This window comes from Mytilus galloprovincialis, chromosome 7 (genome assembly GCF_965363235.1).
Source record: "Mytilus galloprovincialis chromosome 7, xbMytGall1.hap1.1, whole genome shotgun sequence".
Taxonomy (NCBI): Eukaryota; Metazoa; Mollusca; class Bivalvia; order Mytilida; family Mytilidae; genus Mytilus; species Mytilus galloprovincialis.
Genome location: NC_134844.1, coordinates 63,149,516 through 63,221,604, shown reverse-complemented (window position 1 = coordinate 63,221,604; position 72,089 = coordinate 63,149,516). Strand labels below are relative to the sequence as shown.

At 31.2% G+C, this 72,089-nt stretch overlaps 1 protein-coding gene across 1 annotated transcript; it reads left to right on the top strand.

Annotated features, from left to right (window-relative positions):
• The first annotated feature begins 22,449 nt into the window (after positions 1 to 22,449).
• On the top strand, positions 22,450 to 63,555 carry LOC143083453 (uncharacterized). Its single transcript, XM_076259708.1, has 20 exons — positions 22,450 to 22,561; positions 23,528 to 23,711; positions 24,347 to 24,457; positions 25,725 to 25,862; positions 26,215 to 26,276; positions 29,940 to 30,099; positions 30,597 to 30,658; positions 34,323 to 34,482; positions 34,980 to 35,041; positions 38,703 to 38,862; positions 39,360 to 39,421; positions 40,225 to 40,384; positions 40,881 to 40,942; positions 41,746 to 41,905; positions 42,403 to 42,464; positions 46,441 to 46,600; positions 51,057 to 51,126; positions 57,314 to 57,541; positions 59,349 to 59,600; positions 63,290 to 63,555. The coding sequence occupies exons 2-20, from the start codon at positions 23,529 to 23,531 to the stop codon at positions 63,538 to 63,540; spliced, it is 2,565 nt and encodes an 854-aa protein (XP_076115823.1). The 5' UTR covers positions 22,450 to 22,561; position 23,528; the 3' UTR covers positions 63,541 to 63,555.
• Positions 63,556 to 72,089: the final 8,534 nt, after the last annotated feature.

Below are 72,089 nucleotides of genomic sequence, written 5' to 3'. Positions count from 1 at the left end.
GTATATGATCAAGAGCTGTAAAAACATAATTTAAAACATATACTGAATTTGTTGCAATATTGTTTCGTGTTTTCTAACATTTTTATTTTTATTTTGTTTTGCGGATGAAATTTCGAAGTTTCTGTTTTAAATCTAGTCGTTGTAGGAACATCGTGCCCTACGTTTGAAAGTAGAATTAGAGCAATCAATACTTCAATTCAACCTTCTTAGGGACTACATCAAAAGTTCAATGTAGGATAAAAAACTTAATTCACATAGTTTTTGTGCTGACCCCCCTACCCCCCTTCTTAACTTAATTTGGTAAAAATTGATTTACCTATATGGATATATGTAAAATCGATTTTAGAGTAACAAAACTTGCAGCAATGTTGACCCCCACCCCCAAACTATTCGATTTAAGTTTTTTATCCTACATCGATCTTTTGATGTCGTCCCTTACCAAAAGCCTTGAAGTTTGCACTTATTTGTAGGGAGATGGACAGCTTGTCTTGCATTACTAGGAATGAATATTAGACCTAACATACAAGGCCGGTATCATTACATGGGATCTACAAAATATATAACTTTCTCACTGAATCTATTCAAAGAAGGTAACCAAGGATTTTGCGACGATGCAAATATTAAACTTTACAATATAAATAAATATCTTCAACCAATGAATTCAAATAGCAAAGTCTATGCAATTAACAAATATATACTTATTAAGCTTCATGTAAATTATTTAACAATGAAATACATTAAATATGAAATTTGGAGTTTTACCAAGGGAGCTAATAATTAATTAATAACACTGTCTGCCACACAGCATTTCGGGGTCTCTCCCTCTGGTATCTTTCCTCCCTCTTTTATAGCTGACTATGTGGGGCTTTTCTAATTATTGGGGGCATTATGATGACCTATAAAAGTTGTTAATTTCTGTGTCATTTAGTCTCTTGCCAATCATAATACATATTCTTTTATATATAGCGATGTCGTTATTACGACATAGCTATGTCGTTTTAACGACATAGTGATGTCGTTATTACGACATGATATGTCGAAATTACGACATAGCGATGTCGTTATAACGACATGTTATGTCGAAATTACGACATAGCGATGTCGTAATAACGACATGTTATGTCGAAATTACGACATGCTATGTCGTAATTACGACATAAATTTTTTTTTTTGAATGGCCCTTATCGGCTTCCGTACTAAATGATCTTTGAAGAGTACCCTGTCATCATTTCAAATCTTTTATATGCGTTGCAGCACATACTACAGGAAATAGAACAAACTTAGAAGTGCAAGGAATTAAATCAAAATTTTATAATTATAAGGAGTCAAAACAGAGAAAAGAAAATGTAGCTGATGACTGCAAAATTTAATTATTTTTTTGCCTTCTGAAAGTTTATTTTCTTTCATGCAGAAAAAGCAAGAGCCATTACAGCATATTGAAGATATGTCAGTCATTCAAACACTGCTACACGATTTCATATTTCATTCAATTATTTATAATCTAAGATCTAGAGTCGAGCCATTTTCAATTAATATTTTATAGTGCGTCTTTTCTGTTTGTGATGTTATACTGCTGTATCAGGTTTGGGGTGAAGGTTGGTGCCTGTTAAATCGTTCAAACCTACTGCATATATTAAATGCACCTGCCCTAAGTCAGGAAAAGTGCTTGACGTTTGATGGTATGTTTTATAAATGTTTCTCTTTTTGTAAAATAGATTAGAACGTTGGTTTTCCTGTTTGAACTGTGATAAAATGGTCATATTGGGGCCCTTTATAACTTGCTCTTATGCTCATTTTATTCTGATGAGGTTTTGCTGCTGCTATTGCTGCTGCTTAGGGAAAGTTATGATTTTGCTGCTGCTGCTGCAACATTGAAGTACTCTTTTTTTTTTAAATCGATCGTCTCACAGATAAGATGAAGTTTTTTTTCTTACAGATTCAATTTAGTTTCGTAAAATTTTGCAAAATTCTGAAGCGCAAATTCAATGTATGATTTCTCGAGAGATCTCCTTTTGAAATTATGGATGCGGTTAGTATTCCTATCATGGTAGACCAGTTGCCGCATCATAATGTTAGGGGTATATACATATCACTTAATGTCATACATCCAAGGTTTTACGGAGCTACCATTTGATTTTTAGGGGGGACACGATAAAAAAAAATGTGTCCTGCATTTTTTTTAGTTGTAATCTCTGTCCTGCATTTTTATTTTTCACTATATTTGGTCCTGTCTATGTAGCCCATGTGCTCATCCTGCCATTTATTCAATCGAAACGTATGTCCTTCCTTTTGAAATCAAATTTCTGTCCTGCCATTTTGAAACTACCCCCTTCCCCCCACACACACATAAATTAAATGGTAGATCCCTTATTAAATCAAGAATAGCACCTGAATATGACTTGAACACTTCTACACTACTGATATTCATTCGTGTTTCAATGGAACTTGTACAACCTTATCAAAAAAAATAAAAAATCTAATGATGAAACAAATGTTTTAAGCTCATTGATGAAATCCGTTTACAGTGTCTCATCGATATTCTTTTTAGTTTTGATGCTAATTTATTTTTGTGTTTGCTCAAAGTGAAGACATATTATATACAAGTTTTTCGATAATTTTGAGATGCCCCGCTTCCTCTAAGGTGTTGTTCTTGACACATTTATTAACAATTAAACAGTAGAACGATGTATATATCTTTTCAAATAATAATAGGAATTTTAAAGTCTAAGGACAAAACTTATTGAACAAGTTTATAATCTAAACCAACACATTTGTTAACTTTGAGAAAACAATTCAAACAGATACAACTTCTAATTACATTAACTAAGATTTATTTAAGTATCTAAACATATTCAAAAGCAAGTATATCTATTAACTGTAAACGTCCTTAATCAAATCAGCTCTTCTCTTAGCCAGGGCAGCACACAGCTCAACAATAGATGACATTTCCCATCTCGGGTGTCTGTAGAGCGCACCAATTACCCTAAATGTCTTTAGTTCCTTTATAACGTGTTCGACGTACACCCTTCTTTTTCTGTGTAATAAATTAAACTTCCGTTTTCTCTTCTGTTCAAGTCTTAGTCTTTGCACGATATCCGTACATTTAAAAGGAGTTACAAGAGGTGGTGCATTTGGGTAGATACTGTCAGCCAGTATAAAACAGTGTGCTGGGAAATCATTTTCCAGTCCTGGACCAATCTGCCGGATTTGCTGATAGCAGAAGGCATCGTTATTGTGGCCAAGAAATCCAGAATGGAAATAGCATATATTCTTTTGGTTATCAATAACTATCTGAAAAAGTAGAAAACAAAACAGTTATATATATATATATATATAATATATATATATATATGTTTAAAAGATAGAGAGGCAAAGAACTAAGATTTCTATTTTCAATTTCATCAAATTGTATATTTGCAAATTTACTAGTATTCTAATTTCATACTTTCTTTAAATGATTTTATAATCATGTTGACGTATTCAAAAATGTTAGTGTGTATCAATCAACAATACGACAGCAAGACAACAGCGATAAAAATCAACCAAAGATGTTTATATAGGTCTTCGACTGGTGAAAAGTCTACAAATGCTCAATATGCATTTTGCCGTGTAATTTGAAACATAGTTGCACATGTAACGGTCTATGTATGGGTGTCCTCTTCGCGGTCCGCGTTTGTGATGTTTAATTTGATATTGATAGATAATCTATAATAATCATCTTTGGATGCAAATTGAATTATCTGACGAATAACAAAAATGTCATTAATAGATCGAAAGACGAGAACAAAACTTCCTCAACTTCATCACTTGAACATTTAAAAAAAGACAAAAATCACAGGAGCATATGGAGTACCGCCCTCCACCTTTTTATTTTGTGTGGGTTATTTTTCAACAATAGGAATATCGGAGCAACCTAAATAAAAACAATCATAAATAAAAGTTGTAGCACTTAAACTAATCGAAAATAAATCAAAAATAAGTAAATAATGAAAATATATTTCAAATTAAAAATAAACACAGAAAATGAATATGGGAAGTGTCCTCTCAACAAGCGCCTGTGTAGAAAATATCAAATATTTATCTGTCGCTCGAAAACCATATTTAAGGTAAACATATTTTTGTGTGTTTATACATCCCAATCAATCGAAAGCATGTTAAAATTTACAAAAGCGTACCTGAGTATGGATGCAATGGAATTTTCTATGGCCAGTATAGAACTCTTCTTGTGGTTCTGTAGATGGAATCCAAATCTCGTGGGATGTTACCATCAATGGCTCCAATAACATTCGCCATTTCTGGCCAATTACCCCTCATTTGGTTCCATTGAATAACACTTGACCATGTAATTTGTGGCTCCAACATTTCCCAAAGAATCATCCACATTTTGTTTACAGTTTTACCAACAGCGGAAACGCTCACACCAAAAGTCAATGATAAAACGGTATATGTGGGGTGTTGCCGTAACCACATCTATGTCATTAAAAGTCTATTTCTCAAACTGATAAAACAGTTCCCATAACGAAAATGTCTTACTCATGGAGAAATAATAGTTAATAAATTTTCAAACTTTTCCACAGTTTCCCCAGAAACAATCCAAAATTCAAAAGGTCTGTCTGATAAAATTATGTACGGATCGTTCGTAGATAGCGGTAGTGAAACCTCGTGTTCTAAAATCCTATTTCTGATTGAAAAATTATAAAACGGTAACGGCATCTTTAGACTTCTGAGATATGTTATAAGAATGTTCAAAATCATAAAAAAAAGATGAATCATTTTCCGACTGAAAAGGTGGTACTGGCGGGGGTGGCAATAACTTCATTCTGTACTGCAGGTACAGCAAGCAAATAAAAACGATCTGATCCCTCTCGTTCATTTTTAAGGATTGGAATTTTAAAATACATATAGATGAACATGTGTATATAAGTGAAGGCCAAAGAAATTCTACATGCAAACCTATGCTATACATCTATATATTTGTCTGCATAAAAAAAAAAAAATCGAAAAAAATTAACAAAATATCTTCCAATATTTTTTTAATAATCTAGTATATTTGCGCATTGAAACCGTATAAATGGGGAATAATTCAATTACCATTTACTTAAACCTAGTCTGTTTTACCTTTGACCCGAACCATGCACGGACGATTTTTTTTCTTTTTTTTTCTGTACTGACCAATGATTGACCTTTGCGACAATATTACCTATTTTCCACGTGTCCGTTTGACCATTTCGTTTCGAACCCACTAAGAGCATGGCTACTCCGACCAGAAAATCCCACACTGAAGTAAGCTTCATGGAACAACTGATAATATTTCGAGCCAACACCAAAACCATATGTAATTGGAGTTTGGTGTTAGACGAGGTGAAGAGGCAGCGTGAAAAAACTGCCGCAAGCTGCTATGGAGTTGTACGGGTGCACAGAAGGCCAAAAACTGAAAAGAAGAATGGCGGACCAAGTAAGGAAGCTTACAAAAGATGGGATGACAACTTGTAATCCGGAGTTAAAGAGGCTGGTCGAGGAGGTTAGGGCTATGGACAGCCGATATTCACAAAAGTCCGATCCAGCGTCAAAAAGGGCAAACTTGAAAAGGGTATGTAAACTTAAGTGTATTTTTTATTTGAATTTATCCATACATATTTCAAATTTCAAATCAAATTGCGTGAAAATATTATAACTGCATTTGGTGTATTTCTCGTAAAATTAAGCCACACTTCAACATTTTGTTACTACTTGCACCATAATGTCGTAAAATGTAATTGGATACCCTGCATTTGTCATAATTTCCCATAAACTATGGTAAAATTGCTGAAAGGCCCCCCTCCTAAATTTTAGAAATCTATCATTTTATATAAAAATTATATCTTGGGATACCCATACTCGGGAATATTTTAACAAATGTATATAATTTTAAATGACTGATTATAATTGCTTCATCAGTAGCATAACAACCCCGATAATAAGCAACATTACAATATGAAAGACTTGAAATTTGGAGAAAAAAAATCTAGCCGAGTGTTTTCACTTGAAATACCGTAAATTCATAGAAAAGAAAATGTTATGCTTTATGAAATTTATAGTATAAAGATATTTTTTTTAGCACATCCAGCATTTTAACTTAGTATGTCCATTTGCAAATATCCCGTGCATATTCAGGACAAAAAAAATAACATTATTAAGATATAAGTTATAACTTTAAATTAATATATTAGATTTTGCCTTGAAGATTTTTCCAGGAATAAAAGTATAGGGATTATAGAAGCTTACTGGAAAATTAGAGTATGGAGAATACAAAAAAAATAATGTTACATTGTAGCATTTTAATCTATTGCAATAAAAAATCATAATATCTAATAAAATTTGTAGATTTAGCTAACAAAGTCCTTATATTTGTATAAAGTAACTTTCGTTTCTAGTGGACAATTGTTTTGAAGTTGAATAAGCTACAATTAATAATTGCTCGCCGGCCCCTCTCTGTGATTACCATTAGATAACGCTGGTTCATTTCCCAATCAAAGATAAGTAATACAATTTTCGTCCATAGTCTTTTTCAAAAATGATGAACGGTTCTTTATATTGGTATGTAATCATTTTAAACGTTTCAAATTTATGAAATTATATTCGTACATCAATGTTTTTGATACACCAATAACAAAAACTGAAATATATTGAATTGATACATTTTGTAATTATTCAAAATTATATCAGAAACGTAAACTTAATTATAAAATAATGAACCTGTTAAGGGGAGAGAATACTCGCATAACTTTTTCGAATTGGCACATAATACAACGGAATGTCACTCTTGCATACAAATGGCACATCAATATAATTAATCAACTGTGCCAGGGGCGGATCCAGGATTTTGGAAGGGGGGGGGGGGGGGTGCGAAGTTTAAAAAAATCGCCGAGCGTATCGAGGCGAAAAAATTTTGGGACCTGTTTTTAGCCTAAAAAAACATAAAATAAGTGCAAAATACACTTTTTAAACGGTTTCTGACGTGGGGCATGTATATTTTATACTTGCTGTAAAGTGTAAGGGTAGGACATTTTTGATGCTTTATTCTCTCTGAGACTATAGTAGTCTCAGATTTTCCCTATTAACTGTCTATCATACAATTATAGTATGGATTCAAAGCTATGTACTGATATATTTGATGTGAGCCTTGTCAGTAATAAATAGACCTGGACAATACACGTTTGTTGTATGTTAAGTTAGTACAACCTCGTTAGATTTCTTGTTGTAAAAGATATACGCCGGGCTATTCGATGGAATACAATACGACCGACATGAGTTAAAACAGACGAACACGCAATTTTATTCAAATGTTTGGTTGATATGTTTCACCAAACAAAATAAAGGGAAGTGAGGGGTTCCAAATCAACAAAAGGCTACGAATGAGTCTGAAATGACAACGAATTAATGAACGACGGTCGACAAAAGGAGACATAAAGGCCACACCCAGCAGGCAGGTTGCAATCTGGCCTTGAGAAAAAAAGTCAATATATCAGTTCGGCGAAACAGGCATTCAGGTCAGACATGCAAACCTCCGCCCCCTCCCTCCCAAAAAAAAAAATACGCCCGCTTTTTATTCATCATGTTCATTTAATGCTAAATGATTCTGTTGGGAATTTTCGTTTGAACTGTTCGTACGACAGCGGCAGAGAGGATATATTGAAAATAGACAATGAAAATGTTCCATAGAACAAAAAACACATACCAAGCAATGCAAGTCGTCCATGAATTCATATAAAGGTAGCAGGTTTTGTATATTCTCAAGTTTGAAAACATGAATTTCGAATTTAATATTTTGTGCTGCACCGCCTTAACAGAAAAAAATCCGACAAAGGGATCGTAAACCAAAATAATGAACTGAGACATTTAGTTATATAATAAAAATTACAATTATCTAAACGTGCTGGATACTTTGGAGGAAAATTAGTTTTATGCACGTATATCACTTGTTATTCAAAGTGATTATTATTCCGAAGATTTGTGACTTTAATTTGTAAAAGTAAATGCTTTTTGAGAAAGCTACTTCATTTCAAGTTGATACTGATGACTACATATGCACCCACAGTGTACACTATATTTTGAATTCTAATTGGGGAAATACCTTTGCAAATATTTGATATCATGAATAGACTCTTGTCAGATTGGTTTGTATCGCTTCAGAGCACAATGTTTGGTGATAATACCTTGAATAATATATATTTCCACTTCACAGATTCGATCACATAATTTCTATTTTGATCCTTTCATAGGTTGAAAACCTATTATATGGTGTCGTTACAAATAAGTTTATAAAATGTATGCAGACGATGTGTTATAGTTATTTACAGTTCTGACGTATTCCCCGGCTGTGACTCAATCATGTTGAGTAATATAAATGAAACCAGATGCAGAACCAAATGAATTTGTTTGATCAGGTTGTTTTCAATATGGATTTTTATTATTGTGGTTCGACCCGTTATTGGAACGCATTTTTGATCTTACAAACATTCTATTTCACACTTTAACTTATGTCAAGGGGAATAGATATATGGCCAATACAGGTCTGCTCCCCACAACTAGTCAAATTGGGAAGCAATTAGTCAAACACTTGCTAAAATGGGGCGTCCATTTGATAGTTCGGAATGTCCAACTTGGCAGGTACGTCTGGGCAGAATTATAAAATGGTATCGTGCTGCGCCAACTGATAATATTTTTACAGAGTGCATTTCATATTTTACTATTTAGGCATGCTATGAATATGACTACAGAGATATACATCTAAAGATGTATAACCTCTTTCTGTAGTCAAGTGATATCAACAACCTAAATGAACATTTAATGCAATTTCATACCACACCTATTTATCGTAAGTTTATGATTAGTATTATTAGAAAGTGATGATTTTTTTTTATTAATGTTATGAATAAAAATAATCTTGCATAATTCCTTCCTGATTAGAGAATATGTTTTTACACGGTAAGCGCGTCCTACTTTGCAAGCATCAACTGTCATGTAAATTTTTAAAGTTAACACTTCGTGAATATGTGTGTTGCAGATGACAATAACAATTGTCTACTTATAAAAACCATAATCTCGTTTTTTTTATGAACAATTTACATGACCGAATACTACTTATTTGCCAGAAGCGGTTTGCCACTTCGTGTAGCAGAAATGGCCGTTTGCATTTACCAGTGCCTTTTGGAAGGGTTTGTGTTGCTCAATTTAGATCGGTGATGTTTTTCGTCTTCTCTTGATTTTTTGTGTTTTGTTTAACGAATGTGTTTGTAGTGTCGTCTTGTTTATTTTGATTTCATCTTGTTACAAAAAGATATACCTTTGTACCACAGTTATGGTAACGCTAACAAACGGACGTGTCAAAAATATGTTATCTGTTTGCATTATTTTCATTCATCATTTACACAGAACAAGTTCCTTCTGAGGTCAAACTATCCCTTTGATTTTATCAAATATCCTATTGTATGTCTCACTCTATTAAAAGTTGAAAACGATACATTTGGTACTTTAAGGGGCATAATACGGTGACCAGACACAATATTTTAAAAATTTAATCGTCAATCGTACTATTTGGTTATATTATATATCGTTGGATTCGGAAAAATTAGTACTTCTGAAATATCGATGTCGTCAAACTATATGTGGTAACAGTTTTGCATAAAATAAGGTCAAATTTCAAATTCTGATATTATTTTGTTTTCTACCATACTTTCAAAATTTGAAGATGTATACAAAAATATAATGTAGGTGAAATTTCACATACACACTTTTTTCAAATCATTTAGCAATGAATTATCTCGAAAATGTAAAACAAAAGGAATTAGGAAGTCGATTTTCATACACTTGTTCTACTATACAGATCAACACATATTCTGTTTACGTTAAAGTATTTACCTTGTCGGCTGACATTCAACCTCAGCAATAAATGATAAATATTATATTTACCTGTAGCCTACTATCATGATGGCGTATTTGCAAAACTTATTCATTAAATCTAAAAACCACTTAATTCCTCGAAAAAAGTTACAATACAAAATCAATCAAAGAGGTCCACACGACATGGAACATGATTTTTACATAATTATGACTCTTTACAGGAGCAAAGTTCTGAACAGGTAAGGTTTTGGTGCGAACAAACATATGACTTTCTACAGGAATAATTCCCATGAAAACACAACATCCTGCATGAATTCTGCTGACATATTCCCTTTAAAATACACGGGATGTAATGAATCATTAAACCTAAAAATCCTAAGGGATACATTGCTCCCTTATAAGATTAACATCGATGACCTCCTAACAATATACAAAGCATACAAACAAAAATTAAGATGATTATCATAAAACAAAAAGTAGATAATACAGATTATATATGACTGATAACGTGTTAAAAGCATCTGCGAAGCTCGTACAGACCAGCTTCATTAAGATGAAACCTCCGTCCTTAAAGGCAAAAAGAGACATAATAGGACGCCCTCTTACAAGAAACCGTTTATATGATTTTATAAAAACAATGTTATATTTAGAACATACAGAAAGTAATTGCCTATTACTATTAGCACATTTAAAACCAGTTATAAATCAAAATCTACAGGTCTTGGTAAAATAGAAGATATATAAAGCTTGATATGCGGAGACAAAGATTTAAATTTTACAAATAACTCTCTAAAATCAGCAATGATACGATCTACAGAAAAGTCCCTTACATCGTTAGTTCCAACATGAATAAGACAGTAAGAATAGTTACTCAAGTTTATTTCACCTTGATCCAGTTTCTTCTTAATAGTGGAAATACGAGCACCACTGTAAGCTTGAAGGTCCATGTTAGAAATGACAGATAAATGTTTACAGATTGAATCGGATAACACCAGTACATGTTTGTTGGTTATGTCTGAAAAAATATTATAAAAGTTAGGCCATTGACTCTGCAACAGATATTTTCTCCTGCATAGTAAAATTCAAATATAGCTTATACGCATCACTTGCCCAGTCACCGTGCAGCTGTATCAGTTCACTAGGGACTTTAGCCTGAAAGGCAAATGACGCACCTCCCTGTCTTAAAGAATGTGTAGAGTAAAGGCGAGGATCTCGCCCAGTCAATGAAATGATACGCTTAAGTTTAGATTGAAACTGCTTGTAAGTTTCTGTTTTAAGACTAGCATTTCTCTTGATAACAAAAGCAGGAGATTCTTCAGGAGCAGGAATCATTGCGGCACATTCTATTGTATGCAGTAACGGGACATAAAATATAATCATCTATTTTGACCAAAGGTATTTTTAAAATTCGTTCCCCACACTGTATAGTTTTAGTCCATTCAAACACAACAATAGCTACTCTTTAATGCATAAAAACTTTGCCTCTAGTAAGTTGCCTTTTACAATCAAAAGAATCTACAGAATCTGGCACTAAATTAGACTTACGAGACATAAGAAAAAAGGCAAATAAAAATAAACACCAATACACAATATCTGTACAAATATCAAGGTCTAAAAATTTAAGCATCTCTTTTAGCAAATCGGGAGTAATAGGCCTAGCTTGTCTAGGACAGTGTTGTTTGACTCTGGAAATTCCCGCCATTAACAACTTAAATTCAAAATTATATAAAGGGGGAAATGGAAGATCTAAATAAAAATGCATAATTTTAACACCATTGATATAATTCCTGATAGAATCAGTCGATTTGAATGTTCGACTTAAAAATTGCACATAACCGTTAATCGTTTTAAAAGTGACAGGAATAGGAGCAACATCAAAATAAAAACAAAAGAGCAAAAAGGCTCTCCATTGTGAAACTAAATTTTTCTTAGTTCCTACTGCAAACGCAGACTTAGTAGACTTTCTAACATATTTCTCTAACTGTTTAAACTGAACATCTGAAAAAAGGAAATATATATATGTATATATATAAATCACCAACTGTGACTAAAAGAAAATAGACTGTCCTCAACTTCAAATTCCTCTAAATTCGAGGAAACAGAGTTAAAAAATTGAGTTCGATGCAAATCCTTTTTTAAATTATAAAAACAAACCTATTTGTCTTTGTTCGATTATTAATATTACTTTTATTATTGGATTGTTTTATGAGATATCAATTTAACGTGGCTTGGTGGTACTTAAACATCCCGTCAATGTGTTTGTATTATCTTTTATTTTTTGCTGGTGTGTTTTGTATATGCGACTTTTTGTGTTTCTTTGGTTCTTATAACGTGAATCTGTACTTTTAAAGATCCCGTCAGTATGTTATTATTCTATAATATGTCATAATGATATATTTCTATTATTAGAAAATACGTTGAACCACAAAAGTAAAAATTATTCAATCGCGTAGTGGAATAAACTTTTTGTTGATTCTTATAAATTCTATAGAACTTTTGGACTATTTTAAATCTCGGTCCATTTCTAAAATTAATTATAACATACTTTTGATTTTTTAACCCTGTCTCCTAACGAAGTTTTAAAATTGTTTGTATAAACATTGAACGACAAAAATATGTGACGTATACAATTTTCTAGGGTCAGACACTCGAATCAATGAATGTGTTTGTAGAAAGATGTTTTTGTGTTGTGTTAATTGTTCAATTAAAAATTATAACACGATGATGACTGCTGTACCCATATTTTGACTATTTTATTTATTATGTCTGTTTAGATCACACATCATTGTAAATATAACGGAATTTGATGAGACTGTCAAGAAAGTGAGAGATTAAGCGCTTTTAAACCAGGTTTAATCCATCAGTTTCTACATTTGAAAATGCCTGTACCAAGTCAGGACTATGACATTTCTTGTCCATTTGTTTTTTTATTTATTTTGTAATTTGATATTGCCATATGATTATGGACTTTCCGATTAGATTTCCCTCTGAGTTCAGTATTTTTGTGGTTTTACTTTTTTGTACTTTGTTCTGAAGACCATTTTTATAGAGGATCCAATAATTTTTAATTTAAAAGTCATTTTGAGGATTTGTTTAATTACAGTGTTACAGCCATTTTGTTTTCGGCATAAAATATCAGTTGGCGACCTACTCATTTATTTGTTGAGTACAGTGTATGGCATTGGTGCAGGGTTTTAGCCAACATTCTATTTTATATAAATATTATTTCAGCATACAAATGTCAATAGTATTACTTTTTACTACACATACAGGAATCTGATGTACAGTAGTTGTCGTTTGTTTATGTGATTTATACGTGTTTCTCGTTTTTTTATATATAGATTAAACCGTTGGTTTTCCCGTTTGAATGGTTTTACACTAGAAATCTTGGGGCCTTTATAGCTAGTTGTTCTGTGTCAGCCAATGCTCCGCGTTGAAGGCCGTACATTTGACCTATAATGGTTTACTTTTTTAAATTGTTATTTGGATTGAGAGTTGTCTCATTGGCACTCACACCACATCTTCCTATATCTATTTGTTTTTTTAAATAATGTAATTGTCGCGATAAGGTACGAATAAATTTTGTTTAAAGAACACGTGTAGTTGTTAACATTACGTGTGAATTATGATTCTAAATAAAACGAAATTATGTATAATTTTTGTTTTGTTTTAAAAGGCTTCAAAAATAAAGTACATACGTTAATAAGGATACGAATTATGTCAATAAATAGATAACGTGTATTTCTGGCTTTATTTGGAATTTTAATTTATTTGCGGTTTTTTTTTTCTTTCATTTTCATGATTCATGAACACGTGGAACGGTAAGCATAACAGCTAACAAATTATATATCTATTATGCATTCGAAGTGGTGCATACATTTTAAGTATGAAAACTGAATCAAGCAGGAAGATTTAAATCTAATTCTTTTGTAACTTGTTTCATAAAATTGAAAAAAAACCAACTAAATATAGAACCTACGTTACATATTCTTTGATATAAAATTATACGTCACTAAATTATACCATATGGAATATATATATTTATAAAGGTTTACCTTATTTAGCAATCATACAACCGTGTTCATATACATTGAAGGAACTATCTTCCAACGTTTATAGGTCCGTAAGTGATTTATTTTCTTTCAAGTTATTTGTTTTCGAGCATTTGCAGGCTTTAACTTATAAAGTAAAACATATGTTCTCTACTATACAGATATACCTTTTTTTTATTTTGATTTCTGTCTAACATGTTTATGAATAGTTGAGCATTTAATTTTTTTTTATTAAATATCACGTATCTATTGTTTTATATTTCAACTAAGGGTGGAATTTGTCTTTCTTCATTTTACTTCGAAAGTTTTGCATTGTTTAAATTTGTAATTGTTATCATACTACTTTCAATATTTTCATATTACTACGCACATAACAGATTTGCAAGATATATATTTGTGTCAATGGTTTGTTTTAGACTGTAAAACTTCTGACAATTCTAAAAACCTAATATAATATTCTGTATGCTCGCTATATTCAAACTAGACTAATGGAGTTAGAAGTGACCGTGCGTAGTAAGCGAGTACCGTTAATTTAAATATTGTTTACACTTGGATTTCTTTAGAAATCATGATGCTAAAAAAAAAGAAAATCACGAGAAAAATCCAATCGAAAAAAGTCCCTGAATAAATGGCAAAATGAACAGCTCACACACACCACTCAAAGGATAACAACTGTCATATTCCTGGCTTGGAACAGGCATATGCAAACAATGGCGGATTAAATCTGCTATTTTAAAGTTAGCTGAAACATTCCATTATATTGACAACAATGTGTGAAAAAATTTAACAAACATACTAGGTACAAATGTCTGAAATAGGGATACAGCAGTCAACATTTTGTTATTTTCTATAAAAACAAAAAATATATAACATAGAAGCACAAAAAAAACATCTAGAAAAAGCATATTAGCAAAAATGAAAGACAAGAATACAAATAATTATCATAACACAACAATACAATAACGGGATGTACAAGTACAGAGCAACGTCAAATGGATATCACCAAAAACAGACTGAACAATAAAAGAAGTATTCACAAAAATAAAAAAAAGAATACTATAACACGTTATTAAGATGATAAACAACGTCAGTACCAATATTCTTTAATTCAAGAACATCGTGTATTATTTGTGGAGTATTTATCAACAAGGTCTTGGTACGAAAAAGGACGAGACGTCCGTTGATATACCCCTAATTAATCAACTTTATTCTCAAACACTGGTGACTGGTGACGTTTTACAAAGTCTGAGTAGGAGCTACAAGCTCTTGAATACAGAATAAGTTTGGAAATGTAAATCGTACATGCAGGTGATGTTATATTGATGAGGCATATTTATACTAACATGATTAAGGTTGGGGATTTGATAATTTCAAAATTGATTCGTCTCGTTTATTATGGATCCTGGTACTGAGATGACCATGTATGTAATATTGGAGGTATAAGTCTGAAAATGAGGCGGAGGAATCCGTGTCTGTTGTTTTATTTATTTCTAGTTATTGGGGGTATATTGATGGAACCGAATCAGAAAAGTTTGGTTTGTCAATTTATCTGAATGCGAAATCAAATTATCTATCTTCTTTAATCTTCTTGTTTTGTCACGTGTATTAAGAAACGCCGTCTTATATGAAAATAAGAAGAAGTCGAAAAGGATAGGCGCACAATGTAATCTAACGGGAATGCCGAAAATTTTGTTGAAAAACTCTCTAAATTCAACAAATATGTCGTCAAGAAGAAACTCGTGCATAATGATCACTTGTTCCTTTGTATAATACTAATGTGGTTAATTTCATTATATCTCAAACACTTGATTACTAAAAAAATATAACACGTTCTTTAACAGAAATAAGAGCACAGAACACATCATTATTCATAGAATACTTTCTAGAAGCCTAAATGATATATAAAATGTAAACTTCTTTTGTGCGTAGTTTGTGAAGCCATTAGATAGTCAGGACTTTCAAATTGTCAGAAGGCTCGAATCTTAGCTGTAGATCTGACATTGTTATTTAATATTTGACTCTCAGAGAAATTCAAGGCGTTTAATGTTGTTGAATGTTTAATTTCATTCCTACGAAATTTCTTGTATTATTTACATTACACCACAAACAGCTTGTTAAAAGCTTTATTTGCCAGTACGAACAAAACAAATGGCTTTGTGAGTACTAATATTTTCTTTGAATCATAAAAATGTGAGGGTTGCCAACTCTATTATAAATTTCTAATTTTTTTTTCTAAATGGGACTATAGTATATCTACAATATGGAGATATTCATTCAGAAAGTAATCATGTGACGTTTTAGTTAGATTTTCATTGTTTACAGTAGAAGGGAAAAGTTTTTAATTGACGTGACGACACCTGTTCCAATTAATTTTAGATAGCGTTCATTGCAGTTAATGCCACTGTCATTTTCAATCTAATAGCTTGACTTTAAAATTTACACGAGGTACCGGATTATCGAGTAAGCTCAATGCTTGATTTACAATTAACCAGGGTTTATCATTTGTTTTTTGTAGATACAAATATGGGAAACTGCATATGTCACAAAATGGTTTTGGAACGTCGGCAAGAAAGAAGAACGTATATAGATGGCAAAATCGCATCTGAAGAAATATTGAATAATGTATTTAAGGGTAGTGCACAAGACATTAGAATGAAATCAAGTGGAAGTATTGTTGGTCTTGGATCAGTTGCATTTGGAGATGCGAAGCAACAAGCAATCTGTTAGGACTGTAAAATAATGAAAATTGGATTAAGTATAGTATTGTTGTTTTTAATAGACTAATATCTCTATGTAATGTTATGTAAATGTACTAAACAATAAACTTTAAATTTCATCAAGGAAAGGAGCTCAGGAAAGCGAATTAATTAAATGGCAATTTGTTTTACAACTATTTAGAATATAAAGTAATTCAGCGCTTGACCCATTGTGAGCATCTATTTCCCTCTTGTAAAAGGATGCCGTTTAAAATGTATATCTCATATGTTATCGTGCATGAGGATCCAGGTTTTCTTAACAAAACCTCTCCCTTTGGTGTATTTTAGAACTTCGTACTTCTTGTTTTAAGTCATATAATCATTTTAGATTTATTTCATTCTTTCAAAACACATGGATAGCGGACACATTGAACCTCTAGGGAAACTTAGGGTAGTACACATCACTACATGGAGATAACTCTGTAAAAATCGGCTGAACGTTTTAATCACCTTCTCTTTTTAAGGCAATATTTAGCTTCTCTGTGTTCAAAATAAGTGTTAGTCAAACTCCTATATATCCAATGAAATTTTTCCGATAAAGTGTAATCAGTTAGGAATATTAAAGTTGTTTCCCATCAGTTTAATGTTTTTGAGATTTCAAATTGCCGTTTGTTAAGGCATTTTCCGTTTCGAATTTCTCTTGGAGTTCCGTATTCTTCTTTTTTTACTTTCCACTTAATAATGATGTTTTGTTAAAAAAAATTGAAATGTATATCCAATAATGAAAAGTTCATATACAATACTATATTACTAAGTTTTTCAAAGGTCAAAACAAAAGTACTGTGCGGCATATTTTAAACATTCATGTGTATGCATCAAACTTCTAAGAGTTTAAAATTACACTAACATATGTACTGCCCCTTCATTTAGCTTACGGTGGTACCAAACACCTTGACTAAAATTGATTTGGCTCTTTTAATTTTCATAAAAATATGTATTTACTTAAGCCCCTTGACAAAAATGTAAAAATTTAAACAAGGTTAGCAAGAAAGGTGTCGCGAATGAACTAATATCAACTTTGAAAGAGGGACGAAAGATACGAAAGGGACAGTCAAACTCATAAATCTAAAACAAACTGACAACGCCATGGCTAAAATAGAAAAAGACAAACAGAGAAACAATAGTACACATGACACAACATAGAAAACTAAAGAATAAACAACACGAACCCCACCAAAAACTAGGGGTGATCTCAGGTGCTTAGGGCATCCATATAGAAAGTACGGTTTTGAACCTTAATAAGTGTCTTGTGATGAAAACGAAACCCTTCTTCCGAGTTTAGTAACACCTTTTGTCGATTTGAATGAATGAAAATACAGATACCGTATGCAGTCTAACTTTCAATGTATTTAATTATCTTGTGTTCTCTCAAACACACCATCTTTTTACATATATTTATTTTCAGCTACATTTCTGACCTCTTCCATGTCATATCAATTATGTCTGATCGATACGAATTTATGTATACTAGATTGAGAATATATTTGGATTAGATCATCTGAAGCATTGAAAATAATTTCACCATAGTAACAATTACGTGTTTTATTTCTTGATGTATGCATAATCATTTTTGGTTGCCGGATTCCAATAAATGTTACATTAACCTATTATGTCTCAACCAGTATTATCAATATAACAGAGCTTCAAAAAGCTGTCATACAAGGCGGATTAACTAACTATAAAACCTGCAGGTTTAACAAACCATTTTTAATAGAAAAATGTCTGTACCAAATCAGGTATGTGCCAGTTGTTTTCAATTCTTTACGTTTGTTGATAAAGCCAAACTTTTGATGTTGTCAATTGAACATGTTCAATTAACTTCCTCTTCTTGGATTTATTTTTTCACAAAATTGTACATTTTGTATGAACTTGACGTCTCAACAAATGTCTTGTACAGGGTTTCCCCTGGGTCAATTATTTTTTTCGCCACCTCTTTCGCCAAAACAATATATTTTTCGCCACTTTATTATTTTTTTCGCCAAGTAACATTAATATATTTTCTTTTGTTTCTAACCCCTCTACTGCTTGAATAAAATAAACCTGTCCCATTGTTGTCTATGATTATTCTCTCAAAATTATCTTAAAGTCTACCTTGTACATGTGTTGTAATGAATAAACACCTTTTAAAAAGAAGAACTTTTGTTATCTTTAAAGGGGGAAAATTCATTATATTCTGAACAACTTTTCTAAAAGAGGGGTCCAATTGCTTTTAATAATGAAGAAGATACCAGTTCCGGAATATAACAAAATTCTTGGACATGTTTTGACCATATAATACCAGAAAGATGTACAGTTCTTTCGGAAAGTTTCTTCAAAAGAAAAATATGTGCCCTTTTGTAAGTACTAAGAAGTGTTTTTTACAACAAAACAAAAGATTTTATCACATGAAATTGATCCCTCATTTAAGGTGTAGTCATTACATCGAAGAGTTATTCTCATTCGAGGGGTTGATCCACACCTTTTGCATAGATTACTTCATAACGACAGTTTTCTTTTCTAGACCATCGTAAATAAAACAGTTGAGACGTGAAACTATGCTTGAAACACGTTATGTCACTCAAACTACTTTATAAAGTACTCTCTCAAATCAATTATCTCTCAAATTCAAAGGATGATGTTTTAAATCGGAGATTTTTCTTGCATTTGAACATTTTTCGTCATAACAACAGTTGTCTTTTCTGGACTATCCTTAAAAGAAGTAGAGGAGACGTCAAAAGTTTGCGTCTATCACGTGCGTTGCAAAGTAATTAACGAATATTTTGAGACACGTGACGGACGCCATTTACCCATATCCTTTTGTCAAACAATACGATCAAGATCAATCAACACCTTTATTACTTAGTCCTTTGTTGTCGATAGCTATAAAATGCAATCCGCTGAATATTGATTTTTTTGTGAAAATCTTTACGATTCAAATAAATCGTTTTATATATTTCTTTCGCCAAATTCTTTCGCCAATTACGAATTTTGATCGCCAGCGGAAACCCTGGTCTTATTTTACATCAACACGGAATATATGTTTTTGGTATCATGTTTGTATCAGAAGATCTGCTCATTGTTTCTATGCCCATAGGATATTAATGCTATTATTTCTGAATATTGTCCAGTATTCGAACAGAAATCAGGGCCTTATAATTATGTATTGCTTCATCAATCTTTAATTTTGATCTATAGTTTGGCTTCCAACTGTTCCATAGGAGCGCCACTAATGCCTTTATTGTAAAAGGCATAAGAAGTTTTAAGCCTGGTATCTTTAAGGAAATTATACAAGATTACACCAGTCAGAACAGATAATTTTCGGTGTGTAGTTGACTTTTTTAAAACAATGATTAGCACAAACATGCCATATGAAAAGAATCAATAACTAAATGATTCGGAAGCTTTTATTTATGGTTGCAATGCGTGGACAATGAACATGCTTTAAACACAAAATATATTTTAAGGATGTATTCTTCTGACCTTTCAATCTCGTTTCAATCTCGTTTTGGAATTATTTCCAAAACATGTGATACAAGTGGAAAATATCAATGATTTTTTTAAAATATTATAATCAAACATAACTCTGTGAAAATAATGTGTATTTACTATAATTAGTTTTTGAGTAATCCAGTTTTTAAATTTATCGACCAATCAATAAGTCAGTATTTTTAGCCAAAATTTTGAGAAAATGGGTGAGGGATACAAAAAATGATTTTACATGAATCATGTACATCCCATATCATTTTTGTCTTAGATTCTTAGATATGTATTTTTCAGTCATTTATAACAAACACGTTGAAAAAATATGCATTTTGTTCTTAAAACGGAGGAAAATCACAAATTTACAAAATTGACAGCTTGGTAAATTTTACACAAAAAGATAAGAAAATGATAAAACTTTCTTATATTAACATCTACCTATAGTTTTTTTTAAGTAAAATTTGTTCAGATTGTACCGGTCCACTTCATCTTTATAGAAAGTATGAAAAAAGTTTAATTGTGATAGTGGCCCAAAAAAGGGAGACATCGAAGAAAAATGGAAAAATCATCAACATTAGGCATTTTCAAAGGGCCGTAGCAAAAAAAGATTCTCATTACCATTTGATTTTTTCTTTACCAATTATTATTTCGCCGTATTATAAACCCCAAAATCAGGTTAAGAAAAACAATTTAATTTTCATCTTCTCAGAAATGTACATCCTTAAGAGATTGTAGATTCATCATAGAGTGGAATCTTTATTCCATGATTTTCTGCATAATGAAATGTCTGTACTAAATCAAAGATATTCCAGTTGTTTTCAATTTGTTTAAAGCGTTTGAGCTTTTTATTTTGCCATTTGATAAAGGACGTTCCTAATTTTGAATTTCCTTGTAGTTCGTTAATTTTGTTATTTTGCTTTTAGTTTATACGACATACATTCTCATTAAAGACACTTCCCTTTCATTCCATATTGAATTTCATGACTTCATATGTATCGTATTAATCACTAGTAACTAATAAGACCCTTTTGTGCTACATATAATCATATTTGTTGATAAAGAAACACTGCCTTTGAAAGCATGTGTATCATTATTCTATCCACTGTAGGTGTTTTTGAATTCGTCTAATAATTGACTGGCCGGTAATTGTTGTTTCATGTGCAGCAGCAAATAAGCAAATATGTTACATGTTGATGAGTGATATGTATACACCTTATACTACCTCTACCACACTTATAAACGGGGTTAATATTTAATGCTATAGCTTACCAATCAACAGGCAAAACGGAGAAACATCACCCCCGCATATGATTCAGATCATTTGGATTTCGAGCCAACCATAGTATTATATGCAGCTTATAGTCACACAAGCCGCAAATATCAATTCACAAATGTTTCGTTTGACAAAACTGAGAAATCAAACCATAAACGTCAACTACATACACATTTTTATTATAAGTAATCATCAGTACATCTTTGTAGAGCTCATTTCCTGATGCTTGCAGAGTGAGGCTTTTGGTTGATATTGCTTGCTTTGTTTGTGCAAATCTTTGCAAAAGCATTATAATTAAGATTTGTAATTGCAAACAATATAGATAGGCATAATTAAACCTATTAAACCTAGCGGGAATTTCTCGCTACATTGAAGACCTGTTGGTGACCTTCTGCTGTTGTTTTTTTATTTGGTCGGGTTGTTGTCCCTTTGACACATTCCCCATTTTCATTCTCAATTTTATAATTAAACCTATATATATATATCATTATATTTTGAAAAAAATATGATATATTCTACTCTACAAGCATTTGGAAATCAGATCTAGCGTAAATCCCGTTATTCAATTCAAATAAATGATCATTGTTTACACTTACTGCAGTTTATGTTTATCACGTATATGATGTCTCCTTATCAAATGATAATTATACAAAGAACACTTATTCTCTGTGAGAGAGGCTTGTTCCTTTTTTATTATTTCATCCTTAATTTTTTATTAATGAAGAATGTGGAAAGATAGACTGTTTCCATTGACATGTGAAAAAAAGTTAATGTAATTATTTAAATCTAAATATAGAAACCAGTCAACTAAATATCATGTGATATTTAAATGAGAACTAAAATAGATTTGTTTAATACTTTCGATCATATCAGTGACATTGTATTCCTGATTTAAGTATATTTTGTTGTTACGAATTCATAACTTATAAATAGAAAACTATTAAAACATTTAAAAGTCTAACTAAAAATAAATAATTATATTTTAGTACTTTTATATATTGATTGCCATTATCTATTTAGGTCGACTTAACAGATACAATTCAAGTTAATTTTTATATCACTTGGTAAAATAAATAATACTATCAACTTGATGACGCAAAAACCACCTCCGCAGATAATTGTTAATACAACAATTCAAGGTAAGTTCATCAATTGTTGCAAACTCTTGTATACTAAAGCATTGTTTGAAATTTGTAGGTAAAGGGGAACAATCCTTGATACCATCATATGCTTACTTTCCATGTGATTTCGGTATGCAACAAATGAGCAATGGGGTCTATAGCATTGATGCAGTAAATCTAAGTAAAATGGCAAAAGGGTAAACAGCAAAAATACCGAACTCTACAAAAATTAAAAAAGGGAATCTCCTATTCAAATAACGAAGCAAAAAGCCCAAACACAAAAAAAAAACGACTGTCGTATTCCTGACTTTGTAGAGACATTTCCTTATGAAGAAAGTAGTTGATTAAAACCGAACAGATGACACATATGTATATTACAATACGGAAGAGACTAAAAGAAAGTGCTTAAAATCGCCTGAGATAGCTTTGCCCACTAAAGTTTCAAACTAAGTCTACGTGTGATATACATTATATCAGACATTATTCTTTTAAAATCTAGACACATTATGAACCGACGTCCACCGAAACATATTGATTTGCCTTCTTTGTTCAATTAGTTGGATAACCTTCTAAAATGATCTTAAAACAACAGGTTGGAACTCTATAGATGTATATGTACATCTTTATCATCTTAACAACAATATAAATTGAAAGGAGATTAATACAAGAGCATTTGAAATTGTCTAACGTCAACTATTTAGAAACCTTTAGAACATTGATAGTTGCTGTAAATTCAATTCCAGTTTTTGTTAGGGGAGGGGTCGTGTTGCTTTGTCTTTTGATTTATATGTTGTGTCTTCTGTACTATTATTTGTCTACTTGTCTTGTTATTTGTAGCCATGGCATTGTCAGTTAATTTTCGATCTATGAGATTGACTATTCCTCTGGTATCGTTCGTTCCTCTTCAATAATAATTAGCTCAACATCTTAACTGATTATATTTAGATATCAGTATTTATTCTTTTAAACACATATGCATTTCAGAATGTCAATAGAAGTTGATCCTAAAAACACTTCAATTTCAGACAGAATGGCTTTTGTACTAGGCTATACTGGCGAAACAGGAAAAGCATTGGTCAAAGAACTTAGTAAGAGAAAAGTATTTAGGAAAGTTATGCTAATTGGAAGGAGAGAAGTTCAGTTTGAAAAAGATTTAGGACCAGAGTTTGTAAGTACATGATAAATGATAAAAACATATAATGCGTTAAAACTAATAAATTAATTTTCATTTTAGTCGACATATGAATAAATGAACATTGCCAGAAAAGACAATAACCGCCTGATACCATGTTTGCAGTATGGTATATCACCTTTTGGATATAGTTTATAGTTTAGTAACTATATGTTTATTACAACTAAGTTACTGTGAACATCAAATCATCAGTATCTAGACGATCGAATGATTTTTTTGAAAACAATTACCTACCATGATATAGATAAATTTAAACTTGGCTATAACAACAATATGCTTATAACTAGTGCATTAACGTCTTGCAAGATTTCCAATTAAATTTCAAATTTGTATCATACATGTATACTTATTAGTGTTCAAGCTTGTCATAGTCAGCATGTCTGATGAACGGGAGCGTTAACCTCTATTTTTTTTTTACATCAAACTGCCAAAACACTATACACTGTACCTTATATAAACCAGGAAAGTTAGTACTTGTATGACCATTCTGGAAAATACTTATCAAACGGAATAGTGTTTATCATACTCTACTAATTTATAAAATATTCAGTGAATGATAATGGAGGAATCACAATCAAATACAGTTACCTGTTATATTTTTTTTACGACAGGAACAAAAGGTGGTCGATTTTGATCGTTTAAACGACTACAAACATGATTTTCAAGACCTGGATACAGGATTTTGCTGCATTGGTACCAGTAAAGCGAAATCTGGTGGAAAAGTTGGTATGTCTTACTTATTTATGTTGTCGTAAAATCGTAATGAAAGTACCATGACGTTTACAATAAAACAGTGTTATTTAAAAGCATAGAAACGAATTTGTTGTTCGCACTGAGTGCGATTGTTTGACCTTTATTTGTATTTATATTTCTTAAGATCAAAAGGATATGCTTGAAAACAAATTGAAGCGTTCTTTAGAACTAAGTGATAGGATAGAAGTATCACGATTGAACATATTTAATATTGTCATCCCACAAAATACAATAATTCATATAGGGGCACTAGCTATGAGATATATAAAAACCTAAAGTAATAATTTGTTTTGTTCAATCATTAATGAAAGTGAAATTAGCAAGAGATTGACAGCGCAAGAAATGGCAACATTTGAGTTGACACAAAGATTAATCACTACAGTTAATTGACTGTTTCCATAAAAAAAACATTCTTATACAGTTGAAACGATGATATACATATAATTGTTTTTATTTATTATATGAAATTAAACGGACCATGAGAAATCTAATTGAGCGAGTTGCTTAATCTATTATAGTTATTTCGCTTATATGGTCATTTGAGGTGTTCGAGGGTCAACTCGTTAATTAATTAAATGGCGTCTATACTAAAACATACACGAAGCGGGGCTGCATTTTATCGAGCTCACGGCAAACTGTTTATTTAAGACTTTCAATAGTTTGAATAAATTTTTAGCATTGTTATAAATCAAATATGATAATTTGAGTGAAATCGGTGAACACGAAGTTGACAGTTAAGGCCCCTTTAAAATTGGAAAAAGCAAAGTAAATTAGTCTTTTGTAGACGAAACGCGCGTCTGGCGTATTTACAAAATTTAGTCCTGGTATCTATGATGAGTTTATCTAAGGATAGACAATAGTTCCGAACGCACTCTCAGTTGATGCAAAAACGGAGATCTTAATTAAGCCTGACAAAACAAAATGCTCGACTGCATCAACCAACAAAATAAAATGAGAGCAGCTATCTTGGTATAGGTATAGGTACATGTACATGTAGTACATGAGGTATGTAATCGTTTACCATCCTTAATAAACAGACAAATGTCTCAAAAAGGGGCCCCTAAACACTTTTGTTGTTTCGAGTCAAGAATCTAGTAGGTATAATGTTAATTTATTAAAAAACCTGATTTTCAGTTTGAGGTTTTAGAACTTAAAGTTGGTTTTTGAAAGTATTCAAGTAATGCATTCAATAACATATGTTAATTGTTTACTTAAAACGTTATATTTTATTAATAGGCTGGATTTATTAAAGTAGATCATGATTATGAAGTCAATTCCGCAGCGATGGCTAAATCTGTAGGATGCAATCATTTCGTATTAGTATCTTCTTATGGTGCGAACAAGGACAGCAGTTTTCTTTATATAAAAACAAAGGTAATGTTTCCAATACTGAAAAACGTTGATATTGTGTGTTATAACATTCAAGATGATTTTTTATGTTATTATATTTCCACTATTTTCAGAACTATGACCAAAATGCTTTTATATTCTTAATCAGACATTTATGCTGAATTTTCATACAATGACATTTACTGATACCTTTGACCATGAAGCTTTAAATCGTACAGGAGACATTACATATACACATGTTACAATAAATACCGAACGTCGTGTAGACCAACCTTGTTTTTTGTCTTTCTACGCTTTATTTTTGACAAACTCGTAAAAGTAAATACTACCTGACATATGTAACATTTAAACTTGTTGATGTTATACTTATTTTCAGGGCCAAGTTGAAGAAGACCTCAAAGCAATCTGTTTTGACAATCTATCAATTTTTCGACCAGGGTATTTATCTTATAACGTTTATGTGATGTTCAGGTAGCTCTTTTGAAGCAACACAACATTTATCAAGTGTCTTGTATTTAACCATAAAATTCTATTTCACCATTTTACATCTACTTGTTTTCCAAAATCATATGACTCGTTATACTAGGTCAATGTCTATTGTTTATTCATCTATGTTAATATCTTTAGTCTTTATGTGATGTCTGCACAAGGAAACAATCTCACAGAAGCAATTTCTATGACGCATCGCAAAATCGAAAAAAAATCTTAATGATGATGATAATAAACATTTTAAAGCCGTGCACAGAAAAAAGCAGTTTGCTCGTGAATGAGATCAAATTATATAAACGATACAAAACAACGGAAGATATGTTTTTTTACGGTGACCAATAGTTGTTAATGTCTGTGTCATGTTGGTCTCTTGTGGACAGTTGTCTCATTGGCAATCATATCACATTTTTTTTAAATATTTTTACAGTTTTTGTACAAGTGAAAGTGCTACTCTTCACCAAACAATCCGTATTGATAAAAAGTTAAATCACAAAAATACCGAAAGCCAAGAAAAGTCAAAACGAAAAGTCCCTGATCAAATAACAAAATTAGAAGCTGTTTCATATCAAACCAAGAGATAAAAACTCTCATATTCCTGACTTGGAACAAGGATTTTTCATGTAGGAAATTATAGAAAGAACCCGTTTTTATGGCTAGCTAAGCCTCTCACTTGTATGACAGTCACAAACAATTTCATTTTTTGACGACGACATTTGAACAAAAGAAACAGACATAATAGATACACAATATTTTTTTTTATTTTTAAACACTTTTATGAAACATTAAATCCCGTTATGATTTAAGATATCTGTTTTCAAAAATTAGTTTTATCAATTATACAAAGACAAAAGATTTGGCATTGAAATAGAGGCACATGTATCCAACTTGTTTCGAATAGCCATGGAACAATATATACTAGTCAACAAAAGAAACGATACACGACTTTGAAATAAAATTTATCAAAAAGTATTAAATATAAAACAAAATGAGATACACTATTTTTAAAAGCTTTCATTTGCAATGTATGCACATGTGATAATGAAAATCAAAACTTCTCGGAAAGTATCTAAATTCCAGGTAAACGATCATAGTGTGCAAATTAGTTTTGCGGTAAGTTGAAAAAAAAATCAACACATAATTGTCTAAGTACTAAATAAAATTTCAAATTTGTTTAAAAATATTCAATATGCTAATCAAGTTATGTTCATGTTGTCACTAATGGGTTGAAATATTGTTTTTTTCCAATTTTTTTTGAAATCTCAAAAAATGCAAATTTTTTTTTTATGTTCGTCTCAAATCAATGCTTTAGATATGAAAACAACACATAGTAAATTTGGAACATTTCGGATTAGTTTTAAGAGTGTTACCGCTTTTTGAATATCACTTTAAACATACTGTCTATATGTTAAATCAATTGATAATGTATACGGATACTTTAACGATTTCTCGTGGGGCCGAACTTTGCTTAACAAATAAACGAAGAAACTGTATGAATTTAAAAACAAATTGATGGCAAATATTGTCTTAATCTTTAAATTAGAGGTTGACATCATTAATTGGAACTTCTGTTTTTAAAATTGTCGTTTTATGTAAATGTTGTAAAAAAAAAAAAGAGAAAAAACGTCACGAAAGCAATTTTTTTTAAACGGATTTATATTTCCATTTTGATTAAGTATTACTACCTTCACTATTTGTATAATAAAATGAACGGACAACTTTATCTTTAATTGAAAAAAAAAAGTCTTGTATCGTTTCTTTTGTTGACTAGTATAGTATGTGTTCTATCGAAACTGTACTTTTTTATATACACGAAGAGCCCCTTTATACTATGTAAATGGAGATATAACCCAAAATTGTATCACCTGTTGAAAATTTCAAAAGGTATACAATCGAAACGCGATATGATTTTATTCTCATTTTCATTTTTTTTTTCAAATGTAGAAAAGCAAAAATCTAAAAAGAGGGAAATAAATCTTTACAAGATTCCTTGATTAATTTCAACTCTACTAGAACACACCCGCGAAATCGCGGGCATATACAGCTTGTAAACTGTTGTAGGATGATTTTTTGTAAAAGATATTTTGACTGGAGAATTTCATATAAGGTATCAAAAAGCCCTCCGTTATGTGTTTCCTTTCTGTTAAATTCGATTATTTTTTTGTGTTTTTGGCCTTATGCCACAATTATTCTTCCTCTTTGGTACAATGCATTTTTTGATAAAAGTCAAATTAAATTAAAAATTTGCACCGCTTCAATCATGAAACAAATGAAGCTGCTTACATACCATTATTATTAGATAATAAAATGTGCTTGTAGAACAATCCATCAGTGCTTTTCCATTTGAAAGCCCTATTAACATACCAATGGTAGGATTTGAATCTCGTATAAATGACTAACGCTCATTTGAGGGGTGGTCTGAGGGGCCCTGATTCTGAAATCCCGAGCTTTTTGATGAAGTTGAAGTTCAATCAAATCGAAACTTAGTAAATATGTTCTCTATGATATGATCTTTCTAATTTTAATGCCAAATTAGATTTTACCCCATTTCACGGTCAAAACATAGCAAATGATAGTGCCGATCGGATGTGGCATCTGTTAACTATGGACACATTCTTGTTTTTCATAGGGCCTGTGTCGTTAAATCTTAAACAAAACATGATAATTTAGGCTATGTCTGTGTCGTTATTTACGTGACGATAAGTGAATGAAAAAAATGATTGTGTTGATTTTCACACCGGCTGTTTCGTTGCTTACACTTGGGACAACATATAACGATTCAGTCATTGTGAAAATGGCTTGCATGAATCTTAAATAAAACATGATAATATAGGCTATGCATGTGTCGTTATTTACGTGACGATAAGTGAATTACACAAATGATTTGTTTATTTTCACACGGCCTGGATTGTTGTTTACACTTGGGACAATATTCTTATAAAACGATTCAGTCAATGAATCTTAAATAAAACATGATAATATAGGGTATGTAAGGGAGCTACCATTTGATTTTTATTGGGAGGGGGGAGGGGGCTAGGATGAAATTTATAAAAAATAGGCAGGACAGGAGTTTTGAGTAAAAAAAAAGGCAGGCTGAGACATTTGCAAAAAAAAAGTCAGGACGATAATTTAGGTAAAAAAAGTCAGGATAAAAAAAAAAAAAAAAGGCACGACCGAACAGAGTGAAAAATAAAAAGGCAGGACAGAGATTACAGCTAAAAAAAAATCAAATTTTTCATCCTAGCCCCCCACCCCCCACCCCCATAAAAATCAAATGGTAGCTCCCTAGTGTCAATTTACAAAACTTCTGGGAAAATAAACGGAAGAGGAAGTTGTCTATGAATAAAAGCCGGGGTGATGACGGACACATATCCGGACTTCTTTTTTTCCGTTTTTCTCCCAAAATAACCGAAACTGAATAATCATGAGAATGGATGACAAATGCGACTATGCATGGTACCTATTGGACATACAGTTACAATGATCAATTTATTGTGGAAGGAGGAGAAGCGACACCCAAAATGAGGTCTTCTCGTTTAATAGTATAGATTCTGGGATGCTAATTCTTTTTGGGTTCATATTACATGTAGTAAGACAAAATAATTCCTTTTTCAGAATGTTACTATGTGAAAGGGTAGAAAGAAGACCAATTGAAGCATGCATTAGATTTTGCTGGAAACCGATGCCACGATGGTTTGTTAAAGAAGGCGCTATCAACACAGATGACTTAGCTGCAGCCATGGTGAACAAAGCTTTGACTCCATCTCCTGAAAAGGTGGAAACCATTGAAAACAAACAAATATATGAGTTAATTTGAACGTATTCTATATAAAATAGTTTTCATAGTCGAACTCATATTAAAATTTATTAAGGTATCATAAAAACAATTGCAGCAGTTTTCTTTATATAAAAACAAAGGTAATGTTTCCAATACTGAAAAACGTTGATATTGTGTGTTATAACATTCAGGATGATTTTTTTTATGTTATTATATTTCCACTATTTTCAGAACTATGACCAAAATGCTTTTATATTCTTAATCAGACATTTATGCTGAATTTTCATACAATGGCATTTACTGATACCTTTGACCATGAAGCTTTAAATCGTACAGGAGACATTACATATACACATGTTACAATAAATACCGAACGTCGTGTAGACCAACCTTGTTTTATGTCTTTCTACGCTTTATTTTTGACAAACTCGTAAAAGTAAATACTACCTGACATATGTAACATTTAAACTTGCTGATGTTATACTTATTTTCAGGGCCAAGTTGAAGAAGACCTCAAAGCAATCTGTTTTGACAATCTATCAATTTTTCGACCAGGGTATTTATCTTATAACGTTTATGTGATGTTCAGGTAGCTCTTTTGAAGCAACACAACATTTATCAAGTGTCTTGTATTTAACCATAAAATTCTATTTCACCATTTTACATCTACTTGTTTTCCAAAATCATATGACTCGTTATACTAGGTCAATGTCTATTGTTTATTCATCTATGTTAATATCTTTAGTCTTTATGTGATGTCTGCACAAGGAAACAATCTCACAGAAGCAATTTCTATGACGCATCGCAAAATCGAAAAAAAATCTTAATGATGATGATAATAAACATTTTAAAGCCGTGCACAGAAAAAAACAGTTTGCTCGTGAATGAGATCAAATTATATAAACGATACAAAACAACGGAAGATATGTTTTTTTACGGTGACCAATAGTTGTTAATGTCTGTGTCATGTTGGTCTCTTGTGGACAGTTGTCTCATTGGCAATCATATCACATTTTTTTTTAATATTTTTACAGTTTTTGTACAAGTGAAAGTGCTACTCTTCACCAAACAATCCGTATTGATAAAAAGTTAAATCACAAAAATACCGAAAGCCAAGAAAAGTCAAAACGAAAAGTCCCTGATCAAATAACAAAATTAGAAGCTGTTTCATATCAAACCAAGAGATAAAAACTCTCATATTCCTGACTTGGAACAAGGATTTTTCATGTAGGAAATTATAGAAAGAACCCGTTTTTATGGCTAGCTAAGCCTCTCACTTGTATGACAGTCACAAACAATTTCATTTTTTGACGACGACATTTGAACAAAAGAAACAGACATAATAGATACACAATATTTTTTTTTATTTTTAAACACTTTTATGAAACATTAAATCCCGTTATGATTTAAGATATCTGTTTTCAAAAATTAGTTTTATCAATTATACAAAGACAAAAGATTTGGCATTGAAATAGAGGCACATGTATCCAACTTGTTTCGAATAGCCATGGAACAATATATACTAGTCAACAAAAGAAACGATACACGACTTTGAAATAAAATTTATCAAAAAGTATTAAATATAAAACAAAATGAGATACACTATTTTTAAAAGCTTTCATTTGCAATGTATGCACATGTGATAATGAAAATCAAAACTTCTCGGAAAGTATCTAAATTCCAGGTAAACGATCATAGTGTGCAAATTAGTTTTGCGGTAAGTTGAAAAAAAAATCAACACATAATTGTCTAAGTACTAAATAAAATTTCAAATTTGTTTAAAAATATTCAATATGCTAATCAAGTTATGTTCATGTTGTCACTAATGGGTTGAAATATTGTTTTTTTCCAATTTTTTTTGAAATCTCAAAAAATGCAAATTTTTTTTTTATGTTCGTCTCAAATCAATGCTTTAGATATGAAAACAACACATAGTAAATTTGGAACATTTCGGATTAGTTTTAAGAGTGTTACCGCTTTTTGAATATCACTTTAAACATACTGTCTATATGTTAAATCAATTGATAATGTATACGTATACTTTAACGATTTCTCGTGGGGCCGAACTTTGCTTAACAAATAAACGAAGAAACTGTATGAATTTAAAAACAAATTGATGGCAAATATTGTCTTAATCTTTAAATTAGAGGTTGACATCATTAATTGGAACTTCTGTTTTTAAAATTGTCGTTTTATGTAAATGTTGTAAAAAAAAAAAAGAGAAAAAACGTCACGAAAGCAATTTTTTTTTAAACGGATTTATATTTCCATTTTGATTAAGTATTACTACCTTCACTATTTGTATAATAAAATGAACGGACAACTTTATCTTTAATTGAAAAAAAAAGTCTTGTATCGTTTCTTTTGTTGACTAGTATAGTATGTGTTCTATCGAAACTGTACTTTTTTATATACACGAAGAGCCCCTTTATACTATGTAAATGGAGATATAACCCAAAATTGTATCACCTGTTGAAAATTTCAAAAGGTATACAATCGAAACGCGATATGATTTTATTCTCATTTTCATTTTTTTTTCAAATGTAGAAAAGCAAAAATCTAAAAAGAGGGAAATAAATCTTTACAAGATTCCTTGATTAATTTCAACTCTACTAGAACACACCCGCGAAATCGCGGGCATATACAGCTTGTAAACTGTTGTAGGATGATTTTTTGTAAAAGATATTTTGACTGGAGAATTTCATATAAGGTATCAAAAAGCCCTCCGTTATGTGTTTCCTTTCTGTTAAATTCGATTATTTTTTTGTGTTTTTGGCCTTATGCCACAATTATTCTTCCTCTTTGGTACAATGCATTTTTTGATAAAAGTCAAATTAAATTAAAAATTTGCACCGCTTCAATCATGAAACAAATGAAACTGCTTACATACCATTATTATTAGATAATAAAATGTGCTTGTAGAACAATCCATCAGTGCTTTTCCATTTGAAAGCCCTATTAACATGCCAATGGTAGGATTTGAATCTCGTATAAATGACTAACGCTCATTTGAGGGGTGGTCTGAGGGGCCCTGATTCTGAAATCCCGAGCTTTTTGATGAAGTTGAAGTTCAATCAAATCGAAACTTAGTAAATATGTTCTCTATGATATGATCTTTCTAATTTTAATGCCAAATTAGATTTTACCCCATTTCACGGTCAAAACATAGCAAATGATAGTGCCGATCGGATGTGGCATCTGTTAACTATGGACACATTCTTGTTTTTCATAGGGCCTGTGTCGTTAAATCTTAAACAAAACATGATAATTTAGGCTATGTCTGTGTCGTTATTTACGTGACGATAAGTGAATGAAAAAAATGATTGTGTTGATTTTCACACCGGCTGTTTCGTTGCTTACACTTGGGACAACATATAACGATTCAGTCATTGTGAAAATGGCTTGCATGAATCTTAAATAAAACATGATAATATAGGCTATGCATGTTTCGTTATTTACGTGACGATAAGTGAATTACACAAATGATTTGTTTATTTTCACACGGCCTGGATTGTTGTTTACACTTGGGACAATATTCTTATAAAACGATTCAGTCAATGAATCTTAAATAAAACATGATAATATAGGGTATGTAAGGGAGCTACCATTTGATTTTTATTGGGAGGGGGGGAGGGGGCTAGGATGAAATTTATAAAAAATAGGCAGGACAGGAGTTTTGAGTAAAAAAAAAAGGCAGGCTGAGACATTTGCAAAAAAAAAGTCAGGACGATAATTTAGGTAAAAAAAGTCAGGATAAAAAAAAAAAAAAAAAGGCACGACCGAACAGAGTGAAAAATAAAAAGGCAGGACAGAGATTACAGCTAAAAAAAAATCAAATTTTTCATCCTATCCCCCACCCCCCACCCCCATAAAAATCAAATGGTAGCTCCCTAATGTCAATTTACAAAACTTCTGGGAAAATAAACGGAAGAGGAAGTTGTCTATGAATAAAAGCCGGGGTGATGACGGACACATATCCGGACTTCTTTTTTTCCGTTTTTCTCCCAAAATAACCGAAACTGAATAATCATAAGAATGGATGACAAATGCGACTATGCATGGTACCTATTGGACATACAGTTACAATGATCAATTTATTGTGGAAGGAGGAGAAGCGACACCCAAAATGAGGTCTTCTCGTTTAATAGTATAGATTCTGGGATGCTAATTTTTTTTGGGTTCATATTACATGTAGTAAGACAAAATAATTCCTTTTTCAGAATGTTACTATGTGAAAGGGTAGAAAGAAGACCAATTGAAGCATGCATTAGATTTTGCTGGAAACCGATGCCACGATGGTTTGTTAAAGAAGGCGCTATCAACACAGATGACTTAGCTGCAGCCATGGTGAACAAAGCTTTGACTCCATCTCCTGAAAAGGTGGAAACCATTGAAAACAAACAAATATATGAGTTAATTTGAACGTATTCTATATAAAATAGTTTTCATAGTCGAACTCATATTAAAATTTATTAAGGTATCATAAAAACAATTGCAGCAGTTTTCTTTATATAAAAACAAAGGTAATGTTTCCAATACTGAAAAACGTTGATATTGTGTGTTATAACATTCAGGATGATTTTTTTTATGTTATTATATTTCCACTATTTTCAGAACTATGACCAAAATGCTTTTATATTCTTAATCAGACATTTATGCTGAATTTTCATACAATGGCATTTACTGATACCTTTGACCATGAAGCTTTAAATCGTACAGGAGACATTACATATACACATGTTACAATAAATACCGAACGTCGTGTAGACCAACCTTGTTTTATGTCTTTCTACGCTTTATTTTTGACAAACTCGTAAAAGTAAATACTACCTGACATATGTAACATTTAAACTTGTTGATGTTATACTTATTTTCAGGGCCAAGTTGAAGAAGACCTCAAAGCAATCTGTTTTGACAATCTATCAATTTTTCGACCAGGGTATTTATCTTATAACGTTTATGTGATGTTCAGGTAGCTCTTTTGAAGCAACACAACATTTATCAAGTGTCTTGTATTTAACCATAAAATTCTATTTCACCATTTTACATCTACTTGTTTTCCAAAATCATATGACTCGTTATACTAGGTCAATGTCTATTGTTTATTCATCTTTGTTAATATCTTTAGTCTTTATGTGATGTCTGCACAAGGAAACAATCTCACAGAAGCAATTTCTATGACGCATCGCAAAATCGAAAAAAAATCTTAATGATGATGATAATAAACATTTTAAAGCCGTGCACAGAAAAAAACAGTTTGCTCGTGAATGAGATCAAATTATATAAACGATACAAAACAACGGAAGATATGTTTTTTTACGGTGACCAATAGTTGTTAATGTCTGTGTCATGTTGGTCTCTTGTGGACAGTTGTCTCATTGGCAATCATATCACATTTTTTTTTAATATTTTTACAGTTTTTGTACAAGTGAAAGTGCTACTCTTCACCAAACAATCCGTATTGATAAAAAGTTAAATCACAAAAATACCGAAAGCCAAGAAAAGTCAAAACGAAAAGTCCCTGATCAAATAACAAAATTAGAAGCTGTTTCATATCAAACCAAGAGATAAAAACTCTCATATTCCTGACTTGGAACAAGGATTTTTCATGTAGGAAATTATAGAAAGAACCCGTTTTTATGGCTAGCTAAGCCTCTCACTTGTATGACAGTCACAAACAATTTCATTTTTTGACGACGACATTTGAACAAAAGAAACAGACGTAATAGATACACAATATTTTTTTAATTTTTAAACACTTTTATGAAACATTTAATCCCGTTATGATTTAAGATATCTGTTTTCAAAAATTAGTTTTATCAATTATACAAAGACAAAAGATTTGGCATTGAAATAGAGGCACATGTATCCAACTTGTTTCGAATAGCCATGGAACAATACATACTAGTCAACAAAAGAAACGATACACGACTTTGAAATAAAATTTATCAAAAAGTATTAAATATAAAACAAAATGAGATACACTATTTTTAAAACCTTTCATTTGCAATGTATGCACATGTGATAATGAAAATCAAAACTTCTCGGAAAGTATCTAAATTCCAGGTAAACGATCATAGTGTGCAAATTAGTTTTGCGGTAAGTTGAAAAAAAAATCAACACATAATTGTCTGAAGTACTAAATAAAATTTCAAATTTGTTTAAAAATATTCAATATGCTAATCAAGTTATGTTCATGTTGTTACTAATGGGTTGAAATATTGTTTTTTTCCAATTTTTTTTGAAATCTCAAAAAATGCAAATTTTTTTTTTATGTTCGTCTCATATCAATGCTTTAGATATGAAAACAACACACAGTAAATTTGGAACATTTCGGATTAGTTTTAAGAGTGTTACCGCTTTTTGAATATTACTTTAAACATACTGTCTATATGTTAAATCAATTGATAATGTATACGTATACTTTAACGATTTCTCGTGGGGCCGAACTTTGCTTAACAAATAAACGAAGAAACTGTATGAATTTAAAAACAAATTGATGGCAAATATTGTCTTAATCTTTAAATTAGAGGTTGACATCATTAATTGGAACTTCTGTTTTTAAAATTGTCGTTTTATGTAAATGTTGTAAAAAAAAAAAGAGAAAAAACGTCACGAAAGCAATTTTTTTTTAAACGGATTTATATTTCCATTTTGATTAAGTATTACTACCTTCACTATTTGTATAATAAAATGAACGGACAACTTTATCTTTAATTGAAAAAAAAGTCTTGTATCGTTTCTTTTGTTGACTAGTATAGTATGTGTTCTATCGAAACTGTACTTTTTTATATACACGAAGAGCCCCCTCATACTATGTAAATGGAGATATAACCCAAAATTGTATCACCTGTTGAAAATTTCAAAAGGTATACAATCGAAACGCGATATGATTTTATTCTCATTTTCATTTTTTTTTTTCAAATGTAGAAAAGCAAAAATCTAAAAAGAGGGAAATAAATCTTTACAAGATTCCTTGATTAATTTCAACTCTACTAGAACACACCCGCGAAATCGCGGGCATATACAGCTTGTAAACTGTTGTAGGATGATTTTTTGTAAAAGATATTTTGACTGGAGAATTTCATATAAGGTATCAAAAAGCCCTCCGTTATGTGTTTCCTTTCTGTTAAATTCGATTATTTTTTTGTGTTTTTGGCCTTATGCCACAATTATTCTTCCTCTTTGGTACAATGCATTTTTTGATAAAAGTCAAATTAAATTAAAAATTTGCACCGCTTCAATCATGAAACAAATGAAGCTGCTTACATACCATTATTATTAGATAATACAATGTGCTTGTAGAACAATCCATCAGTGCTTTTCCATTTGAAAGCCCTATTAACATGCCAATGGTAGGATTTGAATCTCGTATAAATGACTAACGCTCATTTGAGGGGTGGTCTGAGGGGCCCTGATTCTGAAATCCCGAGCTTTTTGATGAAGTTGAAGTTCAATCAAATCGAAACTTAGTAAATATGTTCTCTATGATATGATCTTTCTAATTTTAATGCCAAATTAGATTTTACCCCATTTCACGGTCAAAACATAGCAAATGATAGTGCCGATCGGATGTGGCATCTGTTAACTATGGACACATTCTTGTTTTTCATAGGGCCTGTGTCGTTAAATCTTAAACAAAACATGATAATTTAGGCTATGTCTGTGTCGTTATTTACGTGACGATAAGTGAATGAAAAAAATGATTGTGATGATTTTCACACCGGCTGGTTCGTTGCTTACACTTGGGACAACATATAACGATTCAGTCATTGTGAAAATGGCTTGCATGAATCTTAAATAAAACATGATAATATAGGCTATGCATGTGTCGTTATTTACGTGACGATAAGTGAATTACACAAATGATTTGTTTATTTTCACACGGCCTGGATTGTTGTTTACACTTGGGACAATATTCTTATAAAACGATTCAGTCAATGAATCTTAAATAAAACATGATAATATAGGGTATGTAAGGGAGCTACCATTTGATTTTTATTGGGAGGGGGGAAGGGGGCTAGGATGAAATTTATAAAAAATAGGCAGGACAGGAGTTTTGAGTAAAAAAAAAAGGCAGGCTGAGACATTTGCAAAAAAAAAGTCAGGACGATAATTTAGGTAAAAAAAGTCAGGATAAAAAAAAAAAAAAGGCAGGACCGAACAGAGTGAAAAATAAAAAGGCAGGACAGAGATTACAGCTAAAAAAAAATCAAATTTTTCATCCTAGCCCCCACCCCCCACCCCCATAAAAATCAAATGGTAGCTCCCTAATGTCAATTTACAAAACTTCTGGGAAAATAAACGGAAGAGGAAGTTGTCTATGAATAAAAGCCGGGGTGATGACGGACACATATCCGGACTTCTTTTTTTCCGTTTTTCTCCCAAAATAACCGAAACTGAATAATCATAAGAATGGATGACAAATGCGACTATGCATGGTACCTATTGGACATACAGTTACAATGATCAATTTATTGTGGAAGGAGGAGAAGCGACACCCAAAATGAGGTCTTCTCGTTTAATAGTATAGATTCTGGGATGCTAATTTTTTTTGGGTTCATATTACATGTAGTAAGACAAAATAATTCCTTTTTCAGAATGTTACTATGTGAAAGGGTAGAAAGAAGACCAATTGAAGCATGCATTAGATTTTGCTGGAAACCGATGCCACGATGGTTTGTTAAAGAAGGCGCTATCAACACAGATGACTTAGCTGCAGCCATGGTGAACAAAGCTTTGACTCCATCTCCTGAAAAGGTGGAAACCATTGAAAACAAACAAATATATGAGTTAATTTGAACGTATTCTATATAAAATAGTTTTCATAGTCGAACTCATATTAAAATTTATTAAGGTATCATAAAAACAATTGCAGCAGTTTTCTTTATATAAAAACAAAGGTAATGTTTCCAATACTGAAAAACGTTGATATTGTGTGTTATAACATTCAGGATGATTTTTTTTATGTTATTATATTTCCACTATTTTCAGAACTATGACCAAAATGCTTTTATATTCTTAATCAGACATTTATGCTGAATTTTCATACAATGGCATTTACTGATACCTTTGACCATGAAGCTTTAAATCGTACAGGAGACATTACATATACACATGTTACAATAAATACCGAACGTCGTGTAGACCAACCTTGTTTTATGTCTTTCTACGCTTTATTTTTGACAAACTCGTAAAAGTAAATACTACCTGACATATGTAACATTTAAACTTGTTGATGTTATACTTATTTTCAGGGCCAAGTTGAAGAAGACCTCAAAGCAATCTGTTTTGACAATCTATCAATTTTTCGACCAGGGTATTTATCTTATAACGTTTATGTGATGTTCAGGTAGCTCTTTTGAAGCAACACAACATTTATCAAGTGTCTTGTATTTAACCATAAAATTCTATTTCACCATTTTACATCTACTTGTTTTCCAAAATCATATGACTCGTTATACTAGGTCAATGTCTATTGTTTATTCATCTATGTTAATATCTTTAGTCTTTATGTGATGTCTGCACAAGGAAACAATCTCACAGAAGCAATTTCTATGACGCATCGCAAAATCGAAAAAAAATCTTAATGATGATGATAATAAACATTTTAAAGCCGTGCACAGAAAAAAACAGTTTGCTCGTGAATGAGATCAAATTATATAAACGATATGTAAATCAAAACTTCTCGGAAAGTATCTAAATTCCAGGTAAACGATCATAGTGTGCAAATTAGTTTTGCGGTAAGTTGAAAAAAAAATCAACACATAATTGTACTAAATAAAATTTCAAATTTGTTTAAAAATATTCAATATGCTAATCAAGTTATGTTCATGTTGTCACTAATGGGTTGAAATATTGTTTTTTTCCAATTTTTTTTGAAATCTCAAAAAATGCAAATTTTTTTTTTATGTTCGTCTCATATCAATGCTTTAGATATGAAAACAACACATAGTAAATTTGGAACATTTCGGATTAGTTTTAAGAGTGTTACCGCTTTTTTAATATTACTTTAAACATACTGTCTATATGTTAAATCAATTGATAATGTATACGTATACTTTAACGATTTCTCGTGGGGCCGAACTTTGCTTAACAAATAAACGAAGAAACCTTTTTCAGAATGTTACTATGTGAAAGGGTAGAAAGAAGACCAATTGAAGCATGCATTAGATTTTGCTGGAAACCGATGCCACGATGGTTTGTTAAAGAAGGCGCTATCAACACAGATGACTTAGCTGCAGCCATGGTGAACAAAGCTTTGACTCCATCTCCTGAAAAGGTGGAAACCATTGAAAACAAACAAATATATGAGTTAATTTGAACGTATTCTATATAAAATAGTTTCATAGTCGAACTCATATTAAAATTTATTAAGGTATCATAAAAACAATTGCAGCAGTTTTCTTTATATAAAAACAAAGGTAATGTTTCCAATACTGAAAAACGTTGATATTGTGTGTTATAACATTCAGGATGATTTTTTTTATGTTATTATATTTCCACTATTTTCAGAACTATGACCAAAATGCTTTTATATTCTTAATCAGACATTTATGCTGAATTTTCATACAATGGCATTTACTGATACCTTTGACCATGAAGCTTTAAATCGTACAGGAGACATTACATATACACATGTTACAATAAATACCGAACGTCGTGTAGACCAACCTTGTTTTATGTCTTTCTACGCTTTATTTTTGACAAACTCGTAAAAGTAAATACTACCTGACATATGTAACATTTAAACTTGTTGATGTTATACTTATTTTCAGGGCCAAGTTGAAGAAGACCTCAAAGCAATCTGTTTTGACAATCTATCAATTTTTCGACCAGGGTATTTATCTTATAACGTTTATGTGATGTTCAGGTAGCTCTTTTGAAGCAACACAACATTTATCAAGTGTCTTGTATTTAACCATAAAATTCTATTTCACCATTTTACATCTACTTGTTTTCCAAAATCATATGACTCGTTATACTAGGTCAATGTCTATTGTTTATTCATCTATGTTAATATCTTTAGTCTTTATGTGATGTCTGCACAAGGAAACAATCTCACAGAAGCAATTTCTATGACGCATCGCAAAATCGAAAAAAAATCTTAATGATGATGATAATAAACATTTTAAAGCCGTGCACAGAAAAAAACAGTTTGCTCGTGAATGAGATCAAATTATATAAACGATATGTAAATCAAAACTTCTCGGAAAGTATCTAAATTCCAGGTAAACGATCATAGTGTGCAAATTAGTTTTGCGGTAAGTTGAAAAAAAAATCAACACATAATTGTACTAAATAAAATTTCAAATTTGTTTAAAAATATTCAATATGCTAATCAAGTTATGTTCATGTTGTCACTAATGGGTTGAAATATTGTTTTTTTCCAATTTTTTTTGAAATCTCAAAAAATGCAAATTTTTTTTTTATGTTCGTCTCATATCAATGCTTTAGATATGAAAACAACACATAGTAAATTTGGAACATTTCGGATTAGTTTTAAGAGTGTTACCGCTTTTTTAATATTACTTTAAACATACTGTCTATATGTTAAATCAATTGATAATGTATACGTATACTTTAACGATTTCTCGTGGGGCCGAACTTTGCTTAACAAATAAACGAAGAAACCTTTTTCAGAATGTTACTATGTGAAAGGGTAGAAAGAAGACCAATTGAAGCATGCATTAGATTTTGCTGGAAACCGATGCCACGATGGTTTGTTAAAGAAGGCGCTATCAACACAGATGACTTAGCTGCAGCCATGGTGAACAAAGCTTTGACTCCATCTCCTGAAAAGGTGGAAACCATTGAAAACAAACAAATATATGAGTTAATTTGAACGTATTCTATATAAAATAGTTTTCATAGTCGAACTCATATTAAAATTTATTAAGGTATCATAAAAACAATTGCAGCAGTTTTCTTTATATAAAAACAAAGGTAATGTTTCCAATACTGAAAAACGTTGATATTGTGTGTTATAACATTCAGGATGATTTTTTTTATGTTATTATATTTCCACTATTTTCAGAACTATGACCAAAATGCTTTTATATTCTTAATCAGACATTTATGCTGAATTTTCATACAATGGCATTTACTGATACCTTTGACCATGAAGCTTTAAATCGTACAGGAGACATTACATATACACATGTTACAATAAATACCGAACGTCGTGTAGACCAACCTTGTTTTATGTCTTTCTACGCTTTATTTTTGACAAACTCGTAAAAGTAAATACTACCTGACATATGTAACATTTAAACTTGTTGATGTTATACTTATTTTCAGGGCCAAGTTGAAGAAGACCTCAAAGCAATCTGTTTTGACAATCTATCAATTTTTCGACCAGGGTATTTATCTTATAACGTTTATGTGATGTTCAGGTAGCTCTTTTGAAGCAACACAACATTTATCAAGTGTCTTGTATTTAACCATAAAATTCTATTTCACCATTTTACATCTACTTGTTTTCCAAAATCATATGACTCGTTATACTAGGTCAATGTCTATTGTTTATTCATCTATGTTAATATCTTTAGTCTTTATGTGATGTCTGCACAAGGAAACAATCTCACAGAAGCAATTTCTATGACGCATCGCAAAATCGAAAAAAAATCTTAATGATGATGATAATAAACATTTTAAAGCCGTGCACAGAAAAAAACAGTTTGCTCGTGAATGAGATCAAATTATATAAACGATACAAAACAACGGAAGATATGTTTTTTTACGGTGACCAATAGTTGTTAATGTCTGTGTCATGTTGGTCTCTTGTGGACAGTTGTCTCATTGGCAATCATATCACATTTTTTTTTAATATTTTTACAGTTTTTGTACAAGTGAAAGTGCTACTCTTCACCAAACAATCCGTATTGATAAAAAGTTAAATCACAAAAATACCGAAAGCCAAGAAAAGTCAAAACGAAAAGTCCCTGATCAAATAACAAAATTAGAAGCTGTTTCATATCAAACCAAGAAATAAAAACTCTCATATTCCTGACTTGGAACAAGGATTTTTCATGTAGGAAATTATAGAAAGAACCCGTTTTTATGGCTAGCTAAGCCTCTCACTTGTATGACAGTCACAAACAATTTCATTTTTTGACGACGACATTTGAACAAAAGAAACAGACGTAATAGATACACAATATTTTTTTAATTTTTAAACACTTTTATGAAACATTAAATCCCGTTATGATTTAAGATATCTGTTTTCAAAAATTAGTTTTATCAATTATACAAAGACAAAAGATTTGGCATTGAAATAGAGGCACATGTATCCAACTTGTTTCGAATAGCCATGGAACAATATATACTAGTCAACAAAAGAAACGATACACGACTTTGAAATAAAATTTATCAAAAAGTATTAAATATAAAACAAAATGAGATACACTATTTTTAAAACCTTTCATTTGCAATGTATGCACATGTGATAATGAAAATCAAAACTTCTCGGAAAGTATCTAAATTCCAGGTAAACGATCATAGTGTGCAAATTAGTTTTGCGGTAAGTTGAAAAAAAAATCAACACATAATTGTCTGAAGTACTAAATAAAATTTCAAATTTGTTTAAAAATATTCAATATGCTAATCAAGTTATGTTCATGTTGTCACTAATGGGTTGAAATATTGTTTTTTTCCAATTTTTTTTGAAATCTCAAAAAATGCAAATTTTTTTTTTATGTTCGTCTCATATCAATGCTTTAGATATGAAAACAACACATAGTAAATTTGGAACATTTCGGATTAGTTTTAAGAGTGTTACCGCTTTTTGAATATCACTTTAAACATACTGTCTATATGTTAAATCAATTGATAATGTATACGTATACTTTAACGATTTCTCGTGGGGCCGAACTTTGCTTAACAAATAAACGAAGAAACTGTATGAATTTAAAAACAAATTGATGGCAAATATTGTCTTAATCTTTAAATTAGAGGTTGGCATCATTAATTGGAACTTCTGTTTTTAAAATTGTCGTTTTATGTAAATGTTGTAAAAAAAAAAAAAAGAGAAAAAACGTCACGAAAGCAATTTTTTTTTAAACGGATTTATATTTCCATTTTGATTAAGTATTACTACCTTCACTATTTGTATAATAAAATGAACGGACAACTTTATCTTTAATTGAAAAAAAAAGTCTTGTATCGTTTCTTTTGTTGACTAGTATAGTATGTGTTCTATCGAAACTGTACTTTTTTATATACACGAAGAGACCCCTTATACTATGTAAATGGAGATATAACCCAAAATTGTATCACCTGTTGAAAATTTCAAAAGGTATACAATCGAAACGCGATATGATTTTATTCTCATTTTCATTTTTTTTTCAAATGTAGAAAAGCAAAAATCTAAAAAGAGGGAAATAAATCTTTACAAGATTCCTTGATTAATTTCAACTCTACTAGAACACACCCGCGAAATCGCGGGCATATACAGCTTGTAAACTGTTGTAGGATGATTTTTTGTAAAAGATATTTTGACTGGAGAATTTCATATAAGGTATCAAAAAGCCCTCCGTTATGTGTTTCCTTTCTGTTAAATTCGATTATTTTTTTGTGTTTTTGGCCTTATGCCACAATTATTCTTCCTCTTTGGTACAATGCATTTTTTGATAAAAGTCAAATTAAATTAAAAATTTGCACCGCTTCAATCATGAAACAAATGAAGCTGCTTACATACCATTATTATTAAATAATAAAATGTGCTTGTAGAACAATCCATCAGTGCTTTTCCATTTGAAAGCCCTATTAACATGCCAATGGTAGGATTTGAATCTCGTATAAATGACTAACGCTCATTTGAGGGGTGGTCTGAGGGGCCCTGATTCTGAGATCCCGGGCTTAAAAACACGAAGTCCCGAGATGCGTATTTTAACGAAATTCATTTCCCGACATCCCGAAAAAAAAAATATTCCCGCATTCCGAAATCCCGAGCTTAAAAGCATCAAATCACTACTTTCACTTTCAACAATAAATTTGTATGCCCCATTCCTCCGTTCGTTTGTAAGTCTGTCCTTCTGTCCGGCTTCAGGTTAAAGTTTTTACTTTCAGCAATAAATTTTCATGCCCCATTTGTGGGAATTATATTTTCTAGTTTGTTCTTCCGTCCGTCTGTCCCGCTTCAGGTTAAAGTTTTTGTCGAGGTAGTTTTTGATGAAGTTGAAGTTCAATCAAATCGAAACTTAGTAAATATGTTCTCTATGATATGATCTTTCTAATTTTAATGCCAAATTAGATTTTACCCCATTTCACGGTCAAAACATAGCAAATGATAGTGCCGATCGGATGTGGCATCTGTTAACTATGGACACATTCTTGTTTTTCATAGGGCCTGTGTCGTTAAATCTTAAACAAAACATGATAATTTAGGCTATGTCTGTGTCGTTATTTACGTGACGATAAGTGAATGAAAAAAATGATTGTGTTGATTTTCACACCGGCTGGTTCGTTGCTTACACTTGGGACAACATATAACGATTCAGTCATTGTGAAAATGGCTTGCATAAATCTTAAATAAAACATGATAATATAGGCTATGCATGTGTCGTTATTTACGTGACGATAAGTGAATAACACAAATGATTTGTTTATTTTCACACGGCCTGGATTGTTGTTTACACTTGGGACAATATTCTTATAAAACGATTCAGTCAATGAATCTTAAATAAAACATGATAATATAGGGTATGTAAGGGAGCTACCATTTGATTTTTATTTGGGGGGGGGGGGGGGGAGGGGGCTAGGATGAAATTTATAAAAAATAGGCAGGACAGGAGTTTTGAGTAAAAAAAAAGGCAGGCTGAGACATTTGCAAAAAAAAAAAAGTCAGGACGATAATTTAGGTAAAAAAAGTCAGGATAAAAAAAAAAAAAAGGCAGGACCGAACAGAGTGAAAAATAAAAAGGCAGGACAGAGATTACAGCTAAAAAAAAGTCAAATTTTTCATCCTAGCCCCCCACCCCCACCCCCATAAAAATCAAATGGTAGCTCCCTAATGTCAATTTACAAAACTTCTGGGAAAATAAACGGAAGAGGAAGTTGTCTATGAATAAAAGCCGGGGTGATGACGGACACATATCCGGACTTCTTTTTTCCCGTTTTTCTCCCAAAATAACCGAAACTGAATAATCATAAGAATGGATGACAAATGCGACTATGCATGGTACCTATTGGACATACAGTTACAATGATCAATTTATTGTGGAAGGAGGAGAAGCGACAGCCAAAATGAGGTCTTCTCGTTTAATAGTATAGATTCTGGGATGCTAATTTTTTTTGGTTCATATTACATGTAGTAAGACAAAATAATTCCTTTTTCAGAATGTTACTATGTGAAAGGGTAGAAAGAAGACCAATTGAAGCATGCATTAGATTTTGCTGGAAACCGATGCCACGATGGTTTGTTAAAGAAGGCGCTATCAACACAGATGACTTAGCTGCAGCCATGGTGAACAAAGCTTTGACTCCATCTCCTGAAAAGGTGGAAACCATTGAAAACAAACAAATATATGAGTTAATTTGAACGTATTCTATATAAAATAGTTTTCATAGTCGAACTCATATTAAAATTTATTAAGGTATCATAAAAACAATTGCGTATTGTGTACATGAAAAAAGAAGTAAAATAACAAATATACTGAACTCCGAGGAATATTCAACACGGAAAGTCCCTATTCCAATGGAAAATCGAATGATAAAACACATCAAACCAATGGACAACCACTGTAATATTCCTGACTTGGTACAGACATTTTTAAATGTAGAAAATGGTGAATTTAACCTGGTTTAATAGCGCTCAACCTCTCACTTGTACGTCAGTCGCATCAAATTCAAATATATTGACAGTTGTGCGTTAACAAAATAACACAAATAGGGGTATAACTAAACAAACCCCTTCAAAATCGGAAGGGGGGGGGGGGGTATCACCTAAAAAAAAAAGGCGAAATATATCAGAGAGGTATTCAAATTCAAAGATAGAAAGAAAAAAACCCTGACTACACCATGGTCTAAAAAAACTAGACACACAATCAAAATTTTTAGAAAGTTAATACGGGTTACTGTAGATAGCTATTTTCAATTATATTTGCCACCAAATCAAAAACAGTGAAATAAAATAAAAAAGTATAGTGGTGAAATTCGAAAAGTAACAGATTGGTGGGTGTGTCTATTAAATGCACTTTTAATTAAAAACGTATCAAACAAGTCAATTGACAAAAATACCGAAATCCGAGAAAAATTCAAAACGGTAAGTCCTTAATTAAATGGCAAAATCAAAAGCTCAAAGACATTAAAAGAATGTAATACAACTGTAAAACTTATGACTCGGGACAGGTATTTTCCTGTGTAGAAAATGTTGAGTAAACCTTGTTTAATAGCTAACTAAACATCTCACTTGTATGACAGTTGGCCTTTCTCTTCAACATGACTTCGCGTTACAAACTGACAAATTTTAACTGTAAACTTCCCTATCCTTTTGAATAGTCATCCATGAGTATGCTGAATTAAAAAGTCAACCTCCGTTTGTTTTTGTTACATGAATTTTGTTTTTGTCGAATTTAATGGTAATGAAAAATGTTATTTACAAAAACGTCGTGATGCTTTATAAAATTCATATTAAAAAGACAATCAAGTATATTCTGACATAAGTCTTTTCGATATCCAGAACACCATTTAATTGGGTCAATAAATATTAAACACTAAAAAATCAATATTGGGAGTTAAACTTATACAAATGTAGGTTAAGTTATCAACATAAACTATATATTGAAAAACAGGAACACGTCTAAATATTGAAAAAAAAAAATATTTATTGTACCCTGAAATCAAAATTGCTTTGAAACATTGATGCGTGAAATCTTCTTAAATAATTTGCAGCAGTTCTAAATCTATGACAAAACTTTAAATACTGTTCGTTTATCTTCATTATTATCGTATATATCTATAGCATTTGCGTAGATAACGGTCAATTTGAGCTTTTTGAAATGTTTTTCATACGTTATTAAAATGGTGGAATACAGGATATTGAACTAAAAATATTGAATCACATGTTGCGATGATGCACTTCAATATTGAGTAATTTAAGAATCACTTCGATTGTTTTACCAGTATAATTTCATAAGAGTATGCTTTAATTTAAAAAGGTATCTATATGCATGTCCTGTTAGAAAATTAAAAGACAACCACTGAATAACGGACTCCTTAATTAGAATAGGTGCATACAACACTTCCATTTCTCTTTTTTTCATTCCATTTTAAGACCAAAATCAGTGTCTTAATCAAATCCATCTAAGGCTAACCTAGCTTGAGGCAGTTGAAACCCTAGTTTTTGTATGATTTCGGGCTTTGTTAACCATTTACACGGTCATTATAAGATAATTTGTTATAAAACATGCCATACCGTAGTACTGACTAATGAGTTGAAAAAACCCTCGTGAAATGAAAATCCACAAGATGAGGAAAAGACTCGGTGTTTAAAAAAAAAGCCGTAAACAACACGCTTTGAATTTCATGAGTCCGACGCACTTTTTGGGATTTATGAGAAACGCTCAAAGCCAAACATTGGAAAGCCAAGGATTTATTAGGACCAACATCTTATAAGTGCTATAAACAAAAAAGGACAACTTTGCCTAATGAAGATGAAACCTAAACTTCTGGGTAATCGAAGGATAATCAACGGGAAATTTTACATATTTGTTCAAAAACAATTGTTATCATTTATCATTCCGACGGCTGATATAAGATTTCCCCATAAAATGTCATTAATATAGAAATAAAAGAGTAAGCTTAAAAAATGTCATGCTCTATTTGTTTTTTAATAAGGGGATTGAATGACCAATTCAACTCTTATAGATGTGGTATGATTGCCAAAGAGACAACTATCCACAAAGGACCAAAATGACACAGACATTAACAACTATAGGTCACCGTACGGCCTTCAACAATGAGCAAAGCCCATACCGCATAGTCAGCTATAAAAGGTCATGCATGCTTCAGGGGTTAGCAGATTTATATATCTTACCTTCTTGTAAAAATGACAAATCATATCGAATAATCAATTAACGAACCACGATGATTTCTTTTTCTTAAAAAAAATGAAACTTTCTCCTTCAATAAGTTAGTTATTCATGTAATTGAAACTCTGTAACCACGCACATACTTGAATCGGCGCATTTTTGCTACTACTTTTGGATATTTCTGGGATTATTTTTTACAAGCACAAAAAAAAGGTTAGACTGAATATTTTAGTATTCAGAAACATCTAGTTTTCAAATTATGAAGATTTCGTGGCAAAATAGGGTCTGAAGGTTCCGTAAAAAAATCCAGTCAAAATAATTGGATTTAGCGTTACAGCATCAAAAGAAAGAAGACTTAAACTAGGGAGAATTTCTGCAGAATCTTCTGATGCAGCTCGATTGGTTTCATTGTACCTAAAAATAGTAGCGTTCTTGATCTTCCGCGCATCTGGCGTTAACACGAAATTTAATTCTGGAATCTATGATGAGTATATTTACAACCATTGGGTCTATGCCACTGCTGGTGGAGTTTTAATTCCCCGAGGATATCACCAGCCCAGTAGTCAGCACTTATGTGTTGACATGCATTGTCATTGATATGGTCATTATTATAAATTAACTGTTTACCAAACTTTTAAATATTTGAAATACTAAGGCTTTTCTACCACAAGAATAGATTACCTTAGCTGCATTTGGCCAAACTTTAAGGAATTGTTGCCCTCAATGATATTCAACTTCGTACTTTTTTGGCCTTTTTAACCTTTTTTGGATTCGAATGTCACTGATGAGTTTCTTTGTAGACAAAACGCGTGTCTGGCGTAAATACATCATATAATTCTGGTATCTATGATGAGTTTATTAACAGGAATACACAAATGTATTTATAATTTAAAATTTAAAAAGTTATTGTATTGGAAATTTCGAAAAATTAATTGTACAACAACAGCACCCATTTTCACTCCCGGTTTTTAGTGGAGTTCTTGTTGTTTTTTTTATTTATTATTTATAACTGTTGATGTAAATGTCCTCTGTATTTTTTAGTCCTTTTTTACTCCTTGGTTTTGATTGTTATTGTTCTTTAAAAGGATTTTCGTGGTTTTCTAATTAATGAAAAATGAATCTAAATTCGTACCCCAATAAATTAACCACATATGTGAAAGTGTCTCAGATTTAAATCAAGTCATCATTCATATCCAAGTTAACGATAAGGATTGTGCTACAGGTTGAAACATCACCATTAACACCTATAGGAAATAAATTAAGAATATTGACCCAAATGGTACAAAAGAAAAAGTTTTTATCAAAACGTAAATAATGTTCGATATAAACATTCAGCTGAAATTTCAATGCTGAATTCTATTAGTAGGAATTAGCTTAAGATGACATAGTTATATGAATTATGCATTGCAAATGCTAAAATAAGTGTTTACAAACAAAACGTGTATCAATAGTGGATGAATTTTATGTTTTACAGATAAGAGTATAGCAAGAATCGGTTTTTAAAATCGAGAATGTAAAAACCAGGAGAGTGGCAGTTGCTGTTCTATTTCAATTCTTATTTAGGTAGTGTGCTTAGATGTGTTCGGGATCTTTTCTTTCCTATACGACACAGTTTTAGTTCATTGGCGAAAAAACAGACATTTATATTTCAACTTTATGGACTAAATTTCAATCTTGGTACATACATGTATTAAGCAGTTACTTGAAAACAGACAGGTAAACCAGAATATTCATGGTGCAATATATTTAACTATAACTCATTTGATTCTTTATTGTTGAAGAACTTAACGGAAAAGAAAAGTAAGTCTATGTTGAAGTTGTATACTTTTGTATTTTTATTGAAATAACAATTTGCTGAATTTAACATTTTCAAATTTGGAGTTTTCTTGAAACTTCAAAAAGGTGTTTTGGTTTTATTTACAGGGAATGGCGATTACTACTGTGATTATGTTGCTTGCCATTCATAATGAGATTTGTGTTTCCAGTATTAAAGGTATTTTGTTTGTAAATTAAGTTTTTCAAGTACATTAAGTTTCCTATCTTATAATTAACTTATTGAGTGAGATAGTACTATGTTTTAAAGGAAAAAAAAACAAATCATCGTGGTTCATAAATCGATGGTCTGACGTGATTTGTAATTAAAACAAGAAGGTAGGATGCATAAATCTGCCTACCCCTGAATAGATATAGGAAGATATGGTATGAGTGCCAATGAGACAACTTTCCGTCCAAGTCCCAATTTGAAAAAGGAAACCATATTGGCCAAGGTACGGTCTTCAAAGCGAAGCCTAGGCTCCCACCGGACAGCAAGCTATAAATAGATAAAAAAATACTAGTATAAAGCCATTTAAACTGGAAAAGCAACGATCTAATCTATATACAAATCGAGAAACGATAAACACTTATTCACAACATCAACAGACGACAACCAATGAACATCAGATTCCTGACTTAGGACTTGAGCAAACAATTGCAGCGGGATTAAACGTTTTAAGGATACCAAACCTTCTTCCTTTTCTGAAACATTAGTATAACATCACAACATAGAAAGACACACTATAAAATATCAATTGGTATGGCTTAACTCAAATAAAAAACGTAGTTACACATACAATGCACGAATAAATTTGATCTGTGATACAATTTATATACATAGTTAATGGAAAGAAGGGATGAATAATTAAAGTAAAAGTATAAAACCGCTGTGAAATGTCAATTATAAACAATTCCAGAAAAATATCAACCATTAAAAAAAATACGTCATATAATACGCAGGTAAATGAAAATAATTTGATGTTAGGTATACTCCTTATTCTGTCTATATAATCTCCGTTAATGAAAACCAAAACATTTCTTATATGCCAATAAAACTAATCTAAAACTTGGTACATATTGAGAGAATATCAACAATAAAATTATTGGTGCTCAAGAAAATTTCATGTACAGGTGCCGTAACAGTATTAAAGGTGTAACACCACTAATTCGGGCCTGGACAGACAGCACAAATCAGAAATGTAGTACATATTTAACACCAAATAGTTCCTTCGCATGATTGTAACTATCATAGAATGTAGAATGATTAGGTATAATTGGTATCAAATGAAAGCTGAATGACTTGTGATCATTGTAGAACAATTTTTGACTAATAATTTTGAATATCTAAAAAAACTGCATCAAATTTTAAAAAGAGAGTACATTTTGCCTGTTTGTCTGTTCTTTTGTACCTGTATTGGTACATCTACAGTTCCGGGAACATGTTCTTTCTTATATACCATTAAAGATATGTTGATTTTCTACAGTACAAGACACCACAAAGTGCAACTTTGCCATGCAATGATTGTCACTTCATTTGATATTAAAATAAAAGAGATGTGTCTGCTTGAAATTGAGGAATTTAAACAATGGGGTCATGCATTAGTGACGTACTTCCTTAAAGAAGAAAGGAAATAATTTTGATGTTCAAAGTACGAAGAAGTTACAATTTGTAAAAATTCCAAAAAAAATGAAAGCTTGTATACAGACAAGATACATGTTAAATAACAATGAAAAAGCATGCATAAGAGTTGAATTGGTCATTCACTTCCCTCAATAAAAAAAGCATGACATTTTTGAACCTACTTTTTTATTTCCGTATTAATGACATTTTATGATAAACAAATCTTATTTTAGCCGTCGGATTGATAAATCTTCTTAATTGTTTTTGAACAAATATAAAATTTCCCGTTTATTATCAAACCATTATACTGATATGCAGGTTTCAGGTCTATTAATCAAAGTTGCCCTTTGATGGATTTGTTCTTCTTGATAATAGCACTTCGCTTTTATCAAACACGTCATCCATCATCGGATTTGTGTTTCCAGCATTAAAGACATTTTGTTTGTAAATTAACTTTTTCAAGTGCATTAAGTTTCCTTCTACGTGATTAAAGGTGCACTAGCTATGAGATATATTAAAATCTAAAATACGATGTTTTTTGTGCTATATTTAAAAAAGGGATATAGTGAAATAACTATTTGCTTTTAGCAGCCAGTATGGTTCAACTTTGTACAAATAATCTAAAAAACATTGATGATAAATTATTTACATGCAAGTGAACAATTCGACCTCATTGAATCTGTAATCATGTGAACTTCAATTTAAACCGTTAGTTACGTATAGATCGATAACGCATGCATCATGTGTGCAAAAGTATCAAAAGGAAAAGAATGCCAATATTGAAAGTGAAACAAAGGTAAATCATTTGATTGACTGATTCGATACACAAAATCATTCTTATAAAGGTAAATCGACGATAAACATATATTTTTAATCTATAATATGAAATTAAACAGACCCCACAAAAAAACAACAATTGCACTTACATTATTTATGTTAACATCGCTTATAGGGTCATTATTTTATACTTTTGATACTTTGTATAAATGCTTTACATTGTTATAAACCATATATATGAAGTTTAGTTTTACCGGTTAAGATCAATTAGGCAGTTAGTGTCCCTTTAATAGTTGAGCCCTACATTCAGTTATCATAACCAATTATGTCCCTTTTCTTTAAAAAAAATATTTAAAAAAAATATTACTTTTACAATAACATTTCCGCATAACTGTTATGACCCTGTCTTGCATCATCGCACCCCGTATGTTTTTAAGCGAAAACAAATTTTGTTGGTATATAACTCTTTAAGGTAGATCACCAGTATATACTTTTTGAAACAGATTTTTTTTATAATTTTCTAAAATGAAGATTTTACTATACTCTTTTTAAATTTAATAAAAAGTGTGGGTCACCGTGCAATTTTTCAAGCTGTGAGGCGTTGAAAATTGCATAAATTTGGTTAGTTTGTTCATGAAAAAACACTTTAGTGTGCATAAACAAATTTCTATGAGATAGAATTTTGAAATAAATTGTGAGAAGAAAGGTTTCATAATATGTTTTAAGAAAATAAAAAGAAAACATGGTGTCACCGAACTTGTTATCTTACTACAAGTAAAATTAAAAAAAATCCCTATTAGCCCAGTATAAATTTTGTACTAAAAGAGTTATTTCCCCTTAAATGGCTCAATTGAAAAAAATGATTTTAAACCAAACAAAAAATATATATTTGTTAAAATATTTGGTATATTACGATTAATTAACAAGTTTTCTTTAAATAGAAAAACAGTCTAACCATTGAATAGCAAATATGTCTCCAAATTTGCAGATTTAGACAAATAATTAGACCGATTTTGTACTGTGATTGTACAATCCAAGATGGCGGTATACCATGAATCTACCTTAAACAGGAGAAAAGAAGATTTGCATGACATATTTGCCTACATTTCATTTCAATTAATATTATATCTATCACATACGTAGATATTTTAATGCGGGGATTTTTCAGGTGTAGAATCAAATGGGCTGCAACAGGAGACAGATTTGATGCGTCGACCTGGCAAGTCCTCCTGATATTCATCCATCACCCGCAATATGCTCATGTCAAATAAAACGTCGAATATAGTCATACATGTTATTAGCTTCTTTCTAATTTTACAATTATTCTGCTATTTTATGATCAAATTATGGAAACATATCTAGTGAGTCGAGAAAGAGACCTATTGTATCGGTCAATCAATTCGTTATAATTACCAAACTAATTTTAGAGTGTCAATTTTACTAATGTTTCCTCTGACAATTTTTAGTAGAAAAAAGACGCTTATGCAATCTGTTCAGTATGAGTAATCAATTGAGCCATGTAAACTGTACTTGCTTTAGAGACTATTTTGGTTATTTGGAAGTTATTAGTATCATATTTGTCATCAAATTTAGTTTAATGCTGTCATTCTGTACTAAACTCGAGGGAAATATTAAAATATGAAGCAAGTCGTCTAATGTCGTTAGTATCATAATGTAAATTCTTATTTAAATAGCTTGCTGATTCCTGTGTTTTCAGCCTGCAGTGTTTTTATTATTACAAAATCAAAACGAATCAAAAGTCAAAAGCGGAAATTATTACGAAATGAGATTTTGACTCATTAGACCATCTGACTTACAAATTGACAAAATAAAACAAATAGATTCTGTACTTTTCAGTATCATATGAATAAAAAGTATATATAACTTGACAATATTTATTGCAGATACAAATACACTATGTCGGATTTTAAACGGTTGTTTCTTCTAATATGAAAATAAGGTTGTTATTGGACTTGTTTGTAGGGTCACCGTTTGGCATTAAACAAAGAGTAAAACCTTTACCAAATAAGAACGAAAAATAATCGCCTGATTTATCTACAAAATAATGAACAAAACACAAATAAGATTTATAGAGCAAAAAACGAAAACCACTGAATTAAGGGCTTTTGATTTGAGATAAGTACATACAGAATTGGCTGGTTTAAACTTATGTTCGGTACGAAATGAAAAATGTGGGTATGAAATGGTAAAGGTACGAAATGACTTGCTTCCCTTTTTGTCAGTGTCCGTTTCGATATTAACGGAGCGATCGACAGTGAATCGGAATATAACGACTTAGTTACTCGGGTTTCAAGAGTTGAATCAAGTAACTCATTTCGATTTTTTGCCGGCTCATTCAATATATTTAACCTAAACATAAAATGATAATAATTAAGTTCCTGCTTCCAACATAACAAACATATTAAGGACAATAATATGTTAAATTGACATGCATATACGTTACAACTAAACTTTACAATATGAGATGTAATGCCAGTTGATGATCTATATCAAGATGTGCTACTACTACCATTGTCAGACACATACTTCATTCTATCGATCTACTTTAATAATAGTTTTGAACATTTTAACATGTAATCTCGATTAAAACATCGGTATAATACTTCGTTGACATTATGGATGAAACAACTACAAAGTATAAACAATCAATTGATAATGAAATGGTTATTGATTATAGTGCCTGACAAGATTTTGTGAGGTAGACGAAATTGACTTTTGATGTCAAAAAATTGGCAGATCGGACATATTTTGACTTTATTGAATGATTTCTTTAGTTTGGGATTAATTGTGATTAATATATTCAAATGAGAATGAAAAATTATATTTGTGCAATATTATAAAAAGAAAAATAGTGAAATAACTATTTGCTTTTAGCAGCCAGTATGGTTCAACTTTGTAAAAATAATCTAAAAAACATTGATGATAAGTTATTTACATGCAAGTGAACAATTCGACCTCATTGAATCTGTAATCATGTGAACTTCAATTTAAACCGTTAGTTACGTAAAGATCGATAACGCATTTCATACCTTTACTTTTATTCCTAAAACATAATATCGACCAGTGTCCAATTTGAAGGTCATTTAAATTACTATACACATTAATATGAACGTTCTGATTCATCTATAGTCATGTATGCAAAGCATTAAGTTATGAAAGTAAACTAATAACAACTTAATCCAATCAAATTTCATAAGATTCATTAACAATGACCAGTCAACACCATAACAAGTAAAAGGGATACACTGGATAGTGAGACTATGTCAGATAATTTAGGTTCATTATTTTAAAATAACGAATAAAAAATTGAAAACCAAAAGTTTTGCTTTAATTTCATAAACGTGTCGTTCTTTATTTGTATAGTTTTTGAATCTTTCATTTGCGTATTTAAAGCAATAGAAAATGTATGCTTCAAAAGTCTACATTAGTATTGACTTTCTAAAAAATAGCCTTTTAAAACATTACATAATTCACAAGTATTAAGCGACTTCAACGTAAAATCATTTCTTAAAACACTGCAGATAATTTCATTCTTATTAATATAGTGGTATTGTCATAAAGTGCGTTGCAATAAACAGTGGCATAGCAAATATCAAATTCCCTCACAAAATGTTATAACACACAATATTTTCTATCTTTGAATATTGTGTCTGTTGGTATGTTGAAATATTGATTGAGAGTCAACAAACACTAAAACATATTGCTTGCTATTGAGACTTATTATTACGCAATCTCTTGATTCTTACATTGCAACCTTTCACAAGGACATACTTTCTAGGACTGTTTATGATTTTATTTTTTGAAACTTTCATCATGTTCAATTTAAAAACAATTCTAAACCTTATCACAATATGTCAAATATGTTATAAGAGTATAATTGAATTTGTGTCTGCCTTGCCTTGCCTTTTTTTTTTTTTTTTTTTTTTTTTTTTTTTTTTTTTTATAGAAAATAACATTGCATTTGGAAAACCAACGAAACAATTAACAACTGTCAATCCATGGACATCTGAACATGCTGTCGATGGAAACTATATAGAATTCACATCAAGTGAGTTTGAATGTACACATACTAAAGCATACTTAAACACTGAGTTAAGCTGGTGGGCAGTTGACCTGGGAGGATATTACAAAGTCACACATGTTGTTTTAACCGGAAGAACGCATACATGTTGTAGTAAGTACAAACCTGTACATTAAGTTAGATTTGCCTATATTAAGGTGGTACCTAACACTACAGGGAGATAACTCGGTAAAATCAGCTAAACGTTTTAATTACATTGTGTTGTAAAGGGAATAGTAAGCATCTCAATGATCAAAATTGGTGTTTGTCAAACTGCTATATAACCAGTGTAATTTTTCTGACAAAACGGTTGGTTCAAAGGTTTTGAAAATTTTATATTTTTGTTAAAGGGTCAAAGTAAATACTTTGACAAAATTTTATGAAAATTAAACGAGCCAAATTAATTTTAGTTAAAGTGTTTGGTACCACCTTAAAACTGATTAATAACTAGAATACCGACCTACCAACAAGATCAAATGAAAAGCCTTAAACAAAAAGGCACATCCAAAGGCGCAAACACACCTAACGAATGTAAAACAACTGTTATATTCATGAAATGGTACAGGTATTTCCTTACGTAGAAAATGGTATATTGAACCTAGATTACAGCTACATGTACCTTAATCTTCCACGTTGCATAGTCATAAAGGATGCACGTACCTCAAAGCTAAAATAAAGGTCTCATCAATTTCTTTCTTAATTAGAAGGTTGACCTTAAGAGAAACATGACGGATAAAATTAACTTCAAAAAGTTATCTTCATCATTTATTTCCCTTGTGTATTTGAACTGCTCTGAGAAATGAAAACAACACTTTTTTTTACGTCCGAGGCGCTTTCTTGGATACCCTACCCAGGAACGCTCCAACCGAATACTTGAAAGCTTAGGATGAATAACAATGTATAAGGACAGAACATTTTGAGATGATACATTAAATGGTAAATATTGCTTATATTTTAACTTTAAAATACGCAATATAGACTTGTCAGTAAAACACACATAAAGGACATGTCAAAACCATTTGTGTGTTTTCAATTAGGTTCACCTTTCATTAGAATGCATTGTTCATGTAACAATATTTTTCATTGGCTCAACGTTATCATCAAATCCACAGTTAACTAGTCGATACTAAGGACCCCTCATTTTTTTTTCATTTTGTAAGTTTGCATTTGTATGACGTCATGTTTAGCCCTGACGTCTTTGCACCAAAATCATCCATGAAGTTTTGCTGAATTCTATTTTATGTCAAATTTATACATTTTTTCAAGCGTATTATTTCTTTTTGTTCTGCATTAGAGTTTTGATTTTGATTTGACGGACGCAAACTTCCGTTACGAGTCGCCAGTTAACTGCATTTTGGACCGTCAAAACTGCAAATGACGTTGGCAACAAATCAACTGCAGTACTGTTATTCCTTAATTGTACTTCAATAGCTCTTCAACTGATGGTATCACTTTTATGTTGTGTTGACATTTAAAAAGGGACAGAAACAACCAATGAAATATTCAAATAGTTCTATTATTCTTTAATTGTACGTCATAAGCTCTTAAACTGATGATATCATAGTTGTGCTGTGTTGGCATTAAAAGAGAGCCAGAAACAACCAATTAAATATTCCGTTTGCCTAGTGGACGACAAACTGACAATGCCATAGCAAAAAAAAAAGAAAAAAAAACTAAATATCACCAACCCAACGAAAAAAATAAGGATGACATCGGTGCTCAAAAGATTAGTAATAAGAAAGTTTGGATAAAAATTAAAGCACGTTCTTTATTTTAAGATAAGGTTGAAACTTGACAATAATAGACAAAAAAAAAAAATAAGACGAAGACAGCAACATCAAACTAAAAAAGAGGACCAAATACTTATAGGAATCAAAATAACACAACAAGTTGCTGCAATGTTCTCGTTTTTAATTGTTAGCACAATGGTTACAAAACTATGACATTGATGTTATAAAAGACCCTCAATGCTTTTGTGATAAATGGGGAACTTTTCAAAAAGGGATGATATCACATTGTCATTACCAACAGACAAGTACAACATATTTGAATGCATCATGCCCTCCAGATGTGAAAGGCAGATTCGTCAGGATAAAAAAACGAAGCCACGACTACCAACTTTCGCTATGTGAGGTAGAAGTATATGGCGATCTTATCACCAACATCATTTCAGGTAAGTGTCATTGGAAATTGCCTTTTTAAAATCTAAAGCATCATTGATAATTTCGTTGTACGTACCCCGAAATGAAATAAAGTGACGTCATTGGCTGAATTTCCATTGTTTTTCAACCAATCACGACGTTTTTGTGTACATTTTTGAAAATATTACCCAGAATGCATTAGATTCTGAAAACTGCGAATTCAAAAGTATATCTCCTGTATTCAAATCTCTTGATATTATGCCCTCCTATGCTTTTAAATTTGTTTTATAAAACCCACGCGTCAACATTTCTGAAAACTTTCGTTGGTTGACCAAATTTGAAACATAAAAACAGCATCACTGAAGTTATTACCTCTTGCGTGATGCTGAGTTATTATCACATTACAAAAACCAATTTTTATATAATTTTGAAATCACATTCCTTAATTAAATATGTAACATATGTAACCATCACCCTACTTGTATGGTTAATTACTGTTGCGTGTTCAATCATATTTTGTTGATGAACATGTAGACAGATTCTAATATTAAAAAAAAAAAACTCTGAAGTTTTTGATGAAACTTGCGGTGTTCATCATGTTCATTGTATGGTAGTATATTTTGGCCGCTTTTTTAAAGTATAATTATATAAATGTTTTACAAGTTAAAATTAATACTGATTGTGAAGTTTAAAAATGTGCTGATGATACGGCTATACTTTTTTACTTTCAGATCTTAAAATGATTTCTAGAGATAGTTATCAAAGGTACCAGGCTTATAATTTAATACATAAAGGCAACAGTAGTATACCGCTGTTCAAAACTCATAAATCCATGGACAAAAAACAAAAACGGGGCAACAAACCAAAACCGAGGGAAACGCATTAAATATAAGAGGAGAACAACGACACAACACCGAAACGCAACAACACACAGAAACGGACCAAGCAACAGACAATACACCACGAGAATAACAAATATAACATCAAAACCAAATACATGAATATGGGATAGACAAGTACCGTGCCACGTCTTATCTCAAAAATAAGAGAAAACAGAAACCAACAATATTATAACAATGGCCATCTTCCTGACTTGGTACAGGACACTTTTAAAGGGGAATAAAAGTGGTGGGTTGAACCTGGTTTTAAGGCATGCCAAACCTCGCACTTTAATGGCACAGTTAAATATAACATTGAAATGAAAACAAAAAATTACAGGACTACACTACAATACAAATAAAAAGCAGACGCACGTTTCGTCTACATAAGACTAATAAGTGACGCTCAAATCAAAATAATGAATAGAAAGCTATCGCTTTTGTAGAAATTATGTCAAGATTGACTGTTTGATAATTAATTGTCTCTTCTTTTAACATGTTTAGGAAAGAACAAAAGATTTTCTTTAAACCAAAGACAAAACTTCCGATTGTTAATGAAAATGATTTTTTACTTGTTTGGTTTAATAAATATTTTGATATGAGCGACACTGATGAGTCTTATGTAGACGAAACGCCCGTCTGGCGTACTAAATTACAATCTTGGTACCTTTAATAACTATTTCTATTAAATGAAATTATATTAAACTTTAAATTAGAAATAATTTGGTATCATTTTGAACAAATTTTTATCTAGTGAACAAGTTGTTGATAATATTACAAAGAAGGCTAATCAGCGACTAAACATTTTATATAGATATAAAGAATGTTTGTCACAAAATTTAGAAAACCATTGTGAACTGCATTACATGTAATACAAAGCAATCTGGATTATGCAGGTGCTTGTGGGTATGAATGTTTATCCATGATATTTAAAGACAAGCTTCATTGTTATTCAAAATAAAATTATACGGTTTATAATATATATCTTTCTAAGAAAACACAAATCACTGTAGATGATTTCCGAAAAAAAAATAATAATTGAAGTTTTGTAATAGAGTAAAACAACTTCGTCTGAATCAAGTATTTCATGGTTTTCATATCAAATGATCAAATTATTCAAAAAATGATTTTACAACTTCACCGAATAGAAAAAGTAGAACAACTGCTTAAACATTTTATGTTCCAAATGTCAAAGGTATATAATCTTCTTCTGTCTGTTTTAGCGGTATCCAAAACTATGCTTTACTAGATTTTGTAAAATTTCATGTGAGTTCAAAAATGAATTTAAAGTATGAAGGGAACAATACTTAATGAAAAAACCCAGGTCAATGTCAGATTCATATTTTATATTTTATTAGATTGAATTTATACAAATATATTAAGCTGTAAAATTGATTGATAAATTATTTAATATGTTATTATCAAGACTATAAGTATTACCATTGGAAAAAAAGCTTGTTTGCTTTCATGAGTCTTCCTTGGGTTAAAGCATTAGTGGTAGCAATGTAGCAACCATTGCTATATTCTAAGGTTGAATAATCATGATAATATATTTGTTTATATTGATATTACCTGAATAATGTTATTATTATTATTTCACACGGACTATACCAAACCGTATCATTTTGATTCAAATCCGACGAAAACGATCATTCTCTGTTGTTATATAGAACGTGGCTATGTATCATGTGTATTTTGTATTCCTCTACTTTATTTTGAAATGAACTTGATTGCTACTGATTGCAGTTTTAAGAAATAATCGACATAAATCAACGTGACTAATGTATTCCCGCATGTTTGAGAGAGTATGAATCAGAAATGTCTAACATTTATTAAAAGAACTGCCAGCATCATTTGTTACTGATTTATTTAACAGTCCATCCTTTCTATGATATAACTGTTAGGATCAATACTACTTGTAGGATAGAACTACCGAAAATTGATCTTAGGTTGTCCAATATGAGTCAACTCTTAAATAGACCATCATAAATATGATTTAGGTGACATATTTCTAAATCAGTCTTAGAGTTAAAAATTTCTAGATTTTTTGTAAGGTGGAGCTCTACAGATGAATGTAAAAAATCTGGTCAAGGCTAGTAATGTCACACACTGATCTACATGTATGCAAGTACCGTTGTATATAACGTAATTAAAAGCTGTTTTCAGATTATGCAACAGTAAAGACTTGGTTTGCGTTTCCAATACGTCCAACACTGTGACGGTATACTATAACAAAACCGTATGAATTCGTACGTATAAATGCAGTTATGGTTTCGTATCCTAATGTTTTGAATGGCTTACACCAAAACAGTTCTAAGGGGTTATTATGGAAACACCGGAGATTATAAAAACTAAAATAATGGACACTACTTTAACTGCATTATAGATAGCTGGGAAAGTGCTGTTAAAAGAAACGCACCCCTTTTCCAAAACACTGTTTTGTTGATGCAGCTCTTGGTTTAGATTAAAAAGTATCGAATGGACCGATTCAACTATGTGGAAATGATATGTGAGCAGTAAGCAGAATGGTGTTTTTCTGAACTCGTAAAGTAAACGAATACACGATTTATTGCTTGAGATTTATGATTGCTTGATTGCTTAGTTTAGTGATTTGGTGATATGTTTACTCCGCATCAGCACAAACATGACAACCAAGAGAAAAAAATGCTTTTTTTACCAGATTAGGGAATTCTCGACTTTTCAATATATCTAAATTTGAAGTTCAAACTGAGTTTGAAATTTTTCAAAATAGGACAGTGATAGAGATCCGAGTCTTCCTTTTTTGTTGTTTTTATATCATATTATATATATGTTTGTGTAAAACGGGACAATTTTGATTTCAGAAGAAAATCATCTATATAAAACTAAAGCTTACGGATTTCCTGGTAAAGTTTACAATGGCCTGTACCTACAGAAGATGGTTGCCAGGAGTATCATTGAGTGTACCAATCAATGCATTGGACAAATTGGTTGCTGTGCTGGAATGTACAATAAGGTTACAAAAGAATGCTCCTTAATGCGCAAATCTGACAATAATGAAGAAACTACCCATTCGTTTCATGAAGACGATAACTGTTCATCATTTCTTATTTGACATGGTTTCAAGAGCAATGAACCTTTACCATATCTTATTTCATCTAGTATGTGCTTATAATTTTTTTTTCTCAAAGTCTACCTGCTTACAAATTAGGAAAAACCTTAATTAATCACTGGTCCTCATTTTGGCTTGTTTTCATTTGGTTAGTTAACCTTCTTTAAATTACTGTATACTTTCCTCTAGAAATGGTCTTTCTCCCTCTGTTGTCATTATATTATGGTTGGTGATCCCTCCTTACATTACCTCTGTCTCTTTTGATGCATTAATAATACATTGTTTTCTTTTGATGTTCGATATGTTTTAACTATTACTAGTTTTCTAGTTTATATCTTGATTTAGCCGTTCGTTTTGTTCGGTTTTTTTTGGCCATAGTGAATCTAATAGTATTTGTTTTCAAAAAAGATATTTATCCTTGATGCTTGTAAAAACCTATAAACGTATCGGCAATATTCGGCCACAGCCATTTATATTATCTAAATGTATACAATTTGTTTGTAAGCAATCTCAAATAAAATGTATGTATGTGCCGCAGATCGCTTGCAACGTAAGTGTTGATTGTATATCTGAACATATTATGAGGTTACCTTCATATTGCTGATTATGACAACCGTACTATTAAAAATACATATAAACGACTGCAACAGATTGTGGTAACTTGCTTCTTTAAATTCAGTTTGGTATATAATTTATGACCATATATTTTGCAGACCAATATCAAGCTTAGTAGTTTTCATTTGTTTCTCATGAGAGATGTCCTTTATTGTTATTGTATTGCACATTTTTAAAGTACAAATGTATCTGTTTCTATTACGATGTAAAACAGTTTGAAACACAACAAAACGTTTGATTTAAATTGCATGTGTATATATGTACATTCTACACAAAATGGTTAATTGAATAACACAACTCTATGTCCACACTTTCTTACATTTTCAAAATAATCAATTTACTGGGAAGAATCGGGGTTTCATGGTTTTATATAAGGGTTCAATTGTCTCCTGCCTTAAGATCTAGATTCTAATTGAAAAAAGGTTCGTTACGTCAGATTTAAAGGTTCAGTAACCACCATTTTTGTACATACACTTACTAATAACCAAACAAAACATATCGGGCACAGCGCACCGATAACTGATGATAACTGAATAGAAGTACCTGACAATAATTCTAATAATACAACCGAATTGAAGGATACAAACGGGACATTCGAATTTATATTTAGAAAATAAACGGACAAGGCAATGGTCAAAAAAGGAAAAATGTCAAACAGACAAACAATAGTTCACAAAAACAAAAGCACAACATAGAAACTTAAAGACCGAGCAACACGAACACCTACAAAAACTGGGAGTATGTTAATAATGTTAATAAATTAAAAAAATGGATTGCCCTCTTTACAAATTTGACTTTCTTAGGTTTTTTTCCATCTAAAATTTACTTTTCCTTTCATGTTTTTCCCAAAGCCATTCGGTTCAAAACAACAAAAAAACCCAGAATAATCATCAGTTATTTAGATTTACCATTGTTCTTCTATTATCTATTGTGACACCCGTATAAAGTAGATTCGCACAGTGGATGATGAATGTAGTGCAAGATATGCTTACACTAAAAATGCACCCGGACTTTTTACTGGCTCCATTATTTGCTAGTTATACATTGGGTGATGAATGTAGAACATGAAATGCTTTCACCGAAGATGCACCCTGACTTTACTTGCTCCATTATTTGCTATTCATACATTTGGTGATGAATATAGAGCATGATATGCTTACACCGAAGATGCACCCTGACCTCAATCGCTCCATTTTTTGCTAGTTTATACATTGGGTGCTGAATGCATAGCATAAGATGCTTTAAGCAACGATGCACCCTGGCATAACTCACGCCTTGTTTTGTTTTGTTTGTTACCTTGATTTGTATCGTTACGGACAAATAAGATTTGAGCATTTGTAAATTCCTGTTGCCCCGACTAAAAACAATTTTTGTATATAATGTGTTTTGTAGAAAAACAAACTATTTTCAATCAATCTATTTCGAAAGGAAGAAGCATATGGATACTTCATTGACACAAACCATATATCAGCACTCTCGTCAAAAAGTTTCCTTAGTCTGCCTCGTTGAAAATGTTGAATTTCGAAATACTGTGGATTCATTTATTTTCGTGGGTACCAATTTTCGTGGATTATGGAAAACTTGCAAGTTCTTGGATATTTAATTTCGTGGTTTTGCCGAAGTCTACATACAAGCCTATAGACAATTTGTTATTCGTTGAACATTTAATTTCGTGGTTCACCAGTACCCACGAAAGCCACGAAAATTGGTATCCCACGAATAATAAAGAATTAACAGTATACAGGAAAAACGTGCGTCAAACCTATGCTGAACAATGAAACTATTGTACCAAATGAAATTACATTGGTAACACAATAGGTAAGTTTTTGTCGTATATAATATTGCAGTGCATTATCGCATTATTTTATTATAATTTTACATGTTTTTTTCTGGATTTAGTTTTAATGAGGAATTTAAAAAGATAAAAAATGTCTACAAAACCTATCAACAATTAGCTGTTTATCAAAATATTATAACATATCATACTGTTTTAGATGATTTTATATCTTATTAAATCACTCTCTGATCATTCTATGCTGTCCTGTTTTTTAAGTGTTAACTTTGTTGAAAACATAAAAAACTCCAGAGATCCTAGATGTAGTTCTCCACAAAAGTTCTGGTGGAACGATCATTCTATTTGTAAGATTCAACAAGCTGTAACATCTCAACTAGATTTGTTTATACATAATAGTTTTTAAAGTTTAGATCAAGATGGCATAGATATAGCGCTGTATATGATTTTCAATCGTGTATACATGTACATGAATCAGCTAATATTGCACGTAAGCAAAAGAAAGTTAAAGTTACATGGAAGAAGAAAAAAGATCAACCCGGGTATTATACATTACTACTTGATTGGAAGAAATTACCAGACCCCTTTAGCAGACTACACACCCTTTATCCATTAAATAAAGAATTTAGAAGCTAAGTGTCTTCATTTAAGTAAAACATATAATAAGACTAGAAAGGACAAACGCAGTAATTATTTTAAAGATTTAGTGGTTAAATTGAAGAATACAAGCTCCAAATCTAACCCTTAGGCATTTAGGGATATAATAAAAACTAGAAAAGTTCTGATCAAGAGAACAAGGAGAGGGGTAAAGATGCAGAATCATGGTTATTTTACGTTAAAGAGCTTTATACTGTGAACAATTAACATGATTAAGCTTAATTTGAATTATAAATACTGGAATGCTTTAAAGCTATGCAAAATTTCAGAGTGTCAATGTAAACTTGAAAGTAATATAACTGTCAATGAAACAATGTAAAATAAGTTAAGCCTGCTAGAAGTTAAATAATTACAAAGCTAGTATTATGGACAGTATGCTTAATGAGATGTTGAAATATAGCTTGGTTATATTGCCTGGACTAGACATTTTTTTAATTAAGTCATAGATTCAGGTATTTATCCAAGAAATTGGTCAAGAGGTTTCATTTTTCGACATTTCATAAGGGATGATCCCACTGAATCAAATATTATAGAGACATTACCATTAATACAATGTAATTGCCTGTCTAGCTTTTAACCTCTTCTTTAAATTCCAAATTTGAAAAGCTTTTAAAACCTTATTGTATCATATCAGATTAACAAATTGGATTAAGACAATGTTATAGAACATCAATTCATATTTCTAAATTTAAAGACTAGTCTGGATAAATATTTGAATAAATCAAAAATGGTAATTACCTGTTTTATTGACCTATGAAAGGCATTTAATTTTATCCTGCACCCTGCACAATTATTCAAATTAAGAAAAGCAGGGGTGGTTTGAATTTTTGTTATCTTCACTGAAATCCATGTATAGTAATATAAAGTTAAGAGTTAAATTAAATAATTTCTCACTCTAAGAGGTTTTCTCATCTATTTGTGGTATTTTCCAGGGGAACAATCTTTAGTTTATGCAGAAAATGTATCAAACTCAGCTGAAGGGTGACAGAATTGAATGAACAAGGTTCATAACTGTTGTGAAAAGCAAACCAGGTTTAATCCACCATTTTCTACATTTCAAAATGCCTGTTCCAAGTCAGGAATATGACAGTTCTTGTCCATTTGTTTTTGATGTGTTTTGTCTTTTGATTTTGCCATGTGATTATGGACTTTTTGATTAGATTTTTCCTCTGTGTTCAGTATTTTTGTGATTTTACTCTTTAGGGGATTGAAATACATAATGATAAATCTAAAAGTGTTGATATTTAATACTAGTGGACGGTTGACATCTAGAAAGTTTTTTGTATAAACGGCATGAGTATTGAGTATGTTTATTAATATAAATATTTGGGTGTTCTATTTAGTTTGAATGAGAGTTTCAAACGTGCCCGCAATGAACTAAATTCTAGAGGTCAGAAGGCATTTTTTAAATTGACATATATATTCTAAAATATTCCATGTGACCTTTGAAATTTTACATTAATTTTATATTTTATCATACTGTGAAACCAGTTGTACTGTGTGCATCTGAAATTGTGGACATATTTGACACCAGAAAATGTAATAAATATAACAGTGAAAATATGTTTGTTCAGATTTTTAATACTGTTCCAATTAAAATATTAATCTCAATATGTGCAGATATGGCTCAAAGTAAATATAAAACATGTAAACTTGCATTGTATGGTGAGCTATGCCATTTTCCATTATATATTAGTATTGTCATGTCAGTTGTTTTAAGTTTAAGTACTGGATTAAATTATTGAACGATAGTCCCAAATATGCTTTATTGTCAGAAGCATTATCATGATTGATAACAACAAACAATGTTTGCTTAGTTGTATTAAATGTATTTTGAATGAATGTAGATTGTCACTCTCCATACAAGTGAGAGGTATAGCGCTATAAAACCAAGTTCAATCCATCATTTTCTACATTTGAAAATGCCTTTACCAAGTCAGGAAATTAGCAGTTGTTGTGCCTTTGTTTGATGTGTTTTATCATTTAATTTTGCCAATTGATTTAGGACTTTCCGTTTTAAATTATCCTCGGAGTTCAGTATTTTTGTGATCTTAACTTTTTTTTATTAATACAATCCAACATGTATCAAAAACATTTTTTGTTTGTTCATTAGAAATTATAGTGTCTTAGTGTCAATTTGAAAAACAGTGGTCTCAGCAACTACACTAAAGTGATACATTGAGAAACACAGATTATTTAAGAGTATTTTAGAATTTGAAAAAAATATTTGTCTTTTGTAAATAAAGATAGTGTGATTGAGTTAGTATGACAATGTTTAGAATGAGCAGTCATAAACTTTATATCAAAATTAAAAGACACACTGTACCAACAACTCATATAGATAACAGGATTTGTAAGAATTGTGATCTAAATTTGGTTGAAGATGAGTTACTTTTTTGTTTAATAATCTTTCAAATATTTTTTCATTTAAGATAGGAGATAGTCTACAACTATTTAAATAAAACATAACTAATATTACAAATCTCAAGTTTATATGGTTGTTAAGTAATGAAGACACTGATGTATGCAAACGTATAGCTAAGTACCTGAACATGAGTTTTTTACTTAGAATAAACGTGTTACATTTTTTGTTTGCTATTTATAATGAACTTATCTTTTTACACAAGAGTTACTCCCCTTGGAACACATAATATTTTGATACTTGTGTAGTTATAATTTTAGTTAGATTGTTTAAATGTTGTTCTATGTTGTATCAATGCGGTTAATGGTTATGTTCATAATTGAGCTTTCTTCAATAAAATATTTCGTATTTCGTATGAATAAAAGTCTACAACGATCAAACTTAGAAACGAATCTATCATCTTTGTTGTTAACATTTTGAAATTTAACAAAAGTGAACTGGAATTTATGTCCCATTTTTCGCAAGATCATTTCATTGAAAGTTTGTTTACACTCGGCGTATTGTATTAGTTTGGAGTCGTTAAAAATGTACCAAGGTTTTCGGTATCACAAACTAGTCAAAACATTTACTAAATTTTATCATCGCTATAAATACATCATTCGTAAATTTAGTTCAACATGCAGACTTCTTATACGTTCAGGTATTTCACATCCAATTTTTTATGGAAATATTCTTTATAAAGCACAAAGGTGTCAGTATTCAGTATTATTAAGAAGGGATATAATTACGATACTGTTGTCAAGTCATTAAAGATTGCATATTTTGGTGTTAATATTGAGTCACTGATAAGGTCTTTGCGTCGGAACTAAACACATTTATTCTAAAAACAGTTGTTGGCATGACACGGGTTATGTTCTTCTCATATATGTTATGATGGTATAATACTAAACCCCTAACGGGAAGGATTGTGCCTGATGTTCATATGATGAAATCATAATCTTTCAGTCAGTTTAATTGAAGTCTGGAGCTGGCATGTCAGTTAACTGCTAGTAGTCTGTTGTTATTTATGTATTATTGTCATTTTGTTTATTTTCTTTGGTTACATCTTCTGACATCAGACTCGGACTTCTCTTGAACTGAATTTGAATGTGCGTATTGTTATGCGTTTTCTTTTCTACATTGGTTAGAGGTATAGGGGGAGGGTTGAGATTTCACAAACATGTTAAACCCCGCCGCATTTTTGCGCCTGTCCCAAGTCAGGAGCCTCTGGCCTTTGTTAGGCTTGTATTATTTTAATTTTAGTTTCTTGTGTATAATTTGGAAATTAGTATGGCGTTCATTATCACTGAACTAGTATATATTTGATGAGGGGCCAGCTGAAGGACGCCTCCGGGTGCGGGAATTTCTCGCTATATTGAAGACCTGTTGGTGACCTTCTGCTGTTGTTTTTTTATTTGGTCGGGTTGTTGTCTCTTTGACAAATTCCCCATTTCCATTCTCAATTTTACCTGTATCGTCTGGCTTTAATAACCAGCAAACAGCGAAGTGTTGGTACAATCGCTTATTATATATACTAGTCAACAAAAGACACGATACAAAAGTTTTGACTACCATAAAATATAAGAAATAAGAAAAACTGATAAATTATCAAATGTTTTAATTTACAAAGCTAATGTATATGAATAAAAGAATCTGATCAAATTGGAAAGTTAGAAAATACATAGTTATTGAACACAGTTATCGGAAAAGGATGACAAAAGTTCGCAATTGAATTCGAATATGAGAATAAAGTATTCAAATACTTGCAAAGACCTTCCATTATTTGAGCAGACCAAATTTAGGTCTAAAATTCTTAAGTTTTAATATCGATATTTGAAATTGTGGGTGAAAATTCGATTTTTTAAATCTCAAAAATTAATATAAAAAAATCGCGTTTTTAACAATCTGTAAAGATAAGATCAAGATAAAGAGTGCAAACTATTATCTCGGTACAGTGTATGTAATTGGATTATATATAGGATAGAATAAAATTACTTTATCTTGGTCTTTTTATTAAAAAAATCAAAAGAACTTTTTGTATTCTGAACTGTTGATATAACTACACGATTATAAAGAAAATATGACACAAGATACTATAAGATTTTATTAGAATTTTAGTAAAAAACAAACAGTCAACCGTACAAAACGGCAAAAAAAACCGTTGCTCATCAGAACAAATACAAATATAGAGACCGACAAACTGTTTGATTAACGTATGTTTTTTGTTGGACTTCAGTATTTCTCTTCTTCCGTCAACTTCCTTTTATAGTTGATATGTTTCCCTTGGTTTTAGTTTGTAACCCGGATTTGTTTTCACCCAATCGATATATGACTTTCGAACAGCGGTTTACATGTACTACTGTTGCTTTTATTTATGTAAACAAACTGATAATTTGCACGATTTTGTTTTTTCAATGATTTCAAATATTTATAATTTTACTGAAGTTTGGTAATTTTACTATTTTGTTCTATTACATTTTCAAATAATTACTTTACGTTGACTAATCTGTTGGTGTATCAATTAAACAGTTTGTTTTCTTTTTCGGTGAAAGAACGTCAACTCAATGATCATAACATATTTTAATGTTACGCAGATTGATTAACAGGTGACGAATTGAATATATCATCATATAAAATATCAATCTCAAATTATTTTATTATAACCGTAGCAATATTAGTAGACTCTTCAGACATGAAATAGAGAACCAACTATACATTTCATTTTTAATAAATAAGACAATTAATTATACATATGGCAAATAATAAGATTAAACTTTATAAACATGAGTTTGTATCATTCAATGCAGTATGCTGATCTCTAGATGCGTATATTTTCAAGGTTATTTTATTATAAAACTAGAGGCTCTAAAGAGCCTGTGTCGCTCACCTTGGTCTATGTGAATATTAAACAAAGGAAGCAGATGGATTCATGACAAAATTGTGTTTTGGTGATGGTGATGTGTTTGTACATCTTACTTTACTAAAGATTCTTGCTGCTTACAATTATCACTATCTATAATGAACTTGGCCCAGTAGTTTCTGTGGGAAAAGTTACCGGTAGTAAAAATTTACAAATTTTATGAAAAT

Bases quoted from the DNA above. Each gene is read 5' to 3' on its own strand.
- LOC143083453 (XM_076259708.1), top strand. From the start codon at position 23,529: ATGTCAATAGAAGTTGATCCTAAAAACACTTCAATTTCAGACAGAATG. The intron at 25,863-26,214 runs GTAATGTTTCCA...ACTTATTTTCAG, and splicing joins TTCTTTATATAAAAACAAAG to GGCCAAGTTGAAGAAGACCT. The intron at 35,042-38,702 runs GTATTTATCTTA...TTCCTTTTTCAG, and splicing joins CTATCAATTTTTCGACCAGG to AATGTTACTATGTGAAAGGG.